At 36.1% G+C, this 72,089-nt stretch overlaps 3 protein-coding genes across 16 annotated transcripts; 1 reads left to right on the forward strand and 2 right to left on the reverse strand.

The window, feature by feature from the left end:
* The first annotated feature begins 21,937 nt into the window (after positions 1-21,937).
* Positions 21,938-27,697, forward strand: LOC120080792 (synaptotagmin-3-like). Of its 8 annotated transcripts, none has more exons than XM_039035420.1 (13): positions 21,938-22,060; positions 22,226-22,371; positions 22,900-22,998; positions 23,108-23,158; positions 23,229-23,352; positions 23,523-23,641; positions 23,745-23,846; positions 23,965-24,039; positions 24,324-24,400; positions 24,487-24,736; positions 25,417-25,788; positions 25,891-26,019; positions 26,305-26,662. In XM_039035420.1, the coding sequence occupies exons 2-13, from the start codon at positions 22,261-22,263 to the stop codon at positions 26,431-26,433; spliced, it is 1,638 nt and encodes a 545-aa protein (XP_038891348.1). In that variant the 5' UTR covers positions 21,938-22,060; positions 22,226-22,260; the 3' UTR covers positions 26,434-26,662. The 8 variants fall into 8 exon arrangements, with proteins under 8 accessions (XP_038891348.1, XP_038891349.1, XP_038891347.1 ...); XM_039035421.1 differs by having other exon boundaries at positions 21,939-22,060; positions 22,250-22,371; XM_039035419.1 differs by having other exon boundaries at positions 22,004-22,060; positions 22,141-22,371.
* Positions 27,429-42,338, reverse strand: LOC120080793. 7 transcript variants are annotated; one of them, XM_039035433.1, is made up of 4 exons: positions 41,989-42,338; positions 29,091-29,292; positions 27,788-27,914; positions 27,429-27,704 (listed from the first exon to the last, which is right to left on the reverse strand). In XM_039035433.1, the coding sequence occupies exons 2-4, from the start codon at positions 29,282-29,284 to the stop codon at positions 27,630-27,632; spliced, it is 396 nt and encodes a 131-aa protein (XP_038891361.1). In that variant the 5' UTR covers positions 29,285-29,292; positions 41,989-42,338; the 3' UTR covers positions 27,429-27,629. The 7 variants fall into 7 exon arrangements, with proteins under 7 accessions (XP_038891361.1, XP_038891357.1, XP_038891362.1 ...); XM_039035429.1 differs by having other exon boundaries at positions 29,091-29,304; XM_039035434.1 differs by having other exon boundaries at positions 41,921-42,338.
* Positions 42,339-66,123: 23,785 nt separating this feature from the next.
* LOC120081806 (BTB/POZ domain-containing protein At5g03250-like) lies at positions 66,124-70,190 on the reverse strand. Its single transcript, XM_039036975.1, has 4 exons — positions 69,814-70,190; positions 69,109-69,178; positions 67,536-68,753; positions 66,124-66,959 (listed from the first exon to the last, which is right to left on the reverse strand). Exons 1-4 carry the CDS (start codon positions 69,870-69,872, stop codon positions 66,405-66,407), a joined length of 1,902 nt encoding a protein of 633 aa, XP_038892903.1. The 5' UTR covers positions 69,873-70,190; the 3' UTR covers positions 66,124-66,404.
* Positions 70,191-72,089: the final 1,899 nt, after the last annotated feature.

Raw genomic sequence — 72,089 nt, forward strand, 5'->3', positions numbered from 1 at the left:
ACGAAGTGTTACGTCTTGTTATATAACACCGTTCATGACAGAGATTTCACTTCATTAGAAGGATCATAAGTAACATGACCTCAATCTTGAGTGAGTTGGGAACTCCTGCCATTGAGGGCGGTCCTTTGATTTGTATGGGTGCGAGTGGCCAGATCGACGATTCAAACCTACCATTTTGGGGATTCGTCTTATTTGGGAGCTAGAAACTCAGCTACACAAGATGAAATTCACTCCTTCCGCGAGGCAGGGGTATAGTAGATAGATAGCTCCTTTAAGGGCTGATTCCAAGGCTTAAACGATGTGGTGCCACACACCTTCTCTTAGTCCGAGAGGTGTTCACACATAGTTGGACTATGTTGTATTGTTCATTAGAGGAATTAGTGGTATTTAAGGAGTGAGATGTAACTACAGGGGCAAAATGGTAATTTGGCCCAGCTGTACTTACGAGCATCTGTGAAGGGTCATCGTACTCATGATTGGTTATATCCGATCGACACAGAAATATATCTGTGGTAAGAAGAGTTCAACTGTTGGTCTTTAGTGGAATGTTTGACAGTTAACAGATGGTGGATCTCGTGGCTAAAGAGTTTAGTCAACTATTCACGCACTGTTAGAGCTTCGAGCCACAGGTCCATTAGGTCCCCTGGGTAGCTTGGATAAAGTCGAAAATCAGTGTTCGGGTTAACTTGAAATGTTCAAATTGACAAGAGGAAGTTCGATTATATATGATATGATTGGATTGGTTAATTATATATGATATAATTGGCTAAATGTATGAGATACATTATTTTGGAGGAAATTAGATATAAATATGATTTATATCAAGTAGAGGAGAAATTACTATAGTAGATATGTGATATCAAACTATAGGTTAAAAATATATTATGATTATATTTATTATTAATTAATTGGTTAATTATATAATAATTAAGCCAATTTTTCACGTTCGGATGTGCATTAGTGGGGCAGCATCGGTTATTGTAACCAATGAATTAAAATGAAAATTGTTTTCATTTTGAATCATCATCCAAAAAGAAAAAGATAGAAGCGTGTTGGTGAAAAGTAATCGATCGCTTAAAAATTGAGAGCCTATACGATAGTCGCTCTGCATCTAAATGACCATATAGTGTGCCGAGTTTGCTAAACGATCATATACCATTTCCTAAACGATCGTGTAGTTTCTCTTAAATGATAAGCATCATGCTATATGATAGCATCTTTTTCCCTCCCACACGCTTATCACCTACACGATCTGTTCGTCCTTCTTCCTCTATCAAATTCACCAAAGACTACGCTTTGGGTTTTCACTCCGAGAATACCTGGGGCTCTTTTCTGGTGGTGTCGTCCCTTGAGATTTGTGTTCGTGTGGTTGTTCGGGTGTTGGTTGATCGGTAGAGGATTCCGCTGCGTTGAGTTCTGAAGTTTGAAGAACGTCATCAACTAGTATGGCAACTCTCTCCCTTGTTTATTTTTGTTTAAAGCATGCCTTTAATTGATTGTTTGTTTGCATAACTGTGCGTTTGATTGTGTATTTCAGTCACTGTGAAATTGAAGCAATCCGAACACGCTTATGGAACTCTTTGGTAAGAGATCTTTCACATAGGTCACTACCTTCCCTTCCTGCATCAGCACACATCCTAATCCTTATTGGGATGCATCACAATAAACTTCAAACTCTTTACCTAGTGTAGGTAAATTTAACACTGGTGCTGACACTAACCTCTGTTTCAACTCTTGAAAACTATGCTTGCATTCTAGCGACCACTCAAACTTCGCATCTTTTCTGGTCAGGTTTGTCGATGGTAGAGCTATCTTAGAAAAGCCCTCCATGAATCTCCTGTAATAACCTGCTAAACCCAGAAAACTGCATACCTCGGTTACAGTCATAGGTCGTTCCCAATTAACTATCGCTTCTGTCTTTTGCGAATCTACACTGACTCCGTCAGCTGAAATTTTATGCCTAAGAAATACAACTTGGTTTAACCAAAAATCACACTTACTAAACTTGGCATATAACTTCTTTTCTCTTAGCATTTGCAATACTAACCTCAGATGTTCCTTGTGCTTCTCTACACTACTAGAATATGCTAGTATGTCGTCTATGAAAACTATCACAAACTGATCCAGGTAAGGATGAAATATCCTATTCATCAAGTCCATAAATACCGCAGGAGCATTCGTCAACCCAAACGGCATTACTAGGAACTCATAATGTTCATACCTAGTCCTGAAAGCAGTCCTTGGAACATCTGCTTCCTCCACCTTCAACTGGTGGTAACCTGATCTCAAATCTATCTTAGAGAACATCGTGGCTCCCTTTAACTGATCGACGAGATCATCTATACGAAGCAATGGGTACTTATTCTTAATGGTCACTTTATTCAAATGTCTATAGTCTATACAAAATCTGAGAGTACCGTCTTTCTTTTTGACAAACAAGACCGACACTCTCCAAGGCGACACACTAGGTCTAACGTACCCCTTATCAACAAGTTCCTGTAATTGAACTTTTAATTCCTTCAATTCTATTGGCGCCATCCTATATGGTGCCTAGGATATAGGTGTTGTACCTGGAACTAACTCAATAGTAAACTCTACTTCCCTGTCAGGTGGTAAACCTAGTAATTCTTCAGGGAACATATCTAAGAATTCTTGTACCACAAGTACACCCTTAGGTCTCAGCTTCCTATCCTGTGAAACCGCCACATAAACTAAATAAGCTTCACATCCTTTACTCAGCAGCTTCCTAGCCTTCACTACTGATATTAGACTTCTTAGAAGTATTTTTTTACTTCCTACCAGGGTTATCTCTTTTTCACCTGGTTTTCTAAACATTATTTCTTTCTTAAAACAATCTACAGTGGCATAGTGTTTGCTTAGGAAATCCATACCTAAGATAACATCAAACTCTTTTAACTCTAGTGGAATCAAGTCAACCCATAACCTCCGATTCCAAAAAATTACTTCACAATTCCTGCAATACTCATGTACAACTAGACTATCTCCTACAGGCATAGAGTAAACAAATCCTCATTCATACGCTCAAGCACTCTGTCTATATGCAATGCACACATGCTAGATATGAATGAGTGTGTGGCACCAGGATCAAATAACACATAAGCAGACTGATTACATAAAGTTATCGTACCAGTTACGACATCTAGAGCCTATTCCGCTTCCTGGTGTGTCACAGCGTATACTCTACCCTTTTGCTATTGTTGTTGGGGTCGTCCAGCTACCCCTTTCAGCTTAGTTACGTCGGATCCCTCACCTCTGGCTCTGATCGCCTTAGGTTGGTTTACAACCTGGGTAACTCCTCTCTATTCACCCTGTGCTCCATGACCTAGCTGGGGACAATCTTTCTTGAAGTGCTCTGCTTGGCCACACTGAAAACGCATATTCCTGTCGCCATAACATACTCCTGTATGGCGCTTACCATAGTTTGCACATAGTGGTTTCCTTCTGTACTAGCTACTAACTCGTTAGCACGACCTGTTACCGATCTACCACTCGGTCCAACTGCAGGTCTTGGCCTCTTTCGACTCGAACCCTATTGGCTTATGCCTCTAAAACTCTTCATCTTAACTATCCAGAGAACGGGGGTCTATAACTCTTACCTCTCGTCTCCCCGTGAGTCCTAAACTGCTCCGCACCTCGCTGAGTATATCTACCCTCGCTACACTCTGCTCAACTTTGATAGCGGTCTCAACCAACTGAATGAAATACACCCAATTAGCTGTAGAGGTAATAGTGTAGGTATCTTTCTTCTTAGGTCATTTTCAAATCTCCCGAATCTCTCTTTCTCATCCGCAATGATCGGAAGGGTATACTGAGATAACTCTGTAAATCTTTGCTCGTACTCAGCCACCGTCATCAATCCCTGAGTCAGCCTAAGAAACTCTTCCCTCTTTGCTTCTTTAAAAGCACTAGGGTAATATTTATCCTCAAATACTTGTCTAAACTCAAGCCAAGTCATAGCTTCTAAACTTCTTCTCCTGACCTCTATCACTTTCCACCATTTCTCAGCCCCTTTCTACAGCAAGAACGCCGCTAACCCGACCTTATGGTCTTCAGGGCATCTCATAACATTAAAACATTTCTCAATCAAGTCCAGCCCAGACCTCAGCATCTATTGGATCTGTGGCTCCATCGAACGTCGTGGCACCTAAAGCTTTCAGCCTCTCGATGCCGAATTTCTTTTCTGGATCGGTCTAAATCGATCTTACACTAGTCGCCAATCTCTGGGCGATTCTATAAATACTTGATCCTCCATCTGGGGATCTGCATCTATCCATGGGGTACTCGACTCATTTTCAAAAGTTGTCTCTTGCCATATTGAGTCTCTAACTCTCTTCCCCTTCGGATCGAGGTCTTGCCTAACTTCAGGGCCTCCGCTGGTAGGGTCAACATTCCTCTCCTCATTCTGCCTGCTCAGCCTGCCACTTTTCCTCGGCATCTTTGCCTATTTATTAAGTACACATGTTAGGGACTTACTTACGGGACTTAATCTAATGCATGAACTCTCTCTTTCACCCAAAATTTCATGCTTTGATACCAACTAGTATCAACTAACTCTTTAACCTTCCCAAAAGTTATGCTCTGATACCAAGCTAGTATCAACTAATTCTTCAACTTTTCCAGAAACTTATGCTCTGATACCAAGCTGTCACACCCCCTCCCATACTACTCTCTGAGCCTAGGAAAGGACATGACTGCAGCAGTTATCAACCCTTTTGCTGACACTTACTGCATAATAACTCTAGCGGAAATAACTCTAATCCCAACATGCAATCTCATACACAGCGGATGCCTTTATGACTGAAACATTAAGTTTACATGCAAAACATATTTAGAGAGATTACATTACTAGTTTCATAAGTTCCGATACCCAAAACTTAGTCCCTATATGACCAACTATAACATGTGTATAATATTTACAGTAAGCACCTAATAGACGGGTTACAGTAACTTTGTCCTTTAGTGGCAGAGTAGATGTAAAGCTACCTCATGAGGATTTGACGGCTACCTACGGGAAAGGAAACATTTGGAAATGGGGTGAACTTGCTAGCCAAGTGAGTGACTTAAGAAAGAAAACTGCTTCTCATGACAAAGTCTTAATATAGAGATTAAACTAAAATATAAATTTCTACAGTAACCATGTACTTCAGTATAAACATTTTCCAAGCATAAAGCATACAAAGTTGTTTTCATTTATAAAACATTAAACTATTCCTTGGTTGAGAATAACCCTGTTGTGGTTAAATCCCAACGTCAATTGCTAGTCAAGAGAGAACCCTTTTGCTCAATCTCTGACTTTAACTACCTACGTGTATGTGGCCATAACTAAGTACTGTCATATCTTAGGTACTTTTGCTCAGATACCTTCTCAAAACTTGCCCCTCGGTATCGAACTGCTCGGATACCTTCTCAAACTAGTCATACAATGACTTTCTCTTTAAAGCATGTAAAACGCAATGCATAGACAACATGTCTTTAAAGGTGCTAACACATGCTTTGTGTAATTAAACACGCATAAATAGTTTTTCAATAAACTTTCATACATGGCATGCGTTTAAAACATTGCTTGGAAATTACTTTGTAAAACTAGCTAGCATGAGAATAATCTTTCTTTAAAACATAGTTTCTTTAAAATATTGTAAATATTTAGTCACTCACAACTTTTAAAACTATTCCTCAAGGATCGATATGCTTTTATTACTGATGTCAATCCTGTGGACACAAAAGCATATATTAGCTACTAGCATAAGTCTCCCTTTAAGACTAACCCTTAAGTAAACTTTGTGTTTAGCCTTCCTCTTGAAGACTTTCAATACAACGCACCTTGTTATAGGTTTAGACACTTTGGAATTTCTTTGAGATTTGGCTCATGCAAAGCTTCCAACCGCTCTTCACAAACGCAGCACCACTTATGCAACCAACATTTTTCTCTCTAAGTGTTCTTACAGCTGCATATGGTCGTCCTCAAGGCTGCTTATGCATCTAAGACTCCACTGCAAGCTTTCCTCGGCCTATACAGTAGGTCCAACGCATGGAAAAGCTCAGCCCTTGGTCTGTCCGAGCGTTTCTCCTCGAGCTGCCAGCTTACTCAACTCAAGTAGTTGCCTGCTTGTTCATGAAATTCCAGATTCGTCTTACGAAATTAATAACTCAAATTCTAGATCTCATCTCAAGAACTTTCCTTCTACAAACTTGTTAAGAATCGTCTTATACCTCAAAATTTCAGCCTCAGACTTCTCGTGGTCTGTCCTAGAGACTCAATTCTTTAACGATGGACCGAATTCACCCAAGAACAGAACCTCTGGTCCTTTTTCTCCTTCTCCATCCTTAATCTGATGATGACTTCTTCTGGCATCGCCTCTGAAAGTAGACTTTCAGGGCTTTCTAACGACACCAAGAACTCTAAATTTTCATAGAGGAATTGATCAAACTGATCGTTTGAAGTTTGACCTCCCCTTTTTATACTGCTTTCCACTGCCTCTCATTAAATGTTAGCCTGACACCTTCAACTTTCATAGAGTCAAATTCAATGCTAAGGACATCTAGTATTTTAATCGGTGATTAATGCCGATCAATACAAGTCCAATCCTTGAGCTCATCGCCCCATCGTTTAGTGACCTCACGCTGATGCTTGTCACCCGACGATCTCGCCCAATGCATAGCACACTGATGCCTATCGTGTAGCGCTGACACGCATCGTCTAGTGTAGCACGACTATCGTCTAGCACAACACAGCTCGTCTAGCACCCACGCCCATCGCTTAGCGCCATCGCTCAGCATCATCGTCTAGTGCTGATGTCGATCATGCAGTGCCAACGTCCCATCGCTTAACACTATCGTCCAATGCATAGTGCTATCGTTTAGTGCGACCCTTCACATCGTCTAACACTGTACTTTGCCGCACGATCGCCTACCACATCGCTTAGCTCCACGCATTTGCTACACGATCACCTACCGCATCGATTAGCACCGCTCATTTACTAGACGATTGTCTACCTCATCGTGTAGCGCCACTCATTTGTTACACGATCATCCGGCGCGCACAACTCCAATGCCCAGCGCCCAAGCCCACGCACACTTGAGGCTGCCGCATGCTTTGCTAACCTCTTAAGACATTGGCTGCTGCATGCTTCCCACACATAGCTTTTCCTCTCGGCCACACTTTGACTTCCTTCAACACCCAAATAACCTCTCAAATGAGCAAGGCCAACACATGGCACAACACTTAGCCAATTTTCTAGCCTCCAATGCATGGGTTGTACTTAGCCAATTTTTCAAGTTTTACCCAAGAGTCAAGTTTTCAAATTCAAACTTTTCTTCTAACTTTTCACCATTTTCTCTACAATTACACATTAATTCTTACATCAACCTACTCACCACACTGGTCTCAGTAGGGAACATACTCAAATAGAGAAATGAGGGCTCAAGGTTCACATCTGCTCTCTTCTCGACAAGATATTGAGGGCAATTTCTCTTCTAGTGCCCTATTTCGTTGCAGTGGAAACACTTCCCTTTGTCTGTAGTGTTTTTCTTGCTTTTCTTGCCAGCAGGTTTCTTCTTCCCTTTCCCTTTGCCCTTCTTCACAGGAATACTCTTACTCTTCGAAGAGGAGGCAACATCAGGCTTAGAGGACGTTCCTCTCTTCTCAGCAGTAGTAACATTTACTTCTTATTCCAGACCCTTAGTTCTCAACATAGTCTGGCAAGCCTGTAGCTCATTCAGCAAAGTAGTCAAGCTGTATTCAATTTTATTCATCAATGCATTCATACAAAATTGCAGAAAACTACTCAGAAGAGATTCTAGAATAAAACCAACTTGACTTCTCTCGTCCATAACAGCGTCGTTTACTTTTGCCACATTAAAGTGGACCATCATGTCTAGGACATGTTCACGAACAGAGGTCCCCTCTTTCATGCGGCTGTTGTAAATGTACTTGATAGCATCATGCCTCAAGATGAAGGACAGTTACCCAAACATCCCTCATAGAGATTCCATAATCTCTTTGGAAGTACTCATATCCTCATGTTTTTTTGCCAAAACATTAGATAAGAGGATATAAGCACGCACTTTATCATTCGCCCTGATCCATCTATCAAACGCTTCCCAAACAGTTCGGATTGTAATAGAGCTTGGAACGGAGGAAATTCCTCTGTTAAAACAAATCATAAATCATCTATCATAAGTATCATGTTCAAATTTGATTTTCAGGTCACATAATTATCCCCGATCATTTTATCCGATGCCAAAATTGTATTATTGAACTCGTCATTCTAAAATTATAAATAAATTCTATAAGTGAATTGCTTTTAAATCCAATCAAATTTTAACAAAGTAATAATAATGTACCCATAACCATTATTTATATGCAACGATACTTTAGTGATTTAGAACAATTGCTATCGAGGGACAGCCAATAATTCCTTCACAAAAGCAAGATAATTCTTGACCAAATACTATATCCAAAATAACTCATATTCCGATAGTCATTTAGTTATCATTTTCGGTCAAGATCTTTACTAACAATTAGTAATTCTTGTAAGTGTAGACCCGCCATTTTCAGATCTTATAGAACGGTATGAATATGCCTCCGAAATAGAAGACAATACCCAAGATGGAACTATAAGACCCTATTCATTTTACTGAAGCCTAGGTTGTTCCGAATCCTATGTTAAACCCTCCGAGGAGATCGCCGTGGTAATGACTAGCTAGTGCCGCCTAAAAATGACAACAGGCGCAACATAGGAACCTCACGGTTCAAACTAATGGAGGAGACCGTTGGACAATGTTGACACATTTCCTTCACCTACTTACTATGAATTACTTCCCTCATTCATCTTGTTATTGACCCATGCAAACACTTTCCGAATGGAGCAGTCGCGGTAAAAGCGACACGAAGTCGAGCACGAATCTCATAATGTGAGCTCTTGAGGACATGAGAGCTAATAACTATTAATCTCCCACTAAAGTGTTCTATATTTTTGGGTAAATTTATACTTAGGTTCTTTTCGGATAATAAAAACAACCCTAAATCTAGGTGGTTTATCCAAGTATAACACTTATAAATGGATTTAAACCTACGATGTCTAGGTGATAAACCGTTTTATTACCTCACACCACTCACATATGCTCATAAAACTGATTACCAACGCTCAATAATTCAGCCATAATCCCCAAGTAGGAGATGTTTCGTAGACCATCAACTTAAGTACCCCCAGCCTTCGACACGATTATATACCGTTTGAGTTTGTAACCCTAGTTTTACAAGTGTAACAACTTATTTTAACTATTAAAATGAGTGGTTAACCTAAGTGAGCATGCAGCTGTTCTTCGTTATGGATTTTAAATGTCTAAGCCAATTTTATAACAGCTTACAAAATTTTAGACATGCTAAACATCCACAACAAATAACAAAGGCATTCAATATCTAATATAACTATTATCTTATATAAAAGAAACCATAGCATGCATATTGTATATTATAACGTTTTATAACATACTTCAATGCATGTAATATGCTTCCTATGGTGGGGTTTTAAATCTACATGGCATACTGTATGCACATACAAGATTTATTAATTATTACATACATCACATGCATAAATAATTAAATACAGACTGATATGGTTTTAGTTTTGGCATAAACAAGCAAACAAAGAACTAATTATTACAAAATAGCTTCTAAACCTCTTCCAAACTGCTCGAACCATTCCAAAATGAACCCAAATAGCTTGAACCGGACTCGAACCGTCTGAACCAAACCAGCCAAAAACCATTTGAGGCTGAACCAGACCAGACCTCAAGAGAACTGGTTGAACCGGTAGCTCTCGCTTCATGCTCAATATCTCGCTAAGGCTTATCGTTTAGCATTGACGACCATCGTTATGCATTTTCCTGATCGTTTAGTGTTTGCGTGATCGTGTAGCAGCAACGCATGGCGCCTGACCAAGTTATTGATCGTGTAGTGTCTTCCTTCTATCGCATAGTGTCATCGTCTAGTGCCAAAGAACGCTACACAATCGCTTGGTGTCTAACACTATCGTGCAGCTCCATCGTCTAGCACCAGACAAATACTACATGATTGCTTAGTGCCATCATCTAATGCCTGAAGTTGGTCGTTTAGCGTGCGCACAAAGGTAAGCGATCGTGTAGTACTATCGCATAGCACATCAACGCATTGTTTAGCTCCCACACGAAACTACACGATCGTGTAGTGCCATCGCATAGCAATAAAACGCATCGTTTAGCTCCTGCGGGTACACGATCGTCTAGAGCACAACACTTCAATGCTCAACGCCCGAAGCTACATGATCATCTAGCTTTTCTTCACATCGTCTAACGCCTGAAGCTAAACATTCGTCTAGCACTGAACCTCAACGGACAATATGAGCAGAGGCTGATAAACTAGAATCTACAACTCGGCCTTCTTCACTTGTTTCTTCAATTGCAACTTAATTTCAACTCTAATGACTCCAAATAAATTACAGACTCCTAGGAACACATATAAGCTCATCAAGCAAGAGCCAATTACAAATTTAATTGAAAAAACAAAGAGAAATTAAAATCCAAAACTCAAAAAACCATATCAGTGCATCAGTCTTATATAACTCATATAAAACACCCACCACACCAAAATTAAACCGAATTGAATGCTTATATGATTCTCTGATACTAGTTGTTATTGAATATATTGCTTATTAGAAATCCAATAAACCTAAAAGTCCCTTGACTATTACATGAGTACTTGAACTTTATGTGGTGACATAAAAGTGGATAAGGTTCGAGTAAATAGTCAAAAATGATCTATAGTATATGAATAAGGTTGGGTGTCTTATTCTGGTAACACTATTGGATGTGGCCTACTCTATAGTTGTTACAAAAAGTTGTAAAGTGCTACAAACGAAGTGATCCTAATTCGTACATATTATGACATGAGGAGTGTGGGCGTTCTATGCAAATGAGTTTTGTACAAGATCGGACCATGAAATCAGTCATTCTTACTTTATAATGTTGTTTATTATTTAAGACTGACTATTTCAAATCGATGACCTAGGTAACTTAACCTTAATCCTGAGCTAACTATGAACTTTTGTTTGATTGGGATTATCCTTTGATTTACAAACGTTGAGAGTAGTCCAACAGAACTGCTCAATAAGCCTCCCATTTTTGGGATAAGACCGGATGAATAGCTAGGGATATAGCCCTGCAAGATGGAATTCACTCCTACCCGATTAGGGTTAGTAGAGAGGTTGTTCCCTTTAAGTGCTGATTCTGGGTCTTAAACAAGAGGCCTTACCCTTTCATTGGTCCGAGAGAGATTTGATTTGTTGATTGGATCACAAATCAATTGTTCATTAGAGGATCAGTAGGACTTAAGGAACAAGAGGTAATTTTGGGGGTAAAACAAAGATTCGACCCAGCCGTTATTACGAACAACCTGTGAATGGTTAACTTACTAATCATGGTTATATCGAGTGGACATAATATATCTACAGTGAGGGGAGTTCAACTATGGGCTTTAGTGGAGTGACCCATTAGTTAACGAACGGGGGTTAATTCGGTCTAATGAGTTTAGCCAATTAATCTCGGATCGTTGGAGCCCATGATCTGTAGGTCTGCGAGTCCCCCTACTAGCTCGTAAATGGATTGGCTTTAGAGTAGCGTGATAAGTTAATTTGAAATGTTCAAATTAGAATTAAATGGAATTGGAGAATTAATATTTAAATATGATTTGAATATATGAAGATAGAATTTTGTAAAATTAATTTAATATTTTATATTAAATTAATTAAAAATATTTAAACTATTTAAATAATTACTTGTTGATTTTATTAAGAAAATTAATTTAGAAAATTAATTTTGTAAAATTAATAATATTTAAAATTTTATAAAATAAATTGATTTTTGAAATCGATTTTGAAAAGTTGAAAAAAAGAAGAAATGGCTTTTTCCATCATCATCTTCAAGTAGCTCACCCATAACCCACCATCTTAGTCTTCAATTACTCCAAACATGAGATGCATCTCATGCAGCCATTCTCATTACATGATGGTCTGCAATATATTGAAGAGATTGGAGTGAATTTGAGGGAAGACAACCGATAGAATTTTGTTGAAAATTCGGGTTGAAGAATGAGTTCTTCAAGTGGATTGCTGTTGTGAGTACCTCTCCAAGTTCCCTTGATTCTAGCTTATTTTGAGTCCCGCAACTCAATCTAGAGCACCAAGAGGATAGTAGGGAAGATCTTAAGGTGGTCTACAATAGGATTCGGAGAGATTTGCAGCTGGATTCAAGTTTTGAAGAAGTTCTACAAATGTATGACTTGAAACCCATTTATTTCTGCTAAAGCATGCTTTCGTTTCTGCCAAAATTAATGAATTAGAGTGCTTATGGATCCTCGTCGCTTCCGCTGCGGGTTGATACATTCCAACAGTTGGTAGCTTGAATCCTCTTTATCTCTATTATACTTTTAAAAAAAATACATAAATTAAGGCAAAGGGTGATTGAGAATGTTCTACGCACGTCAGCACAAAGACGTCATGTCAACAGACCAAGTATAGAAAAATTTTCTAGTACTAATGTGTCGATAGTACTATCATTCATTATTTGACACGTCACTAAATGATTTATTCATTTCAAGGATCTCACATAATTCTTAAATACCATTTTGTGATGAGCAATAAGTTTTTATACTATCTTAGCATTTGAAATTGCAACAGGTATACCTAGTAGTCGATAACCAGTATTCAACAAAAGTTCTTATAGTATGGTAATACCGACATTTCTCTCATCAATTAGTTGTCACACTCAACATCTTCCAAAAGTAAGGTGGATCTACTACTACTTAAAAAAAATGGTAATATTAACATTAATATTTTAAATTGACTAATAGTAATTAAACACTAAAGCGAGTTTTTAGTTAAAAAAAAAAAAAACATTGAAGTTAAAATTGTAAATCTCAAAATTTAGAGACCAAATTAAAACAAAATTCGAATCTCAAAAATAAAATCGTAACAAATTTAAAATTAAAAATCTAACATCTTAAAACATGTGGATCAAATGACAACTCGGTCGAAAATTTAGTGATGGAAAATGTATTTTTTAAATAAAATATTTATGAGGATAGAATTACAATGTAAACAAAAAAAAGGTGTGACTACCATATTTGTTATGTAGTGGAAAATTATAGTGCTACACGTCACCTTTTATTATTATTATTTAATTTTAGACAATTCTCCTCTTAACTTAAAACAAGGGCAATTCTTCCCCACTAAGTTTACCTAATACAAATTCATTTTATCTAGGCTAATTATACTCAATCAGCTCACCCAATTCTATTTTATATAAGTTTTATCAATTTAGACCCTAAATAAGTTTATTTTTATTCTCACTTCAATCTTTCCTTATTCACCCACTTACCTAACAAAAACATTAAATTCTTGATAAATTCATTAATTTCGGTAAAATAAAAGTCTGCCAAAAATAGATTAAATAACACAATCTGCCAAAAATAGATTAAATAACACAATAATTAACCATGGAATATCTTTGTCAAAATTCATAAATTTTGATAAATTTTTAGCTATAATTCATTTTTTCCCTAAATTTTTATCAATTTCATATTGTAACTATGTTATAATTCATTAAACGCATAAGAGAAAATTTTATTTAGCAACGTGAAGTTATTATTAGAAATTTAGATTTCGTTTGGTAATCATTTTATTTTTTATTTTTATTTTTGAAAATTAAGTTTATAAACACTATTTTCACCTCCAAATTTCTTCCTCTATTATCTACAATTCACCAATGGTTTAAAAAATCAAGACAAATTTTGAGAACTAAAAAAATTAGCTTTCAAATAGTTGTTTTTGTTTTTAAAATTTGGCTAGGAATTCAACCATTGTACTTAAGAAAGATGCAAATCATGGTAAAAAAAATATATGATATAGGCTTAATTTTCAAAACCTAAAACTAAAAACAAAATGGTTACCAAACAGAGTCTTAGCTTTTTGTTTTTGTTTTTAAAAATTAAGTCTATTTCATCCACACTTCTTACCATGATTTGTATCTTTTTTAAGTACAATGGTTGAATTCTTGGCTAAATTTCAAAAAATAGAAACAACTTTTTGGAAGTTACTTTTTTAGTTCTCAATTTTTTGCTTGTTTTTTTTAAACCATTGGTAGAATATAGACGAAAAAGGAAGAAATTTGGAAATAGAAATAGTGTCAATAGGCTTAATTTAAAAAAAAATAATAATAAAACAAAACAAAATGGTTATCAAACGAGTCTTAAAATTTACAATATTTTTTAAAATTTTCAACACTTATTTAAGTTTGAGATACAATTATTTTCTAAAAAAAGTTTGAGATGCAATTTGATTAAATTGAAAATATACGGTGAAAATCGGTGCAATTTGACAAATTTGTAGGCAAGATTTGAGCTTTTTTCCCTCATAATTTTTAATTGATAAAATTAAGTTCAATTTTTAAACTTTTTTTCAAATTCTTTGAAACTTGACTTGATTTTTTTAAAGTATGCATAGACAGTGGATAACAAAACATTAAAAATTAAATCCTCACTTGCCTTGAAGGCTTCTAGAAGTGAAAGTTGTCCCCACTCCTAGGAGATCACCCAACATAGAATTGTTCCAAGCTAAGCACGCTTAACTTTTGAGTTCTTATGATTGAACCACCGAAAAGGAAGGTGCACCTTGTTGGTATAGGTTGTAACTTTCAATTCTTTTAATCCTTTCTTAACCTTGTTACTGTAACGACCCGACCCCCTAGGACTTAAGTTAGGTCGTTACTAAACACATGCATGCATGGAACTTAAAACGACACTCTGTTATGGTGAAATAAATGCTAATTAAATAAGGTAAATTTAAAAGACTTTGCATTTAATTTCAAATATTAAAAATAACGGTAGGGTACCCATAAATCATAAATGATAATAAATAAATCTGGAAGTGATTCTAAATAGTAAGTTTTAAATATCGACACTGAAAGCTAAGAAAAACATGAAAAGAAGTTTAAATCTCATGAGCGGAAGTATAAAACTAATCCCAGTGGCTCGTTCACGAATTGTCATTCGTCGGCGCGTCCCTAACTCTTACCTGAAACATAAACATGAGAAAGGTTGAGTATAAAATACTCAGTAAATAACCCCACTACTTGGGTCAGGCTAGGCATCTATTTCTTGTAGATGCCTACCTCTAGTGGAACATATAAACTGCTCTAGTACACATGGGACACATACATACATGAAAAACTTATTTCTATCCTACTGTAGTTAAGTATGCCCACTATCTCTAGTAAGTCCCGTAGGACCCACAACCTCTGGTGAATCCCGAAGGAAATACAATCTCTTACATATGCATGGTTATGCACTCTTTTATGTATACATAACCCACTTAATGTGTACCTCTTTTGTACACATGGTTACGTATACACCTTTTTCGTATATACATAACCCACTGAATGTATACCTCTTTCGTACACATGGTTATGTATACACCTCTTTCGTGTACACATAACCCACTGAGTATATACCTCTTTCGTACACGCCAGATCCTTTCTATAAATGTAGGGATGCGTACCTCTTTCGTACACATGATTATGTATACACCTCTTTCGTATACACATAACCCACTGAGTATGTACCTCTTTCGTACACCCCAGATCCTCTCTATAAATGTAGGGATGCGTACCTCTTTCGTACACATGGTTATGTATACACCTCTTTCGCATACACATAACCCACTGAGTATGTACCTCCTTCGTACACCCCAGATCCTCTCTATAAATGTAGGGATGCGTACCTCTTTCGTACGCATGGTTATATATACACCTCTTTCGTATACACATAACCCACTAAGTATGTACCTCTTTCGTACACCCCAGATCCTCTCTATAAATGTAGGGATGCGTACCTCTTTCATACACATGGTTATGTATACACCTCTTTTGTATACACATAACCCACTAAGTATGTACCTTTTTCGTACACCCCTAGTATCCTCTAGGTATGTATCACTTTCATACACACTAGCCCTAGTACATCTCTTTCATGTACTAACGTCCTTGGACATGCATCACTTTCATGCAGTCACATAGTCTGGAAAAGAAAAGATATTGCATCTAACCTCATATTACATATAACGTTCACATAATCATGACTTCTCTAAAATCTCCTGATCAAGGTCTTGATCATGTTAATTAACCTCAATATACGTAATTAATCTAGTATTAATGGATCCACTCTAGTACATCACTTTCATTCACTAACTCATGTAAACAATCAAACATTTGAAATTTGATAATACATCATATAGCTTACACACTTTCATAATAAATCACATAAATAAGCACATCAACAAAATGCTCTAACTTTTACCTAACTTTAAGACATTCCTGTAGTAGTGTCACTTAACTCATAATTTAGGGTCATGCTCAATCGTCCTTTTAATATATCTCATAAAATTCTAAATCATGCTCATACATTAACATGCTTCAGACATATTATCACATGCTCATATATCTTTCCTAAGGAGTCCATTAAATCTCAAAATAGTCAAAATTATCTTGGTAACTAGTCTTACAATCTCCAACATAAATCATAAATTTATTGGCACAAAGGCGGTTCCAGTAGTAAGATTACTTACCTCAACTTGGTAAAAAAACGCAAAACAAAATCTCCTTAGAACTTCTTTAGCACACTTGAATCAACCTAAAGTTGTGGCTTGGTCCAAAACAAATTTCAATACTCGATTTAATTAGTCAATTTGATCATAAATTAAATCCAAAATTAATAACTTAATTTTCCCACTATTACTCTCAATCCAAAAGAATAACCATCCAACAACTTACAAAACTTACCGATCTTCATCAATTTTTTGCAAAACAAAATGGTATCTAGCTTGATGGTCAATGCCTCAAAACTTCCATACCTTGAATCTAAGTTTCAAACCAAAGAGAGGTTACTAATTTAACCCAAAATCAAAGGGGTGAACTTCATCTCCCAAATTATAAGGAAAAATAAGTCTTACCCAAGGTTTTCCTCAAAATTTCGACAAAGATCGAGCCAATGGCGGCCGACGGTGCATTGACTTATGGCTTCCATAGATAGGCAGAGTGTGTTGTCAGACGGCATAAATTGTTTAGGCTAGCGACTGGTAGTGAGGTCTCACATAAGGAGGGTTTGCGAAAAGTGGGAGAGAGGGGAATTTCTAGTTTACAAATTTTATTCAGCAGAAATTACGAACAAATCAGAGTTAAAACAATGATCCAACCGTTCAAAATGAAACTCTATATGTCTCGAACAGGCTGACCAAATTTGAGCACGATCCAACCGTTCAAACTTTGTCGATTGAAAATTTTGTGAAAGCTGTCGCTGAAAAATCGAATTGCTTTCTCCCCCAATTTTTTACCTCTTTTCACTCTCATTTAATTTTGAAAAAAAAAATATCAATTCTTTTATTTTTTTCTAAATTTTGAAAAGATAAATAAAATATTTTATCACAATATCTCCAAAATCTCCAAAGATTCTATGAAATTTAGAAATCAATTAACTTTTCAAATTATCTTAAAGACTTCAAAAACCAAAATTAAAGAGCATAAGATCCATCAATTTGATACAAATTAAATCCTTCCAAATATTTAAATCAATTCAAAACTACATAAAATTAATTATCTCTTTTAATTTTTTTTTTAAGTTGGCCCTAAAATCCAAAATCAAAGGGAAGCAAAGTTCAAGTATTTTCAAGATAATCAGTTCGAATATCTAATCAATTAAATTCAATTTAACCAATAAAAGTTTTACAATTATTTCAATTTAACCCCAATTTTCCAAATGAAAGGAAAATTTAAACTCAATAAATTTAGATAATTAACTTAAATTTTCCTGAAATTTAGGATGTTACATTTTTCCCTCCTTAAGAAACTTTCACCCTTGAAAGTTCAAGTCCTTAAAGAATTGTGATACTTAGTTCTTATCTCATCCTCATGTTTTCAAATTGCTTCTTCATACCAATAATTCTACCAAAGAAATTTTAATTAGCACTAACTCCACGTTTCAAAAAGTCTTCACCTCCTACCATAAATTGTATAACTTATCTGAGATAATATCATGTAACTCTTTAATCTTAAAATAAACACATAACACCATTTAGACCCTCCTATGCACGAGTCTGAAAATCTCACTTAAATGAGGCTCTTGAAGTCCCATAAAAATACATCACCATAACCTCATAATAGCTGTAATCATTACCTAATGTCAGTTTCTAAGATAAAGACATTCATGATTGTATACATCTATATTGAGAATGTTCACACTCCATAGAGTGGGTCACCTCACTTTCCATGCAACAGAAAATATATCTCTCGTAGCATCTCAAGTCTAGGATTCAGAATTCGAATTCAGCACCTAATAGTCCTGACAATCCCCTGCAACTGAGATATGTTATCATATTCAATTCGTAATAGTTGATACAAAGTCACGTGAATCATCTTTCTTTCCTAATAAACAAAGCTGGAGTGCTCCAAGGCAAAACATTAAGGCACATATGAAACACTTTCTAAATGGTTCCTGTATAAGTGACTTAGGCTATTCCAACTCTGCTAGAGTCCTTCTATGAGGAGCCTTAAGGATAGGAGTTGCTCTCAACTCAAGTTCATCTCTAAGTGCTAGGGGTCATTGTGGGAGATCAAATTTACTCAACCTTAATACTCATATAGCTTGTTCTTACTTGGAGCTAGATTACTTTCACCTTCAAATAAAATTGATGGCTTCATTAATTCCTTGTTCTAGGTATTCGTGTCCACAATCAAAACCTCTATACCTTGCTAATACCTTTCAACGCCCCCCCCCCCCCACCCCACCCCCACCCCCCTCTTTAATAAGGCCTTACCCCTTCCATTTTCATAGTTTCTAGTAACTATTGCTACTAAACATCCTTTCATAAAAGGTTATGACTTAAGTTAGAAATGATGTAATAGCTTCACTAATTCTGGCTTCCATTGCCTTTTCATCAATTCGAGTCATAGGCAGATTTAGAGCTGTCGGGACAGTCTGGGTACTCTTAGCTCTGCACTCCTTCTAACTGTCTTTCTTGCTCTAGGTTTAGGTGTCATGTCTTATCATGAACTCATAAATTAACTAGGCCCCGGCATTCCCCTGCGTCCCTTGCCTTGAATATCTTTCTTTGGAGTTGTTATGATTGAGCCACCGAAAAGGAATGTGCACTTTGTTGGTATAGGTAGTAACTTTTTAATTCTTTTTAAACCTTTCTTAACCATACTTTCATGTCCTCGGAATCCCTTTCATTCAGATGTAATATCTGTTCATTCATATATCCCTCCTGAACTCGGGTTGTTACAATTGATGTCATTGTCATGAGAGAGAGCAGAGAGTCAATAACTTAGCCAACAAGTTTGATTGATTATTATTACTCTAATTTTTCCCGTCCATCTAATCTTGATTTTTTTTTTAAAGACCATCTAATCTTGATTATGATAAATGAATATGAAATTAAAAATTCTAATATTAGCATATAAGTAAATAACCAGCCAAACGTATTTGGTTCCAAGAAATATGACATTTGATTTGACATGAAATTATACTTATATTAATATCCTTTCCTTTTTTTTTTTAATTTTTTTGAAAATGTAGTGATTAAAGTGGAGTAGATAGACGCATATAAAATAAGCTAATTTTGGTGTTCCTCACATCTTTATCACACAAAAAATAAATTAAAAAATATATATTTTAAAAAGATAAAAAATATCACGTGGCAACATTTTGTTGGACTATATTTAGAATGCTTGGATGGAAAAAAGCTTTTTTCATAAAATAAATAAATATATGTAAATATATACATACCAACCATGATAATTTATTCATTTCAATAAGAGCATTGATCAACAACTAATTAAAGTATATATATTTAAGCAAGAGGTCGGTAGTTCAAGATATTTACTCTCTGTATTGTGAAACTCTGAAATAGATATAAAATATTCTACATTTGCAAATATAACAATTCTTTAAATTTTTCCACACTCCTATAAAATAAAAAATAGGTGTTGGAGGAGTAATTTCAGTCCATCGCATATCATTACATTATTATTTCTAAATTAGTAACAAAATTATAAATGAAATTACTCTTTCAACACCTATTTGTCAATAAGTTAACGATTAAATTTTGGAACATATTGCAGAACTTTCGAAGCAAATTTATGATTAATCATGTTGCTACATATATTTATAAATATGAGAATATCCATTAAAATATTTATAATTTTAATTTGTCCATTCCAACGCTATGACTCGATTACTTATCCAATCAATATGAGCAACTAGATCACTACATCAACTTATAATTTAATTGCCTATACCTTTAATTGTTTTAATTAAAGAGTATACCATTATGAATATGAAATAAATGATATAGACGTTTGATAATGTTACTTTCCCTTTTCTAATTTAGTACAAAATTGCATATATATTAGTTTAACAACGTGAAAGATTCGAATATCTTATTTATCCATTGAAAGTATATGTCTTAATCAATTGAATTATGTTTAATTGACAGAGATGAAGAATTAAATTTTAAAACCTATCTTTAAAAAAAACATCATTTACACCCTAAATTTTAGGGGATATAATAATTAAAATTTTAAACTAATAATTGTATCAATCTAAACTAAACTTTCATGAGTAAATTTATTTAAACTATTTGTTCGAAATTTATGAGCATTTTCACCCGATTTATTTAAAATTAGCTCAGAATCATCTAAATATTATTATTCTTCTAAGAAAAATCTCACAAAAGTTGTAATGAAAAATTTCACATTATTCTTTTTAAATAGTAAAGAAATATAGATAAATACGAGAAGATTGAATTTTTCTCAAAATTTTCACTACTAACTATTTGATTTCCACATCTTTCTCAATTATATACATGTATGAAATTTATGTGCTTATTATTTTAAAAATAAAATTATAATGAAGAATCTATAATTCGATTTACATATACAAATTTAAGAATTAAATTTATTTAGTTATTAGTTTCCCTTTACAAAAGAAATTATTAGTTTACAAAGTTGATTTTTTAAAAGAAAAAACAATGCTAGTTTAAAACTTCCACTAAGCCAAAATGGTGCGTGGTAATTACCATGTACCCTTTTATTAAGAGTGGTGGTCTTCTATTTTGTTTTTAGTTTTAGAATTTTACCGTTTTGAGTTCAACTTTTATTTGGACTATGTATTTGACGATGTTACATATTTTAGAATTTTGCTTTAATTTAGCCATCAAGGATTTTAAGTAACACGGTGTTGATTTAAAATAATTAAATCTTTTCAAATTAGCTCATTGGTAAAATTCTTTTGTAATTAAATGAACTAATAAATGAACTCGAATGATTAGCTCATTGATAAATGATTAGCTCATTGGTAACTAATAAATTAGCTCATTGGTAATAACCTAACCTTTCAAATCTTAGAAACTAATAACATGTTTGGAATCTCATGATTTTGAAGAATTTCAAATCTTAATGGATTTCAAATGAATTTCGTTGTTTGTTAACTTACTACCAAAGAGAATGATTTTAAAATTCAGAGTGAGTTCAAATATTGTTTTTACTTTTAAAACTTTCTTGTCTAGAATGGTTAGATTTCAACGAATTTTATAAGATCTAGAAATAAATTAGTAATTTAACATTGTCATATTCTAATTTTCAATTAACATATTATATTAATAAATTATTAACTTTCTTTTCTTTTAAAATCATCATCCAAACATATAATTTTAAATATGTTTATTAATTAATTTAAAATCATTTATCAAAATAAATAAGAAATAAAAAAGTAATAAATTTTTTAAAAATAAAACTGACACGTAGTAATATTTTATTGAACTATAATAGGTTCACCAAGATAGGTGCAGAGAGCACAGAACTTTCTTCGGAAAGAAAATGCTTACCGGGAATTTAACGTTTTAGTTGCGTACGAAAGTTCGTAAATGGAGGCGAAGCGGCAATTTTAGGAGAGCAGGTATTCAATCTTTACTTCTACAAGACCAACCTCTTCGATTCAGTCTTCATTCTCAACTTTGTCTTTTCCTCCATTACCAGTTTACATCTTCATTCTTCAATTTCATTTTCAATCGATGCTTTTGGTTTCAACTTCATTCTTCTTTGATCAATCTTCCAATTCAAGTCTCTTGTCTCCGATTCTACCAAGTTTTCATCGGAATGGGATTCTTCAGCACCGTCTTCGGATTTCTCGGCTTCGGAATCGGACTTCCTCTCGGACTGTTGGTCGGTTTCTTTATTTTCATCTACTCGGCGCCAAAAGATGTTAGGGTAAGTTCGTATTCGAGTTTAACAGTTCGTACTTCATCCTTATTGTGATTCATTTCGTGGTTCTTCATTGTTCTTGGTTGAACCGGTGAAATCGATCTTTTCTCCTGGTCTACTCTTAATTATTTTTCTTCATTTCGAAATTATATATAGTATCGAGACATGATTCCTGTATATAGGCTTATTTGTGTTTACAGTTCTGCTTCATCTTACTGCGATCGATTTCGTAGTTTTCCTTGTTCTTGTATGTATGGGTGAAATCCATCTGTTTCTCTAGTTTTATTCTTAATTATTTTTCTTCTTTTTGAAATTGTATAGTCTCACTGTCGAGAAATGATTCCTGTATATACTCTGATAACGTGCGACCAATTTTAAATGTATTGTCTCTCTTGAACAGAATGAATTCATTATTTTAAGCAATGGATTTCCTTTTTTAAAAAAAAAAAAACTTAAGAAACGTCAAAATACAATCGAATCTCTGCGTTCTTCTCGAAATAGGAGTATCGTTTCGATAACTGCTCTCATCTGCAGGAACCAGTTACGAGGCCTCTCAGTGAGTTGGACACAACTTCTTTGCAAGATCTAATGCCTGAAATTCCATTGTGGGTGAAACGCCCTGATTATGATAGAGTTCGTAACATTTTTTTTGGTGTTGCTTTTAATTTTAATCGAAGTACTGCTTCATCAGATTTTCTAAACTCTGTATTTTACTGATAAGTATTGCAAAATTTTGTTTCAGGTGGATTGGTTAAACAAGTTTTTGTTGGCCATGTGGCCTTACCTTGATAAGGTAACATCACTTTTTGCACTTTTCTTTTCTTTGTGGGTAAATATGGATGTAAAATATATTTAGTTTACAGGCAATTTGTGGTAGTATAAGAGCCATTGCCAAACCTATATTTTCAGAATACATAGGGAAGTTTCAGATTGAAGCTATTGAGCTTGAGCAGCTAAGCCTTGGAACTCTTCCACCAAAGTTGCATGGTTAGTCTTCCCATATGAAACCAGTGCCAATTGTCTTGTAACATCTACATACCTTCAAAATGGTTTAAAGAGAAACAGTGGATGAGCCATTTATGATCTCTTACACCCAAATTTTTAAATCATTAAGAAAAGTAAATAAATCTCTAAAACATACTTTTCCTACATTTCAGGTTTAAAAGTGTATGAAACAAATGAGAATGAACTGGTGATGGAACCAGCAATTAGATGGGCTGGCAATCCGAATATCGTAATAGTGGTGAATATCTCGTCTCTCCGCATCACAGTTCAGGTCAAACACCCGTAATGAAAATCTTTAGCCGATGAACGTGTGTAAAAGTATCTTATAAGAGGAGATTTTTCATCTAATAATCGTTTGCTTTTTTTCTTCTTAGATAGTGGATCTTCAGATATTTGCATCACCACGGTTGGCTTTGAAGCCACTTGTGCCTACTTTTCCGTGTTTTGCTAATATTGTTGCATCTTTAATGGAGAAAGTAAGCAAAAAATGCGACTGGAAGTATATCTATTATTTCATCGATGCTTCTTTGATATATCCGCAGTTTCATTGCTTAGCGAATAATTCTTCCTTTATTTTTGGCTGGTTGTCTTTAGCCACAAATAGACTTTGGATTGAAGATAATGGGAGGAGACGTTATGTCAATACCTGGCCTTTATCGATATATTCAGGTGCTTCACTAGTACTTACAGTTCCAATGTGATTTGTAGAAACTGAGCTTGAATCGTTAAGCTTCTCTTTGATAACAATTTGTTTTGGTTTTTTATTTTTGAAATTTGTACTTATTTTCTTACCATTTTGATACCAAGCGTTTCATTTTTTAAAAACTAAACAAATAATTTTCCTTATTTTTCTATCTATGAAAATCTCCCTAAATTTAATTTTGAAAAACCAAAAAGTAGATGATTATCAACCGGGCTTAAGTATGAATGGCCAGTTCTTTGTTTTTGCATAGGAGACAATAAAGAAACAAGTTGCAAGCCTCTACCTCTGGCCTCGGATTCTTGACATTCCAATCCTTGATCCTTCGATGTAAGATGATAAATGAATAACTTCATGTGATCAATTTTTTGCACTCCTGAGAAATTGTGAAGAAAGTTGACTCTCTCTTTGTATAGATTGGCCACAAGAAAGCCCGTGGGCATATTGCATGTGAAGGTTGTACGAGCATCAAAACTCTTGAAAATGGATATCTTGGGAACATCTGATCCATATGTCAAACTTAGCCTGAGTGGTGCGGGCCTACCAGCAAAGAAAACAAGTATCAAAATGAGGAACTTGAATCCTGTGTGGAATGAAAAGTTCAAGCTTATTGTGAATGATCCCAAGTCTCAAGTTCTTCAGCTACAAGTCTATGACTGGGACAAGGTACTTGCATGAAATACCGAAAATACCCTCCACCTTTCCTTTCAACTATTCTGATATTATCCTTGAATCTCCTTCATGGTGCGGGAGTGGTTATTAGAGCTTCTTTTGTCGTTTTTACAATATATTAGAAAAATAAATTATCAGAAGTACGGTAATATAATATGATTATTAGTTAGACATTCAACTAATTCGATGAGTGAAGTTAATAAATTTAGAGTTAGTAAATTTGGGTTTGGAGTATAGAATTATAAGATAGAGATCTTCGATAATTGTAAGTAGATTGAGAAGGAAAATTTGAGTTACTCGATAAATGTACAAAATAAAAAAAAAGGAAAAGATATAATTCCTCGATAAATGACAAAAAGTAGAAAAAGATGGAAAATAAAGTTACTTGATAAATGTACAAACCTCAGTAATGTTAACTATTAAAGTTGAGTTGTTTACACCAACTTAAGAAATAGATGGACCAATCAAACGATCCCTAAACACTCTTTAAACAAATAAAATCTATCTTCATGTAAGTACTATGCACACTTACGGAAGATGAAGTTAAGAAAAAATTATTCAATATGGTTGTCAGATTGTTGCATTTGATCTTTTAAAATTGCCATCCATATTATTCCAACCTTCCAAATTATTTCTTGAGTTAAAATTATTTTCATTTACACTTATCATGGCAGGTTGGTGGACATGATAGATTGGGAATGCAGTTAGTTCCTCTAAACCTGCTTACGCCCTGCAAGACCAAGGAACTCGTCCTTGATTTGCGCAAGAATACAGATATCAACGATCCCCAAAACAGGAAGCCTAGAGGGACACTTGTGGTGGAGCTCATGTTTACTCCATTAAGAGAAGAAAGCATGAAATATCTTGAAAACTCAATCAGTGACGTAAAAAGTGAGGGCAGAAGCATCGGTCAGTCTGAGAATCAGACATCGGGCGAAGCAGGTGTATTATCTGTGACAATCCGGGGAGCTCATGATATTGAGGGGGAGAAGCACACTAATCCTTATGCTGTTATACACTTCAGAGGAGAGCGGAAGAAAACGAAGGTGCACTTTTGGAGTTTTTTGATATGTTATTATCAGGTTCGTCCTTCGATTTCTCTGTGATTATCTATTGTTGATTTTCTTCAAATCATTTGGTTTCTGCAGATGATCAAGAAAACTCGTGACCCATCATGGAACGAAGAATTCCCATTTATGTTGGAGGAGCCTCCAATTCGAGAGAAAATCCACATTGAAGTTATGAGCAAACGGACTGTCTTCAGTTTTCTGCAAAAGGTACTATTCCAAATAGACTACTCATTCAACTCTCACGTTATTAAATCGAAAATTTGAATAGGTTTTTCATTTTTCATTTATAGAACATTTCACAATATGTAAAACACATAGTTTCACAATATATAAATATATTATTTAACCAATTTTGATTAAAAAGATAACTTCACAAGACCAAATTTAAAATTTATTGAAAACTAAGATTTATTTTAGACAATCTTTTATATAGATAATGTTAGATTTAACATTTTATAAAGACTTTTGAAACTATCCATTATATGCATGTAGAAATCATTGGGACATGTAGCAATAAATCTCGACGATGTTGTGAACAATGGGAGGATAAACGAGAAGTACAATCTGATCAACTCGAAGAATGGAAAGATTCATGTAGAAATGATATGGACACTGGCTTAAGAATTGACAGTTGAATAATTTTGTATGTACAAAGTGTGAGGTGTAACTATGTTTGAAAAGCTCTTAAAACTGAAAATTCAGACTTCATAATCAAGATGATAGAGATATAGAGATGATAAATAGCTTTGTATCTATTTTTTTTTTTTTATCAAAGATTGGTACACAATGAAAATTCAATGATCTACTAGGCTTTTCAGGCTTATTATACAGTTTTTAAACATGAATCAAATAAAGAAATTGTTCAAAGTTCATGAATTAAACTCGTAGTTTAACCTAATTTTTTTTTTATTAGATTTGCTACCTCATTGATAAATCTATACTTTCGACTGAATTCTACAAGGCACACATAGATCACGTAGGTTTGCCTGAGATAAACGTTATGTCAAGCATGTTAAAATTGTGTGAACCATTTAAAGTTAAAATTTTAAATTAAACAATTTCAACGTTTCAGTTGAATATTGATAACAAAAAGAATACATAGTAGACATACAACATATTGTTTTGACATATCGGATGTAACTTTTTTAGCCAAAAATGAAAAAACTAAAAATTTTGTCGGTGCTTTCTGAAATTAAAAAACGATGATTAGAAAAGAAGATGTTACTTTAAGTGTGTGTGTGTGTGTGTTTATATATATAAACCTTGCGTGCAAATTTCGAAACGTTGATTCAAAAATAAAGAAATAAATAAATTACATGACATTGGTACCATATATTAAAATTGGAAACAAAAAAGCAAAAGGAAAAAAGGGGGACAAATGTTAAATAAAATCCAAATTTAGTTCACTTTTCATGACACTTTCAATATGTTTTGGATATGATTTTGAAATTGTTAAAATTATTTGAAAATATGTTATTAATCATCCGAAATCAACCATTGATTTTCAATCACGAAAAACGTGTTTGAGAGTGATTTTGAATCTAACAAAAAGTGATTTTAACCATTTCAAAATTATTCCCAAATATCACCTAAAATACCTAGAGATAATATAAAGATCAACAAATTCAAAAAGCTGAAACTAAATTAAACGGTGAACATTCTTTTGAAAATGATGTTTACTGGCATAATTTTCAGAAGGAATTACTAGCTTGACATTGATTCCATATATTCTCTCTGGAAATTTAATCTAGGTTGCATCACAAGTGGGGAAACAAAATACCTGAGCAAGTTTTGTATGCAATTTGGAGGGCAAAATTTTAGGAGGTTTGGTCAGTAGGCTTTGGAATTCTCTTGTACTCGTAGTTGTTAATGTCTACCTTCTCTTGTAAAGCCTGAAAATCATTAACAATCACGTTGTTTATAGTGAAACTGCAGATAATAACAAATGAATTGCAACAAGAAAGAGTAATAATACCCTCAGTTCTTCTTCTAAAGATATATTTTTTGGCTTATACGCATCAATAGGTCCTGTTCTTGATAGGGCTTTTCTCATCTCGGTGATCTCCCATTCTTGATCATCTCTTACCTTCGCAATATCTTTACTGAACTACAACGTGAATTCGACAAGTGTTTTAAAAGAATATCAAGTAGAAAATAAGAAAATGATGATCTAACATCATATAAGACGACATAAAAAAACAAACATAGAACTATGGAGACATTACAACTAATATGGTCTTGAAAATTATTTTCTAACAACCTATGACTCACACTTTTACTACTGTGCAGATAGCTGAGAGGAAGTATTTTCCTGTTTATTAACAATCTATTCTAAGATATGAAGGAGAGCACTACGAAAGGTATTGATGTACAGGAAATCCTTGTGAAAGTGTTAGGATACCTCCTAACAAAAAAAAAAAAAAACTAAAATAAACACAAAGAACACAAGGATAAGAATATATTGCAATACCAAGAGAAATTACAAATGTACCGATAGCTTTTCGAGAGGGGTATCTCTCTCCCAAAGTTCCACAATCAAAACTCTCACCAAAATGATCCACACTCCCTCTAAAGTCCATAACTCCCATAGCCAACACGCCACTAGTTAATTATCCATAATACCCCTCACTAACATCATGCTAATCTTACCCATATACCCCTAAGTAGTCTCATAGTAAGGTAGGCCATACGGTAGATAATATAAAGTTGAAGGACCGTACATTAAATTGATAGGTATGCTAATTGGGATATTATAAGGATATATCAGTGATTAGTTAGAGACTTTGTTAGGCTTGTTGGTTATAAATAGGGGGCGGGAAATAGAGACAATAGGCAACATTTTGGATAATGAAGTAGGGTTTGAGAGTATTTTCAAGATTGGAAGGGTCCAAATAACTCAAACACTTGGTTTATCAAAAAATATATTCGGGTTCTATAAAAAATTTCCCTTCTCAAAGCATTTTAGCCTCAGTTCACAAATCTCAATCCCATGGACTCAATGAACACTTCCAAGGCAAAGTCCAGACCCGTTCCCATGTCCTTGCAACAATAACATATTGCAAGGTGTCCATTTTATGAGAATCAATGGTTTTAGCAATCAATGTCATTCTTTCGTATAAAACAAGTGTTTCGATAATCTACATCGAGCCGTCACAATCCTGAGGAAAGATATTTTTCCATTTCGAAAACAAGATATAGTAAATTAAACCGAACTCCTAAAGAAGACAGCACAATCACTTTGAATCTTAAAACTTCAAACAGTACCAGCAACCACTAACCTCCCTTGCAAGAGATGACCAAGACCAACTGCCCCAAGCACCGTGAGAGAGATCATTGGAAGTCCATATCTGATAAATGGGTGTCTTCTGCCCCATCTTCTAAACATGGATGGAGATGCCCGAGTTGCATTGTTAACAGAGGCAATCTTCTTTGGTTCTGTAGACTGACCTATTCCTGCCTCAGTGCTGGTCATTGTGCAAACTATAGAAAAACCTGAATTTAATGAACATGAGAAAAATGATAATGGTCGCACTTGCAATATTAAAGTGGTAGAGAATAGAACGTATTTCCAAACAAAACAAAATTCACTTGTTATTTGTAAGACTTATCATCCTTTTCCAGAATGGCAGTGTAAGCTTCTTGCTACCCTGCACTGAGAAACAACCAACCAAACGAAAGAAAACAGAAAGAAAATAGATGAATGAAGAACAAGGCAATCAGAATGCTCTTTATTTATACATAAACTTCTCCTTCAAGTCTCTCTCAAATACTTAACAACCTCCCTGGAAAAACACTCCCCAAAATACACCAACACAACACTCTTCCCTAACCTCCTCGGCTGCTGACCTAAAAGAAGAAAACAAAAGGACTCCTCAACATCTTAGAGAGAGCCGGGTATTTCTCTCCTCTCAAAAGCCTACACAGCTTTCACCACATTCTTCTCTGCTCTTCTCCTGTACCTCCGTTGTCCTTTATAACGGCCTTGTGGTCCCCCTCTCCTTTTTCTCCAACATTCTCTTCCTTTGCTTCTTTGGTTAGTTGTTCATTTCCCTTTTTACCCCTTCTTTTGTAGGTGTAAATAACTTGTGGCCTTACAATACCTCCCTTCTCGAAAAGAACCTTGTCCTCAAGGTTGAAACGTGGAAATTGTTGGTTCATGGCCCGAACATCTTCCCAGGTGGCTTCATTGTCCGACATCCCTTCCATTTGACCAGCCATTCATTTGTAGCTAGATCTCCATTCCATCTTCCTCCCAATACAGTCTCCGGGGTTGCAACTCAAATTCCTCGATCAAAATGGGTGGATGTTGTTGTACTTGATGGCCTTGTCCTAATTTCTTGCGATATATGGAACAAATTGTGTACTTCGGCTTCGGCTGGCAAGGCTAATTTGTATTAAACTTCCCCCACTCGTTCAATTAGCCTGCAAGGACCATAGAACCTCGGTGCCAGCTTCTCACTCCTCCTTGCCAATGATTTCTGACTATATGATCGTAATTTCAAGTAAACTTCTTCTCCAACTTCAAAAATTCTCTCTCTTCTATGTTTATCCGCCTACTTTTTCATCTAGTTTTGAGCAATGGCCAAATTTTCCTCCAGTGCACTGAGAGCCAGATCACGTTCTTGTAACTGTTGTTCCACCGCATTGTTGAAGGTTCTCCTATCTCCATACGTGACCAAGGGTGGGAGAGGCCTACCATAGACTGCCTAGTACGGGGTTGTCTTGATAGAGACGTGGAAGGTCGTGTTGTACCACAATTCAGACCACGCTATCCATTTGTTCCATTTCCTTGTTGTTCATTACAAAAACAATGTAGGTAGGTCTCTAGGCAGCGATTCACCCTCTCAGTTTGCCCATTCGTTTGAGGATGGAACGAAGTACTCCTTTTCAATTTAGTCCCCATGGTAGTGAACATCTCCTTCCAGAAGTTACTCAAAAATATCTTATCTATGTCGATCAAGATTGATAAGGGGACTCCATGGTGTCGTACTACTTCTTGGACGAATATGTTAGCTACTTGCTTGGCCGAGAAAGGGTGTTTGAGGGGCATGAAATGTGCATACTTGCTCAAGCGATCTACTACTACCATTATGGCATCAAAGCCCTCTGCCTTTGGTAAACCTTCCACGAAATCCATGCTCTAATCCTCCAAAATCAGGTAGGGAATAGGGAGGGGTTGTAGCAAACCAGCCGGCGTTAGAGTCTCATATTTGTTCCTTTGACATATCTCGCAGCCTTCCACATATTTCTTCACATCAATCTTCATTCCTTGCCAATATAGTTCCCCACTCATTCTTTTATAGATCCTCAAGAATCTGGAATGCCCCCCTAGCACTGAGTCATAGAATGTATGAAGTAGTGAAGGGATTAGACTAGACCTTCGGGAGAGCACCAATCTGTCTTTATAGGTTAACCTGTCATGTTGCCATCTATACTTCGGTTTTCCTTCTAGATTGTCCTTCAGAATGGTGATGATCTTCTGGAGCTCCTCGTCTTCCTCAACCTCCTTCAAGACTACTTCAATGTCTATTATGGTTGGGGCTGATAAGACATTCAACTCCACCCGAGCTGGCACCTTTGATAAAGCATCTGCTCCCTTGTTTTGCAAGCCTAGTTGATATAGGATCTCAAAGTCGTATCCAAGCAATTTTGTTAGCCAACGTTGAAATTGAGGTTGCACTTCTCGTTGCTCAATCAGGAACTTTAATGCTTTTTGGTCAAAAATCACCGTGAACTTACTCCCCAACAGGTAATGTCTCCATTTCTGCACTGCTAGGACAACTGCCATCAACTCCTTCTCATAAATGGACTTGGCTTGAGCTCTCGTTGATAATTCCTGACTGAAGTAGGCTATAGGCTTCGAGTCTTGTGATAATACAACACCTAACCCAATTCCCGATGCGTCGGTTTCTATCACAAAGCCCTTGGAGAAGTCAGGAAGAGCCAGGACTGGGGCTGTCACCATGGCCTACTTCAATTTTTCGAAAGCCTGATTGGCTTCTTCATTCCATTTGAACGAATTCTTCTAAAAAAAGTTTGGTAAGTGGAGCTGCGATACTTCCATACCCCTAAACAAACCTCCTATAATACCCTGTAAGTCCTAGGAATCCCCTTAATTCAGATACATTTTGTGGTTGTGGCCATTCTCTCATCACTTTGACCTTTCCATCATCTACTTCTACCCTCTTGGCTGATATCCAGTGGCCTAAGTATTGGATCCTGGTTTGGCAGAATGTACACTTCTGATTTGCATACAGCCTATGATCTCTAAGAACATTGAATACTACTCCCAAATGTGTCTCGTGTGTTGATATGTCCGGGCTGTACACCAATGTATCGTCAAAGAAAACTAGTACAAATTTCGAAGGAAAGGTCAAAAAACCTGGTTGAAGGTGGTTGTCGCATTTGTGAGTCTGAACGGCATCAAAAGGAATTCATAGTGTCCTTCATGAGTCCTGAAGGTTGTCTTCTCAATGTCCCCTTCATTCATTCTGATCTGATGGTAACCCAACCTCAAATCAAGCTTGGAATAGACCGCCGATCCATGTAGTTCATCTAACAACTCTTCAATTACAAGTATAGGGAACTTGTCGGCCACAGTTGCTTGATTTAGCTTCCGGTAGTCGACACAAAATCTCCACCCACCATCTTTCTTCTTTACTAACACAACAGGGCTGGAGTAAGGGCTGTGACTGGGTCGAATAATTCCAGCCTTGAGCATCTCTTCCACCAATTTCTCAATCTCTTCTTTTTGGTTGTGACCATACTTGTAGGGTCTCACATTGATTGGTTTCTGGTCAGCACTAATCAGAATGCGATGGTCCACAACTCTCCTAGGAGGAAGTGTTGTGAGTTCTTCAAATACGTCCACGTTTTGCTCCAACAAGGCTACAGGAAGCTCCCCAGACTCGTTGGGCTCACCCTTCTCCTCGTTTCCTTCCTCACTATCAAATTTATAGTTCTGGAATTCTACCAGAAATCCTTGGCCTTCCTCCTCCCATGACTTTGTTAGCACCTTGAATGAAGCCTCTGCTTTGGTCAAGGACGGATCACCCTTCAACATGACGTGCGATTCCCCTACCAAGAAAGACATGGTCAGTGATGGCCAATGAACTCCCATAAAACCAGTTGTGCATAACCAGAGCATTCCTAACACCACGTCCATCTGTCCCAAATCGATCGCCAAGAAATCCGCCTTCACATTCAAGTTGGGGAGCCTCAATTCGGCTGCTCTGCATACCCCTTCCCCTCGTATAGCCGCGCCATTGTCGATCCCCACTGAGAAATTCTTCTTATTCATTGGTAATTCCAGCTCCTCCACTATTCTACGATGCACGAAATTGTGTGTTGCTCCACAGTCAATCAACACTACTACTTCTTTCCCCTTCACCTCCCCTTTCAACTTCATTGTACCTTGGGCNGATCTGATGGTAACCCAACCTCAAATCAAGCTTGGAATAGACTGTCGATCCATGCAGTTCATCTAACAACTCTTCAATTACAGGTATAGGGAACTTGTCAGCCACAGTTGCTTGATTTAGCTTCCGATAGTCGACACAGAATCTCCACCCACCATCTTTCTTCTTTACTAATAGGACAGGGTTGGAGTAGGGGCTGTGACTTGGTCGAATAATTCCGGCCTTGAGCATCTCTTCCACCAATTTCTCAATCTCTTCTTTTTGGTTGTGACCATACTTGTTGGGTCTCACATTGATTGGTTTTTGGCCGACACTCATCAGAATGTGATGGTCCACAGCTCTCCTAGGAGGAAGTGTTGTGAGTTCTTCAAATACGTCCACATTTTGCTCCAACAGGGCTCGGATCATGACAGGAAGCTCCCCATACTCGTTGGGCATGCCATTCTCCTCGTTTCCTCCCTCACTATCAAATTCATAGTTCTGGAATTCTACCAGAAATCCCTGGTCTTCCTCCTCCCATGACTTTGTTAGCACATTGAGATGAAACCTCTGCTTTGGTCAAGGACGGATCACCCTTCAACATGACGTGCGATTCCCCTACCAAGAAAGACATGGTCAGTGATGGCCAATGAACCCCCATAAAACCAGTTGTGCATAATCAAGGCATTCCTAACACCACATCCATCTGTCCCAAATCGATCGCTAAGAAATCCGCCTTTACATTCAAGTTGGGGAGCCTCAATTCTGTTGCTCTGCATACTCCTTCCCCTCGTATAGCCGCGCCATTGCGATCACCATTGAGAAATTCTTCTTATTCATTAGTAACTCCAACTCCTCCACTATTCTATGATGCACGAAGTTGTGTTGCTCCACGGTCAATCAACACTACTACTTCTTTCCCCTTTATCTTCCCTTTCAACTTCATCGTACCTCGGGCAGATAGGCCGCACATTGACCTCAAGGCTATCTCTACGGTTTCTTCTGTCTCAAGATCTTCTTCTCCCCTTAACTTTTCCCCTTCCTCCTCTTCTCCAATTGCCTCTTCTCTTTCGTTGGCGATAAATAGCATCAACTCGCGGTTTTCCTTAGTCTTACATCGATGCCCCGGTGCATATTTCTCATTACACCTGAAGTAGAGTCCCTTGTCCAATCGTTCTCGAAACTCACCATCGGAGAGGCGTTTCGTGGGTGGATCCTTCTTTATGAAGTTATTCTTCATAAGTAATGTGATTCGTTTGGTCGCCTGTGCTTCCACGATCTTCCCGCTCTTCCTTTCAATCGTCAGACTCTCCTTCATGTGGGCTTCCTATTTGCCAGGCCCAACTACCCCCAGATCGGATAAGGCCAACTTCAGGGCCATGTTTCTATTGCTCACCAACTAGGCTTTGTGCATACCTTCCTCCAATGTATTCGGTTTTCTACTAATGACCTCGGCCCTCAATGTTGGTTCCAGCCCATTTATGAAAGCATCCTTGAGAACATCTTCGACCAAATCGGGTAGGGGTGTCGAATAAGTCACGAACTTCTTCACATAGTCTGAATATGAACTGTCCTGCTTTATCCTCAACAACCTCGCACCTAAACTCCCTTCTCCGGTAGGTCTATAATACTCGAACATTCTTCTTTTCAGCTCCTCCCAAGTACTGATGGGTCTCCAATTGTGGCTCCATCGGAACCAATCGACTTCATCCGGCCCAAAACTAATGACCGCTACCTTCACCTTCTCTTGATCGGACAACTCGTGGATTTCAAGGTAATGTTCGGCCCTGTACACCCACGATTCCGGGTTTTCTCCTGCGAAAATAGGTATTTCTAACCTTTTGTACTTGCTCTTGTTGGCTCCTCCTCCTCCATTGCTGGGAGTTGAATCGGCCTCATCAACCTTCCCCTTCATTTTCATCCGTCGACCATCAGATGCGCCTGACTCTTCAGCCTTCCGAGCAGCATTACTCTCCCTCATTTCCTCTATCAGTTTCTCTATATTTTTGCAAAGCCCCAACAACATTTCCTTCATTTCAGAGACTTCCCCCCTCTCGTTTTTTTTCATCCTTTCTTCTATTTGTTTCTAAGCCATCGCACGCGTTCGCCCAAAGATGAAGCGGCTCTGATACCACTTGTAAGCTTCTTGCTACCCTGCACTGAGAAACAACCAACCAAACGAAAGAAAACAAAAAGAAAATAGAGGAATGAAGAACAAGGCAATCAGAATGCTCTTTATTTATATATAAACTTCTCCTTCAAGTCTCTCTCGAACACTTAACAACCTCCCTAGAAAAACACTCCCCAAAATACACCAACACTCTTCCCTAACCTCCTCGGCTGCTAACTTAAAAGAAGAAAACAAAAGGACTCCCCAGCACCTTAGAGCGAGCTGGGGAATTTCTCTCCTCTCAAAAGCCTACACAGCTTTCACCACATTCTTCTCTGCTCTTCTCCTGTACCTCTGTTGTCCTTTATAACGGCCTTGTGGTCCCCCTATCCTTTTTCTCCAACATTCTCTTCCTTTGCTTCTTCGGTTAGTTGTTCATTTCCCTTTGTACCCCTTCTTTTGTAGGTGTAAATAACTTGTGGCCTTACAGGCATATATAATGTCCGTTGTACTATATACACCAATATTGAGTCTGATCAACCTTTACATATGGATTTGTGATGTTTAATATAAGAGAGAGTGTATTTAGAATGTACGCAGAGATTCATAATGACGATGAATCACTTCTCTAGGTGAGAAGATTGGATGATGCATTGATGTGTTGCGTTACACTTTCTATAATGCGTACAAGCTTTTCCTGAGTCAAATTCAAGTATAAATCTAATTCAGGTTCCTGGTAAGTCCACGATCGAACACAGAGATTTATGCTAGACTAACGCAGACCTTGCATTGCGACAGTTGCAGAAGGGTTCTAAATAAATGGGGGAGAAGTTTAACTACACTAATGTTACTGCATGCATACAAGAAGACACGAGTTCAAGTGAAACACAAGGCTTAATGAATGAATGGTGCTAAGTGCTAGGGGTATGCGTTGATCCAAGTAAGATGAACACGTGTGCAGGAGTATGGGTAAAAAATGAAGATGACAGAGATGCTTGTTTACAAACCAAATGTATGTAGTTGCGTTAGGTTTCTATTTCTCTAATCTTATTATTCAACATTTCTCAATGTGAATGCTACATATGCTCCTATTTTTAGGGTGCATGCATTGGTTACAAAAAGCAGTGAAACACAAGTATTTTTATCTCTAAACCTACTATGTTCTGACTCAATGCATTTCTAGTTATCCTATTCTCTCGAATAGTTTTAACTGAGTTATAACTTTAACCAAATGATCAAAATGATTAAAGCTTTGAAAATTAAGCATGCAACAAGTCATAAACGCGTCTATCACACAATAGAATGTAAGCAGAGGTTAAAGTGATGGATCAAATGCACGATTTAAAAAATAACGAAACTATCTTTACAATGATAACACTTAATCGCATGAGATGGAAAATGGAAATGAAGTGAGAAAAAGAAAGGAGTCAAGCTGCAGAGTTCAATCTCTTGTCCTCTTTGGCTTAATCCAAATGCGTGTACAACCAACTTGGTGAAGAAATGAAAAGAATTCTCTTTCGAGCTTCGTCTTCTACAATTCTCTTTGATCGACAATGACAATGGTTCTTTCCCTCCTATGTCCTTCTTGCAGCAGCAAAGTAACTATGATCTAAGTTCTAAAGCTTTCCTATTTTAATAATTCCCTTCTTTGGTTGCTTATTTATAGGCATTTTTCTCAGCAACTTGTGATAAGACAGTATTAATTTCCATGCCCTGGTCAGCCGCCTGCCTGTTCAGCTGCTAGACGCCGACAGCCAGATACCCATACTTGCAAGTGGTGATTGGACAGGAACAACACGAACCAATGTACCTTCTCTGCGTTGGCCAACTTCAGACGCATGTCTTTGCGTTAGCTTAGCCTACGAAACTTAGCGAATTTTCTTGAAATAGTGCGATAAGATGCGTTAGTGAAGCAGTTATAATATCAAAAAGTATGTTTTTGTAAAGGCTCGTGGTGTTTGAGGAATTCCATGTGTTTTCCTTTAAGACAAATGTGCTTTTATCATTAATAATTGTTCCAACCTTTGAGAGACGATAACTTGTATTTCTACAAGTTATCACACCCTCAAATTTTGAACAATGCTCGTCCTCGAGTATTCCTAAAATAATTCCTTATCATATCTCCATCATCTTAATGTGTTGGCTTCACATCTCATCATGCTAACTTATAAGTATTCTAAGGTTGCCATTTGAAAAATTACAGGTTTGTTCCTTCTCTAAAAAAAATAAAATAAAATAAAAATTAAAAAACCGTGTCTTATTCTCGAATGCAGCATGTCCTTTTGTTTCCCAAAACATTCTCATCTTTCTAAACTAGTAATGCGTTAGATGCTACTCTTGTAAAAGAAAAGATTTTTAAAAAGAATTTGCGAGTTGTTTTTCAGGACCACCCATGCATTGATTCAGGTAACCCACCTTCGTTTTGGCTTGCCCCCACGTGTGTCATGCAAGCATCCAACCACAGGTGAGTGCCCTTCACAACTGAACTCATATCTAAGCATTTATGCGTTTCAAGATGACCGAGTTTTTCTTAAGCTTAGATAGTGGAGTTGGGATATGCAAGTCTTGGATACTTAACTTCGTTTTGGCTAGCCCCCACGGGTGTCATGCGAGCATCCAACTACGGCTAAATGTCATTCCCAGTCTTAGCTCTTGTCTAACAAAGGAGTTTGCTTATTACGTCCAATAATTTTTTTTTTTTTTATGGGAATGCATCAACTCGGAGCTCCCCCACCCCCAAATTTTGGAGATCAGCAAGGTCCTCATTGCTGAAAGAGAATTACAAAAATGCTTTGAGATTTTCAAGAGGAGGTTTGAGTTGAGGCTTGCATGTGTCGGAGATAAAACATAGGCGTTTGATTTTTTTAGAAAAGTTCTAGACTTGATCTCTAACGCCTAACTCTAGACTTATAGGTTTTACATTAATAATATCATCGAGGTATCAATTTAGAGCATAAGATAAGAAGACAATCAAGGAATCAAGAAAAGCATACATAGGACAAACGCAAGGATGAAAATGAAAATGTTTCATTCAATACTTAAAAGAGAATGCATTGGAATCACACATACAAAACTAACTCTTACAAAAGATTAATTAAATTCACAAGACACGACCAACACCCCCAAATTCCTATTGAGCTGGCGCGTCATCCCTACGTTCAGGTGTAGGGTCTTCATCCATGAAACGCAAGGTATTAACCAGGTGGGCAGGCAGAGGGGGCAAGACAAACATCCCCATTAGGACTTGGTTAATATACTGAGTTGTAAAGTTGAACTGGTCTTGAATTCTCTGCGTTTGCTAGCGCATATAATCCCTTAATACCACATTTTGGCACTGCAAAGTTGCCATCTGCATATAGAGCGCTTCCGTGGACGTGGCTAGCAGTCTAATTTGATCTCGGATGAACTCTTTTAGCTCATCCATGTTGGTATACGCTGAAGGTGAGACTTGGGTCTCATGCGTTTCCCCCAACTGGATCTTCTGAATGTTGTGTGTTGCTTGTTCCTAACCCAGTTGGTTCATAAACGGTGGATGGAGGGATGAAGGAGGGCAAAGTTAGGGATCTTAAGGGAGAAGGGTAGAGGTTGTGGGTCTCACCAACTTGATCTTCATTCATGTCAGTTTAATGTGTTGGATCAAGTGGTTCATCGACTGGTGAGGGCAAAGTCAAGGGAGGGAGAGGCAGATTCAAGTCATGGCAAGCTTCTTCGTGCTCCAACATTAGCTCCACATCGGATTCTTGTTCATTCATGGAAGCATCATTGCTGTGTTCAACTTCTTGGAAGCGTCTTCTATTTATCGCACATTTAGAGGATTGAGGTCTTGCTGTCGTGGTTTTAGGAGGTAAGGCAGGTTGGTTGGGCGAGCCACGGAGCAAATGTCTAATCAACTTAATGTCCACGTGACCATCAACCTCTTCATAGTCATCCTCCAGAGGGATGCCCGCGCGTTCACACAATGCACAAATAAGCCACGGGAAGTATAGTTGGCCGCGTGGCTTCCCCTTGACAGTCTTGATCTGGTCCACTATTATTTTTCCAATATTAAGGGGAATGCGTTGCACAATACAATAGATGGCCAAGACGCATTCTCTGGAAACCGTCTCATCATGCATTATAGGCATGATATGGTTTTTTTTAGCAAGTATAGCCATAGGTTCGCATTTGGTATAAGATTTCTGGAAGTCAGTATCATAACACCCGTTCTTGAGATTTGCTATGTGCTTCCAGGCTTGGCCACTGTTCTTAATGCATCTTCTAAGTGATCTAGAGTTAGCTGTTCCAAGATGCGATTGCCTTCTGCGTCCGGATTATTAGTTGCATTGAGCACCTCATTGATTTTGCTAGAAAAAAAGCGCACTAAAGTGTCGTCTACAAGAGTCACATCCTTCTTCTCATCAAACTCACTACCATAGAAGCGGCAGACAAGGCTAGGCCAGATTCTTGAAGGGCCAACACATAGTTGAGCCAGCCCATTGTGTCGACTATATTTGTTATATATGCGGGCAATGGACTCCATTCTGGGAAGAATCTCTTCTCCGTCAATATGTCGTTGAATTGGCGCTTCCTTCCCTTAACTTGCCTTGGTGACGCAGCTGTCGCCTTGCCTTTTCCGGCTTCATAACGCTTTGCCTCACGCTCTAGTTCCCTGACTTCTTCTTCTAATTCTCTCAGGGGGTTGTTTTCCTCTGCCCTTGACGTGCAAGTCTGTATTTTTCAAGCCCACGTTCCATCGTCATGGGTTAGAAGACAAAAAGACGCTCTTCGGGGGGGGGGGAGTTAGGAGGGATGAACCACTCAAGTGTTTGGAAGCCCAAGACACATCTCTTCACATCTGCATTTAACGGGCAGCCCCAACATCCCATTCATCTGACACACATCAGAGCGTGTCCCCTCATCTCTCTCCTACGTTGGGCTATAAAAGGGTTCAGAAACCCTTTTTCCCCTCCTCTCCTTCTTCTTCCCCGAGCCTTCAGTTTTAAAGAAACCTTTCAGCCCTCATCGTCCGACTAAGCAGCCACTCCGTTTATCTCTCTCGCTCGCAAAATCACAATGTTGGACGCTTTTGATAGCCAAAACCTGTCCCTGAGCTTCGCCGAAGACTCGTCGGTAAGCTCATTATCCTCTTCGTCTGTTTCTTTGTCGCCATCCTCTTCCCCTCCCCCTGTGTCGAAGCCTTCTATCCCAGCCAGGCAGCAAGGCGATTCGTCTTCCGCTTCTTGGAGAATGTCTCAACCTAAATCTGCCACAAAACCTGCTCTGGCAACAACCAACACTCGGGCTTTATCATCTCTCAAAACCCCTCCAAAACCCCAAGCTTCCACTAGAACAAAACCCTCTACCCCAATCAAGTCGACGCGTCAGTATGCGTCTAAACACCCTACCTCAACATTTGTCGCGTGACCCTATAGAAAACCTACCTCACCACCAACCATCTCAACCATTACCCCTCTAATCTCAATGCATGACCAAGTCTCGGAGCACCTCCGCACTGCTCCATCACCAGCCATGCGTCCATTGGCTCCCCTCTCAATTCAACCCTTAGCCACAATTTTTCCCTCTAAAAGGGGGCCAAACCAGTCATACCGCCCAACCATCATCACCCATCATTGTATCTTCACCCGGTTCACCGCATACCCCTACTGCCACCCCACCTATCACACCACCCGAACCTACGAGCAGCCCACCAAGCTCTGACGGTTCAACAGATTCCCGTAGTTTTTTAGGGGCTAGGTAGTTAAGATGCAATTACCCAAGCTGAAGCAGCCATCATAAGGCCCCTGACTAATGAGATAATGATTATTTTTTATACTCCAATCCTCAAAGCATATTTTTGCCAGCTATGTAAAAACGGAAGTCTAAAATGCCCAAAACATACCGCAAATTCCCAGCAACAAATAAACAGAGAAAGAATAAGAACACTGCGATCTATAGTAGATCAACCTTTCTGTCCACATCCAGTTTGAGAACCAGCTTATGAGATGTTAACTAAGAGAATCAAGTCACGAAATACAAGTTACAAAGGAATAAATCAATTCCACAACACCAGCAGAATAGAAATCAACTCGCTTGAAATATGCCCACAATCTCTACCGATTGATCAACCTCAAGGTCACCCTTCATTGCATAAATGAGAGAAACCCACGATGTGCATACGCTCTTTAAACCAAGACCCACACACCAGCGCTGCTGCACTTCAAAACAGTGAAACTGCCCCCTAAAACAATGACTTATGCCGCTTCAAAACCTACAATGAACTGATACCCACGACGGCGCTACACTACCAGCCTCCGACACCAAGACCTACCGCCGGTGTAAAAACAGCCACGGAACCGAGACTTCCAAAAACAATGACCCACAGCCCTAAAAGGAAATTCACTTCAACTATCTCTAGTATCTATATATAATTGGAGTTACCCAATTCCACCATTCGTTTGGTCGCCATCAAAACGAGGGAAATCCGAAACAATAACATAATTCATACATGGATAACAAGATAGAAGCACAATTAAAACAACAACCAAAATTCATTATGCCTCTGGAACAAAACAGAAAAGCAAAAACAAAGCAATAAATAAACAAGAAGAGCAAATATATTTACCATGCTACGCCAAACTGGTCTTCTTGATGAACAACAATAGAAGAGATTGAAACTAAACAATAACTCACCCGATCGGAAAATCTCATTCAAAGACGCGGAGGTGCAGAGAGAGACAAAGAAGAGAAATGTTAGAGAGAGAGAGAAGCATCTCGGAGCTGTCTAAATTTCGTATCGGGCCGAAACAAAATACTCTTTGAAACAAATTTGGGCCTTTGCCAAATAAGCCCAGATTAGATCTGTTACTAGCTTGAATCGGGCTTCCATCGCCCTGGATAAAGACGGCGGAAGCGGCGCTGAACGGGGAAGAGACTACGCCGTGCGCCGTGTGAAAATAATTAAGGCTCGGGTTGACGGCGTCGGGCAGGAACGACGACTGATGGCGGCGGGCTGTGGCTGTTAATAGAAGGGAGGGGGTGTATGAAAGTTTTGATGGAGGAAGGCAAAAGTAAAAGATATATATATTTAAAAAAAAAAATTAAAAAACCATAATTTCTGTTCGACTATTTTTTTTTTTTTTTAATGTGGGCGAGTAATCTAACCACTAATTTTGAAGTTTGAATAAACTCATTTTGGTTCGATTAGGCTTTTGATTTTGTTTTTTACACAACTTATTGAGTTGTCGATCGATAAGATAGGTTGGTTTAATTTTTAATATATATATAATCTATATCATAATTATTTGATTTTTTATATTATAATTTTTTATGTTTATCACAAATAAATAAATAAAAAATTGATGTCCTATTTCATAATTATTTGGTTTTTATTATGAATATTATAATAATAAATAGATGTCAATTGCTTAGTGTCTCAAAAAACATTTGTCACCCTTCATATTTGGTGTTCATGTAAATCACACATATATTGGTGAGAATTCCACTTCAAAATTCCACTTATTTTCATATTATCTAATTTTATAATTTTAGTTATTTTATGTTTTTAGTTATTTTATTTTATTTTATATTTTTTATATTTAATATTATTATATTATATTTTATCTATATCATGTCTTCGTCGTGCTCCTCAATTTCACAACACATCATCAACACGAACTCCTGTTGTTTTCTCTGCTAAAGGTGGGCCCTAAAGGTTTGTCGGTTTTTTTCCTCTTCGTTATAATTAATAAATTTAATGTTATTTTGTATGTTCAATATTTATTAAATTTTTAACATAAGTACAATATTTTATGATAGTGTTGCCATAATAAATCTCACAAAATTATAATTTGGCGCCTTTGATATTAACGATAATAATTATTTGTCATGGTTACTTGATGCCGAAATCCACCTAAATTATGAATCTTGGAAGACTATTAAAGAAAGAAATACGACATTAAGTCATGGCAAAGCAAAAGTATGATTTTTCTTCATCATCATCTCCACGAGGAATTGAAAATAGAGTATCTTACAATAAAAGATCCCCGTATCTTGTGGAAAAAATTGAAAGAAATGAATTATCATAAAAAAAAAAAACAGTTATTCTTCCTAAAGCTCGTTGTGAGTTGATGCACTTAAAGCTACAATATTTCAAATCGGTAACTGATTATAACTCCACATTATTTAAAATCAGTTCAAAATTGTTGTTATTGTTGGGGTTGATGCCCTAAATCTCGTATGGTCCTATAGTTTGTAAATCTCGTATGAGCAAACTTTTTTGTAATTAATAATATATGATATTTTATTCACTTTGTCTATAAAATATTCGATATTTTAGTTGCATTAACCATAAGCCAATAAACTAACATCTAAAGTTATCGTTGTAACTTAAACATGTATGTGGAGACATATAGGTAGATCATGTTTAAGTGATAATCTAAATGGTCTATAGTATATAGATAAGGTTGGATACCTTAACCCGATGACACTACGAGTATGGCCCGCTTTGTAGGTGTTACAAATGTTATAAAGTGCAACAAATGATCTGATCTTAATCATTCATGTATTAGACATGCGAGCGAGGATATTCTATACAAAGGAGTTTGTATAAGACAGGATCACGAAATGTTTAGTCCCGTTATATAACACAGTTCATAATAGAGACTTTCATTTTACCAGGATGACCATAGGTAACATGACCTTAATCCTGAGTAAGTTATGAACTCCTGCCTATGAAGGCGGTCCTTTGATTTGTATGGGTGAAAGTGGCCAGATCGCCGACTCAACAAACCTCCATTATGAGGATTCGCTTGATTGGGCTGTCTCTTATACACATCTAGATGTGTATAAGAGACAGTTATATAACACAGTTCATAATAGAGACTTTCATTTCACCAGGATGACCATAGGTAACATGACCTTAATCCTGAGTAAGTTATGAACTCCTGCCTATGAGGGCGGTCATTTGATTTGTATGGGTGAAAGTGGCCAGATCGCCGACTCAACAAACCTACCATTTTGGGAATTCGTCTGATTAGGGAGTTGGGAACACAGCTACACAAGATGGAATTCACTCCTTTCCCGAAGCAGGGATAAGTAAATAAATTGCTCCCTTAAGGGCTAATTCCGAGTCTTGAACAATGCGGTGCCACACCTTCTCCCAACCCCTAAAGGGATTTAGTCATAGTGAGACTATGATTTATTGTTCATTAGAAGGACCAATGGTACTTAAGGAGTTAGAGATAACTACAGGTGAAAATGGTAATTTGACTTAGCTGTACTTACGAGCAATCTGTGAAGGGCCATCATACTGTTGATTGGTTATATCCAATGGACACGGAAATATATCAATGGACACGGAAATATATTTGTAGTGCGAAGAGTACAGCTGTCGGTCTTTAGTGGAGTGCCTTGCAGTTAACGGATGGTGGATAATGTAATTCAATAATTTAATTAATTATTCACGTACCGTTGGAGTTTCAAGCTACAGGTCCATAAGGTCCCCTTGTAGCTCAAGATGATTTAGTTGATAATCAGTTTTTGGGTTATTTTGAATTGTTCAAATTAATAAGAGGGAATTTAATTATATATGATATACTTAAATTGATTCAATTATATATGATATAATTGTTAATAATATATTTAATACATTAATGTTTAATTTGATAAATAAATATTTGAATGAGATTCAAATAGTTGTTAAATTTAATATAAATATGATTTATATTAAATGTCATAAAATAGAGAAAATGAACTATGGTTTATATTGTATATGATACAATATGAAAACTATAGATTATTTGTTATACTCGATATAACATATAGTTTAATATAAATAACATATGATAAGTTAGTTATCATATTTATTCATATTTATTTTATTATTTTTCCTAATTTCTCTCCAACCACCTTAATGGGTGGTTAATTAGTTTTTGTGGCAATTTGGAATAAATGAAAAATAGTTTTTCTTTTCTTCCACACGGTACACTAACTACACGATTGACGGCCATTTTGCTATACGATAGAGAGCGAAAATGTTTTGTGTTTTTCTTCAATCTTCTTCCTCCTCCAAATTAAAACTCCCTCCTTACCAAAATAGTCAGAGCTCATAACTTCTGGACTCTCACCCTGAGTATACCAAAGGTTTCTGGTGGTTGTGTCTTGTTTTGGTTCGTGAAGTTCTTGAAGAAAGTCTTCAAGATTGTTGAGTTTGAGGTTCGTAATAGTTTGAGGGGTTTACACAAAGAAATGTTCTCCAGAGGTATGATCTCTTGAACTCTATTTCTTAATAAAAGCATATTGTGATTTATTTAAGAATATGCATATATTGTATCTTTGCTGTAATTTTTTTTCCAATCAAAATGAAATTTGGACGACTCACTTCTGCTCAAGGATCTCTTTAAAATGAGTTCCTTCAGTTGGTATCAGAGCTAGGTTTGCGTTCTGATTCCAAATTCCATTTCTGTATTGAAATCGTTTATAGTAAAGGTGGGTTTTAAGTTCTGCATTGTGTTTAAATGTCAAATGTATGTGGATGGTTGTTGATGGATGTTTACGGGATAAATGTCTCTGTTTATGGCTTTCTGTTTGAATTTCAAAAGTTAATTTGTAAGGGCCCTGCGTTTTTGGGCATTAAACTTGCAATCGAGTCTATATTCGTTTAGTTTTCAGTCATTCGTGAAGCTTCAAAAGAAAGGTTGTAATGCGTTTCAATGGAGAAGACAAGACGGTGGTCGCATCGTGTAGCATCTGCTAAATGATCGCATAGCTAATGCCACGTGATCGTATAGAGTTTGCTACAGGATCATGTTGCGTTGGCTGCATGATCGCATAGGTGCTCGGTGGGTAGACGATCGTGCGGTATATGATATTCGACGCATGGCTTGCGTGCTAAACAATCGTGTAGACTATCATGCTCATCACATAGTCAGTAGCTACACGATCGCATGGTATGCAATCTCGATGCACCTGCACGATCGTGTAGACTTTCATGCTCATCTCATAGTTAAAAGCTATGCGATCGTTAATACACGGTTGTTTATACTCGACGCCTCGTTACTCAACGATAAAAAAAATTTGCTACACGATCAAGCTACAAGGGTTCTTGGTGGAGCGGTTCAAGGCGAGTGGTTTAATATCCGGTTCATTTGTTCTGAACCAGTGGACTCATATTTTGTAATAGTTTAGCCATTTATTTTCGGTTTTGAAATGAAATTATTTATCCCGGTCCATCAACTTTAATTAAATATGCATGTGATGTATGTTTATTTTATATGTCATAATGTATGTCATATAGTTTTAAAACCTATCATAGATTATGCATTTAATTTCATGCATCATTTTAATATTATAAGAGTTATAATATATTAGTATGCATGATTAAATTACATTAAGCATGCTCATGCATCATATTAATATAAGAGTTATAGTATATATATGCATGCATTATAGCATATCCATACATCATTTATATTATAAATGTTATAATATAAGGTTGAATGTTTGTATGGAATATATGCTATAGCTTTCATTACTTGTTGATATAAAAGTTATATATTGGTAATTAATAACTTGTAAAAATACAAAGTTATCTTTTCTCTTAAAGTTAGAAAATTAGGGTTTTAACGAATAAACTCTCCTCATTTTAATAGAAACGCATATGGATTTACTTAAACAATAGCAATTTCTGTAAAAGAAGTTTATCACTAAAAATCGCGGCGCTAACACACTACTTTATAGGATTTTAACCCGCAAGAACTGGCAATAACGCATTAGACAAAGTGCCACAGGAAACGCGCTAACACATGAGCCATGCGTCAGAGGGAATTCAACGGATAGAAGATTCATTGCTCCAGGCTGATTGTGTCACATCACCACTTGAAAGCATGGGCATCTGCAATAGGCGGCGTCTGAAAAGCTTCCAGCAGCAGGCGGCGTCTAAAAAGCTTCCAGAGGTCAGGCGGCCAACCAGGACATGGAGTTTAATGCTGACCAAGCATGGATTTAATTGCAGCCCATCCTCCAAGTGAACGAGACCAACGCCTATAAATACTTGAAGACCCTCCAAAATTAGAAGGCAGAGAATTAGAAGCTCCATACTCTCTGTAAATTTATAGACTTAGTTTTAGTTTGTACAAGTCGTGCCGAGGTGTAAGACGATCGAAGGAGCTGAAAACCACCACCACTGCCGGCCAGGGAGTGGAGAAAGTTATTCTTGAGAAATATACTCTGTCTTCGGCTCTTTAAAGTGATTGTACATAACAAGATTGAGCCAAAGAACTACAAGAGATTGTATTCTTTGACTTGACTCAGTTTCTCTCTTAATATCATTTTCATTTCATTTTGATTGAATATAGTTCTTTGTAAAGACTCATTGATCCTTTATAAAATTCATATATTTGATCATCACTTTTGCTATTGTTTATCTTCTGTTAAACACATTAGTACTTCATGCATAATTCTGTTCCAACGCCTAAACCAACTTGACAACTTGGTGAAAACTTCTTTACTTAGTTGTTTGAAAGAATAGCTAAGCCGCATTAAGTAGAACGCCTAGTACAACTAGAGATAGACTTACTGGTGTTTCTTGCATTCTAAGTTAGACGCATGCACCCTAGAGATAGGCTTGTATGTTATTCGCATCGAGAAGTGTTGAATGATGTCTAACACATGAACAGAAAGATAAGCAACTCATCCCATTTCATCCACATTACATCAATTGTGTGCAGTTATCTTTAACCGGCGCGTCCACCTACTTAAATTCCATTTTCACATTATCCTTCATTTTCCACTCAACTCTTTTGTATTGTCTTGCATAGACATATCATGTTAGTGTAAATAATACATCTTTCACATTTATTTAGAAAAAACCTCCTACTGCAAGTACAACGCATAATCTGTGTTAGTGAAACTGAATCCCTGTGATCGACCCTAGACTTGCCAGAAACCTAGATTAGATTTATACTTGGGTTTAATCTAGGAAAACTTGAACGTTATTATAAGGGGTTGCGTGCCTTCTGTGCATAATACTAACGCCCCAATGCGTTGCATTCATTTAAACGCATCAAGGTAGAACGCAACACTTAGACTTTATTCTTCCAATCTGTTTTACTTTATACACTCCTAAAGCATCTCACGATAGTAAGTGAACAGTAATGAATGAACATTGCATGAAGCATGACACTACCTTAGGTTAATTTATAATTGTTATAAATAACTTATGTATGTCTAGCTTGCAGTGTTAGTTGGTATTAATTGTTACATTTCTTATAAGTATTATAATAAATGAAATTAGAATTAAAATCAATAATAAAGAGTTGCATGCAAACCTTAGGCTTTAATCCTTTTTTTAAAAGTGTTTTAAATTTTGATTGAAATAGACCTAAAATCACGTTTATAATAAGATTAGAAATTGAAGTTTAAACTTTTAAATTGGTTTAATAGGATTAAATTGATTCCTAATAAAAGATTAAATATGTAACAAATGTATCTATAAGGGACTTTTTGTCTAAGGTTGGTCCTGGCTAGGCTTGGGTAATTAAGTCGATAGAAACGCCACACCCCTACTTGGGAACCTACCTGAAAAGGTGAATTAGATAGATTTATTACATACATGCAAATTTGATGAAAGTCTGTTAAAGAGTTTAATAAGAATTCAATCAAGGTTGTATAATCATCAAAAGTAAGTGTTGTTTTTTGGAAAATTAAACAAATCACTTAGATAAAATCAGTAGTCAGATTTTCTACATTAATGAACCCTAGGTAGAACACTCAATGGGAGGAAAATTAAGTATATGATACTTCATTTTAACCTCTACACATTTCTCCCTAAAAGTTCACACCGTGAGATCTATTATCGGCCTCGAGGCACCATGGTTGTTCCCCTAAGGGTGGCATTTAGGTAGTTCAATACCAAGGTCAATGGAGATAGTGTTCATAGTAAGTAGGAGTGGGACGTGTGACAACATATCCCTCGGTCTCTCTCATTAGGTTGGATAAAGTTTCATGCATCACCTCGTGGCATCGTGGGTGTCTCCCTAAAGGATGGCAATTTTGCATGACTCTTTGTTTGATCTCCATAAATGGATAGGGTTGCTTTAGTCTCTTGTCCTAATCGGCTTTTCCCTAAGGTTGACTCATTAGGGTGGGACTCTAGGATCTAAAATTAGGGGTTACACTTACACAGAATTGTTAAGGATGTTAAAAAATTCTAGACTGAACAATGGTGACTATTAGATTTAGTTACAAGGAGTTGTTTCTATCTAATGGTTGAGAATGTCTCATTTCAGTGAAGGGGCACTTGATCACCCTACAGTGACTTTTGTCCTGCCTCACTGAAGCATCATTGCAAAATAGATGTAACTTATGGTACATTATACTATTTTGCTAAAACATGATTGGTTTTCTAAAAGTGGTTTAATGCAAGGAGACTTAATTAAGTTTGTTCTGTTCCAGCAATTTTATTATGACTACTGGGACTCTGAGCTTACTTGTCGTCAATAAACTAACTGGTGAAAACTATGCTAGTTGAAAAAATATAATAAACATGATTTTAATCACCGATGATCTCTGATTCGTCCCGACGAAGGAGTGTCGTCCCATTCCAGCTCCTACTACTCCTCGAAATGTTTGGGAAGCATATGAGCGATGGACAAGGACGAACGAGAAGGTCCGATCGCACATCTTGGCCAACCTTAACGAAGTCTTCGCCAAGAAGCATGAGCCCATGGTCACTGCACGTGAGATCATGGAGTCCCTACGGGGAATGTTCGGACAACCGTCCGTACAACTTAGGCACGACTCTCTCAAGTAGATCTTTAACTCACGGATGTAAGAGGGGTCATCTGTTTGGGAACACGTTCTCAACATGATGATCTACTTCAATGTGGCTGAGATGAACGTGTCGAGCGACAAATGCCCTTCATAACATAGAGATGTTTAAAACCGTCATAACTCAAAATAAACGACTTAGAATTTCTCCTAAGGAAAATGCCCATCTTTGGCACCTACGATTATGACACGTTAATCTCAAAAGGATTGAGAGGTTGGTGAAGAATGGACTTCTAAGCGAGTTAGAAGAAAATTCTTTACTTGTGTGTGAGTCATGCTTTGAAGGCAAAATGACTAAAATGCCTTTTACTGGAAAAGGACATAGGGCTAAAGAACTTCTAGAATTAGTGCATTCAGACCTTTTTGGTCCAATGAATGTAAGAGCTAAGGGAGGTTATGAATATTTCATCACTTTCACTCATGATCATTCGAGGTATGGGTACGTTTATTTAATGCAACAGAAGTTCGAGTCTTTTGAAAAGTTCAAAGAATTCAAGGTTGAAGTTGAAATAATTAAATATAATGATTAAAACACTTTGATCTGATCGAGGTGGAGAGTTTTTGAACTCAACTTTCCAGAACTATTTGATAGAATATGGAATAGTATCCCAACTCTGAGCACCTGGTATACCTCAGTAGAATGGTGTATCAGAAAGGAGAAATCGAATCCTGATGGACATGGTTCGGTCTATAATGAGTTACGCTTCCTTATCTGACTCGTTTTAAGGTTATGCAGTGGAGACTGCAGCTTATATCCTGAATCGTGTTCCCTCTAAGAGTGTTTTCAAAACACGGAGTTATGGAATGGTCGTAAAGCTAGTTTACATCATTTCAGAATCTAGGGCTGCCCAACACATGTGCTTGAGGCCAACCCTAAGAAATTGGAACCACGTTCAAGGTTATGCCTATTTGTAGGCTACCCCAAGGGAACGACGTGGTTATTTCTATGATTCTAAAGAAAACAAAGTATTTTGTATCGAAAAATACTACTTGTCTTGAGGAGGACCACATAAGAAGCATAGACTTAGAAGCAAAATCGTGTTGAATGAGCTTTCCAAAGAAACTACTGAATCTTTAACAAGAGTTGTTGAAGAGCCTGGTACCTCAACAAGAGTTATTGAAGTAGGTTCATCTAGTAGGTCAAGTCCACCTCAAGTGTTGAGGGAACCTCGATGTAGTGGGAGGGTTGCGAACCCATCTATTCACTATATGAGTTTAACTGAAATCCTAGCTATGGTAGCTGATGGTAAGGTTGAGGATCCATTGTCTTACAAGAAGGCAATGGAGGATGTTGACAAAGATGAATGGATCAAAGCCATGGATCTCGAAATGAAGTCTATGTACTTCAATTCAGTATGGGATCTTATAGATCAACCTAATGGGGTTAAATCTATAGGTTGTAAATGGATCTACAAGAGAAAACGAGGAACTGATGGGAAGATGCAAACCTTCAAGGCTAGACTAGTGGCAAAAGGTTATACCCAGGTAGAGGGAGTCGACTATGACGAGACTTTTTCGCCCGTTGTCATGCTGAAGTCTATTCAAATCCTCTTATCCATTGCCCCATATTATGACTATGAAATATGGAAAATGGATGTCAAGACTGCTTTTCTTAATGACAATCTCAAGGAGACCATTTATAGGGTGCAACCCGAAGGATTCATAGACCAAGGTCAAGAGCAAAATGTTTGCAAGCTTAATCAGTCCATTATGGACTGAAACGGGCATCTCAATCATGGAATATAGGTTTGATACTATGATCAAATCTTATGGCTTTGATCATAATGTCGATGAGCCTTGTATCTACAAGAAGATCATCAACAGTTCAATAATTTTTCTAATGTTGTATATAAATGATATCCTACTCATTGGGAATGATGTAGGCTTACTGACTACAGTTAAGAACTGAATAGCGATCCAATTCCAAATGAAAGATTTGGGAGAGGCTCAATTTGTTCTTGGTATTCAGATCTTTCGAGATCGAAAGAACAAAATGCTAGCACTGTCTCAGACGTCGTTTATTGACAAGATGCTTGTCAAGTATTCGATGCAGAATTCCAAGAGGGGCCTATTGCCTTTTACGCACAGAGTTACTTTGTCTAAGAAACAGTGTCCTAAGACACCTCAAGAGGTTGAGGATATGAGACGGGTCCCCTATGCATCTACCTTAGGTAGTTTGATGTATGCGATGCTATGTACTAGACATGACATCTACTATGCAGTGGGGATAGTCAATAGATATCAGTCGAATCCAAGATTAGATCACTGGACAACCGTTAAAAACATCCTCAAGTATCTACGGAGAAAATTGAACTACATACTTATGTATGGTTCTAAGAATCTGATCCTTACAGGATACACAGACTCTGATTTTCAGATTCATAGGGATTCTATAAATCCAAATAAGGATCAGTGTTCACTCTTAACAGTGGGACAGTAGTATGACGAAGCACCAAGCAAGGGTGCATTGCGGACTCCACCATGGAAGCTGAGTATGTAGCGACTTGTGAAGCTGCTAAGGAGGTCGTTTGGCTCCATAAATTTCTGACTGATCTGGAAGTTGTTCCATATATGTCAAAGCCTATCGCACGTTATTATGATAATAATGTTGGGGTTGATGCCCTAAATCTCGTAGGGTCCTATTTTTATAAACACTTGTATGAACAAACATTTCTGTGATTAATAATATATGATATTTTATCCACTTCTATCTATGAAATATATTATATTTTAGTTGCATTAACCACAAACCAATAAAGTAACATCCAAGATTATCGTTGTAATTTAAACATGTATGTGGAGACATACATGTGGATCATGTTTAAGTGATAACTTAAATGGTCTGTAGTATATGGATAAGGTTGGGTACCTTATCTTTGTGACATTACGAGTATGACCCACTTTGTAAGTGTTACAAATGTTGTAAAGTACTATAAATGATCTGATCCTAATCATTCATGTATTAGCCATATGAGCGGGGATATTCTATACAAAGGAGTTTGTATAAGACAGGACCATGAAATGTTTAGTTTCGTCATATAATGACGTTCATAATAGAGACTTTCATTTCACTAGGATGACTATAGGTAACATGACCTTAATCCTGAGTGAGTTGTGAACTCCTGCCTATAAGAGAGGTTCTTTGATTTGCATGAGTGAGAGTCGTCAAAACATCGACTCAACAAGCCTACCATTTTGAGGATTCGTTTGATTGGGAAGCTGGGAACTCAGCTACACAAGATGGAATTCACTTCTTCTCCAAAGTAGAGGTAAGTAAATAAATTGCTTCCTTAAGGGCTGATTCCAAGTCTTAAACAATGTGGCCCTACACCCTCTCTTACCTCGAGAGGGGTTTAGTCAGAGTGGGACTATGATCTATTGTTCATTATAGGTATCAGCGGTACTTGAGGAGTTAGATTTAACTACAGGCCAAAACGGTAATTTGTCCCAGTTGTACTTACGAGCAATTTGTGAAGAATCATCGTACTGTTGATTGGTTATATCCAATGTGTTGGGAATGTCCTGGAACTTGCAGTTCGTAAATTTTGTGTTAAACATTCTATTTATCAATAAAATATTATTGAGTACATTATTCGATAAATTTGTTGATATAGCATTCTATTATGAAAATCCAATAAACATATCCATGGCTATAGTATGAATACTTTAACTCTATGTAGTGACATAAACAGGATCAAGTTAATAATACATAACCTAAATGGTCTATAAGTATATAGATGAAATTGGGTATCTCATCCTAATAACACTATTGGATGCAACCCATTTTGTTTAGGTAATACAAATGATATGATCCACAAATCATTCATGTATAGACGTGTGAGTGGGGCATCCTATGCAATGAGTTTGCATAAAGATTGAACCACGAAATAGTCACTTTTCTTTATCACGACCGTTTACTGTTAAAACTAACTATTTCATACTAAAGTAACCTAGGATAACTCGATCTTAACCTGAGCTAAGCTATGAACTTCTGTTTATTCAGGATTGTCCTTTGATCTGCATGTGTGAGAGTAGTCCAACAGCACTGCTCAATAAGCCTTCCATTTTGGGGATAAGGCCGAATAGATAGCTGGGGACATAGCCCTGCAAGATGAAATTCACTCCTACTCGTTTTAGGGTTAGCAGATAGGTTATTCTCTTAAGTGCTGATTTCAGGTCTTGAACAATTGGGGCCCCGCCTTCTCATGATAAAGAAGGACATGATTCATAAATGATATTATGAATCAATTGTTCATTTGAGGATCAGTGGGAACTTAAGGAACAAGATGTATTTACAAAGGTAAAACGGTAATTTTGACCCAACTGTAAATACGAATAAACTGTGAAGGATTGACTTACTGATTATGGTTAACATGGACAGAAATACATCTACAGTGAGAAGAGTGCAACTATCGAGCTATAGTGGTATGTCTTGATGGTTAACTAAAAGTAATTAATTCGGTTTAAAGAGTTTAACCAATTAATGACAAATCGTTGGAGCTCATGATCTGTAGGTCCAATAGGTCCCTCTACTAACTCACAAATTGGAATAATGAATTGAGTAATTGGTTGGATGAATTTTAATTTTAGGGTTGTGAATTTGAAATGTTCAAATTCAGTTTTAGAGTTTATCAATTGATTGTATATGATGCAATTAAAACGTTTAATTTATTCGAAATTAAAACAAGATTGAAGAATCAATTGATTTAAACATTAATTTAAACATTGATTTTGAATCAAATTGGTGGAATTGGTGTGTTTTTAATTTAATATTAAGATATTAAATTAATTTTATTTAAATTAATTAATTTTGAATTAGTTATACAAAACTAAATTTTAAATAAAATAGTTGTATTTAAAATAAAAACCAATTTAATTGAAATTGATCTTTGATGATGTTCCACTAACAAACATTGATGATGTTCTATCACCAAAATCCACCAAGAATTCTTCCATTAATACCAAGTAGGAGTTACCTTACATGCATCCATGTTCTAATGCATAAAAAAGCTCTATATAATGAAACTTCATGCTAGAAATAAAAAGAAGACTGAGTTCTTTATCCTTACTGCTGTAAAATTGAAACCCTACTCCACCCTCACTAGTTCATCTTCAATTCAGCTTGATTAGAGTATTTCCACCACACATTCCTTCTTGAGCATAGTTGAGAAGATCTTGTTGGTGGTCTATCTGAAGAATCCAGCTCAAACTTGTGGAGATTCTGATGAAATCGTGAAAAAACTACAAAGGTATTGTCATGTTCAAACCCTCTTTTGAAAACTTCATGAGTAGCATGTTTAAAACTCAAATTAAATGTAGTTTAAGTACTTATTGATTCTGAATTCTCCCGTTGCATGTCATAATACTCCTTCAATTGGTATCAGAGCATGATTTAAGCACTTAACTATTGTTAATTTGAGTTTGGTGGGTGTTCTTTATGAACTGTACAAAAATAATATGCCGATATGGTTTTTTAGAGTTTTGGCATTTGAATCTTTTCAATTATGTTGTAATTCTTATAAATGGCTCTTGTTTGATGGGTTTTAATATGTGTTTAAGAGTTCGTAATTCGCTTGGAGTCATTAGAGTTGCAATTAGGATGTAATTGAAGAAAGAAATGAAGAAAGTCGAAGTAGCAGGAACTAGAAATTCGAATTTATGCTAGATCTCGATGCTCGAAGGGATACTCGATGGCATTCTTGATGAAATTTCATGAAATACTCGATGCACGATGCCATAATCGATGGTACTTGATGCATCTACTCGGTGGAATTTCATGAAATACTCGATGCACGATGCCATACTCGATGGTACTCGATGCTTCTACTCAATGATATTTCATGAAATACTCGATACTCGATGCCGGATACCTTACTCGAGGTCCATGGTGTCTACTCGATGGTATCTTTGTGAAACATTTGATACTTGATGTCATACTCGATGTTGGTTGCTTGCTGATACTCGATGAGTTTTGCCTGATTCAAGATGGTTCGAGCGGTTCAGAAGTTTTTGAAGCCGATTTTTTGCTGATTCTTGTAATAGTTAGACTTTTAAAAAAATGCCAAAACAAAAAAACCATATCATTTTATGTTTAATTATTTATGCATTTGATGTTTGTTACAATTAAATAAATATATATATAATATACATATATATGCATAAATTATGCCATTTAGATTTAAAATCCCACCATAGGTAACCATGCTACATGCATTATTGTATGTTATAATTAGTTATAATATATAGTATACAAGTTATAGGGTTTGTTGAAAATTGATGTAATTGTTATATTGACTTTAAATACCTTTGAAGCAAGTTATGGTATGTTAAAGCATGTTTATTTTATAAGTTTGTCATAAAATGAAATTAGACTTTAAAATCCATAACAAAGATAAACAACATGCTCACTTAGATTAACAACTAGTTTTAACTATTAAAATAAGATTGTTACCTTATAAAATTTGGTTATAAACTCAAATCGATTCATAAACCTGTCTAAGGCTAGAGTACTTAAGTTGACAGTTTACATAACACCTCCTACTTGGGTATTGTGACCGAAATATTGAGCGTTGTTAACTAATATTATGAGCTTGCATGAGCGGTGTGAGGTTTAAAACTAGTTTAAACACTTATACATCGTAGGGTCATATCCAAATATAAATTTTATACTTGGATAAAAATCATATAGACTTAGCTTGTTTAAAAATTAGCCATTGTTAAACCTAAGTAAATAAATACTCAAACATTTAGAACACTTTGGTGGGAGATTAACAATATATATATATATAGTTATTAGCTCTCATGTCTTCAAGAGTTTACATCGTGAGATCCATGTCGCTTTACCATGACTCTCCATTCGGAAAGTGTTTGCATGGGTCAATAACAAGGTGAATGGGGGAAGTAGTTCATAGTAAGTGGGTGAAGGAAATGTGAACATTATCCTACAGTCTCCTCCATTAGTTTGAACCGTAAGATTCCTATGTTGCACCTGTTATCATTTTTAGGCGGCACTAGCTAGTCATTAACCACGACGATCCCCACGGAGGGTTGTAACATAGTGTTCAGAACAACCCAAGCTTTAAAAATGAATAGGGTCTTATAGTTCCGTCTTGGATATTATCTTCACCTCGGGGGCATATTCATATTGTCCTATAAGATATGAAAATGGTGGGTTACATTTACAAGAATTACGATCTTGACCAAAAACGATAGCCAAAAGAACTATAGAAATAAAGAGTTATTCTGATATAGTATTTGGTCAGGGTTGTCTTGCGTCAGTGAAATTTTATTTGATTGCCCCACGGTAGCAACTATTTTGAATCACTGAAGTATCGTTGTAAAATAAATAAAGAAAAATTGATACTTTATTTCTTTGCTAAAATTGGACTTAGATGCATAAGTTTAATAGAATTTGTTTAAATTTTTTCAGCAATGTCAAATTCAATTATACAACTACTTGCTTCCTATAAGTTTAACAGAGAAGGATATTCAAACTGGAAATCCAACATTAATATGATATTAGTAAGTGATTATAACTCCGCATCATTTAAGATAAGTTCGAAATTGTTATTATTGTTGGGGTTGATGCCCTAAATCTCGTAGGGTTCTATAGTTTGTAAACCTCGTATGAACAAACTTTTTTGTGATTAATAATATATGATATTTTATTCACTTTTTTTTAAAAATAAAATATGTGATATTTTAGTTGCATTAACCACAAACCAATAAACTAACATTTAAGGCTATCGTTGTAACTTAAACATGTATGTGGAGACATACAGGTGGATCATGTTTAAGTGATAATCTAAATGGTCTATAGTATATGGATAAGGCTGGATACCTTATACCTTATCCCGGTGTCACTACGAGTATGACCCACTTTGTAGGTGTTACAAATGTTGTAAAGTGCTACAAATGATCTGATCCTGATCATTCATGTATTAGACATGCGAGCGGGATATTCTATACAAAAGAGTTTGTATAAGACAAGACCATGAAATGTTTAGTCTCATTATATAACACCGTTCATAATAGAGACTTTCATTTCACCAGGATGACCATAGGTAACATGACCTTAATCCTGAATGAGTTGTGAACTCCTGCCTATGAGGGCGGTTCTTTGATTTGTATGGGTGAAAATGCCTAGATCGCCAACTCAAGAAGCCTACCATTTTGGGGATTCGTTTGATTGGAGAGTTGGGAACACAACTACACAAGATGGAATTCACTCATTTCCTGAAGCATGGATAAGTAGATTAATTGCTCCCTTAAGGGCTGATTCCAGGTCTTAAATAATGTGGCGCCACACCTTCTCCTGGTTTGAGAGGGATTTAGTTATAGTGAGACTATGATCTATTGTTCATTAGAGGGGCCATTGGTACTTAAGAAGTTAGAGGTAACTATAGGGGAAAGTGGTAATTTGGATCGGTTCCTGGTCCAGTTGTGGTTTAAGACCCGGTTCACCCTTCACAAATCGCTCGTAAGTACAGCTGGGCCAATTTACCGTTTTCCCCTATAGTTATATTTAACTCCTTAAGTACCACTGATTCCTCTAATAAACAATAAGTCATAGTCCTACTATGGCTGAGTTCTCTCTTCCAAAGAGAGGGTACAACCACTATGTGCAAGACCCAGAATCAGCCTTTAAGGGAGCAACTCATCTACTTACCCCTACTTCGGGGAAAGAGTGAATTTCGTCTTGTGTAGCTAAGTTCCCAGCCCCTAATCAGACGAATCCCCAAAAAGGTAGGCTTGTTAAGTTGACAATCTGGACACTCTCACCCATACTAATCAAAGAACCACCCTCATAGGCAGGAATTCCTAACGCACTCAAGATAAGATCATGTCACCTATGGTCATTTTAGTGAAATGTAAGTCTCAATTATCAATGACGTTATATGAAGAGACTAATCATCACGTGGTCCAGTCTTATACAAACTCTTTGTATAGGATACCTCGCTTACATGTCTCCACATGAATGGTCAGGATTAGAGATGTCCAATTCCCCACGGGGACGGGGCACCGTGGGGCGTGGATTCCCCGATTAAGCCGGTGAATGGGGAGGAGTGGAGAAAAAAATTTCCCATAGAGCTAAATGAGGACGGGACGGGGAATGCATTCCTCGTCCCCGCCCGACCAGCCCACCTCATTCCCCGTCTCGCCCCAATTAGCTTTTACATATTTATTTAGTATAGTTATCTAATGTTATGTTATTATTATTATTATATAAAATATTACATTTAAATTATTTTAATTATTGTTTGAGAAAGATAGTGAAATAGTTTAAATTTAGATTATATATGTAAATAATTTGATTTATATTTATTTCTTTTTACTAAAACAAATTAATCAACTTTTAAAGCCAAAATTTGAGTAATTTATCTTTAAATTCAAATTGTCATATAAAATTAACCATAATAAATAATTTAGTGATAAAGTTAATTATTTAATTAAATTTTGCTCACATTAGTGATTTAAATTAATTGACTTTTTTTTTTTTTTAAAAAAGGGAAACAGGGAAAAATTCCCCGCGGGAATCCTCGCCCGATCCTCGTGGGGAATTTCACGGAGATGGAGAATAAAATGGGGAGCGGGGACGGGATGAGGAATGGCATCCCCGGCCCCACCCTGCCTCGTGGACATCTCTAATCAGGATTAGACCATTTATAGCACTTTACAATACTTGTAACATCTACAAAGTTGGTCATATCCGTAATGTCACCAGAATAAGGTATCCCTCATTTATCCATCTACTACAGATCATTTAGGTTATTACTTAAGGCATGATCTACTTGTATGTCTCACATACATGTTTAAGTTACATGAAATAACCACAAATCCTAGTTTATTAGATTTGAGTAAATGCAAATAAAGTATCATTTATTTTATTAATAATAATGTATATAAAATGTTTACAAACTACGAGACCACCGGGAGAATTAGGACACCAATCCCAACACTTGATCATAGTTGGACTATGATTTTTTGTTTATTAGAGGAATCAATGGTACTTAAGAAGTTAGATGTAACTACAGGGGCAAAACGGTAATTTTGGCTTAGATGTACTTACGAGTAATTTGTGAAGAGTCATCGCATTGTTGTGAAGGGTCTTCGCATTGTAGATATCTATAGTGCGGTGAGTGCAATTGTTGGTCTTTAGTTGAATGACTGGCAGTTAATGGATGTTGGGTAATTTAATTAAAGAGTTTAATTAATTATCTAAGTACAGTTGGAGCTTCAATCTACAAGTTCATAAGGTCCCCTCTGTAGCTCAATTGGGATTTAATTGAGAATTATTTTGGATTAATTTGAAGTTTTGAAATTAATTGAGGGAATTAGCATTATAATATAAGGTAATATGAGAGGAATTTGAATATGATTCAAATATTAATTATATGAATGAGATTCATATAAGTGAATTTAATATAAATGTGATTTATATTCCATGTCATGTACTGTTGAAAGAAAATAAAACCTATAGGTTACATTGCATTTGATGCAATATAAAACTATAAGCTATATGTTATTTTTTATATAATATATAGTGTGTATATATATAATAAAGTAATTATTATATGTAGTAATATATATATATATATATAATGTAATTTAAATTAATTAAAGGAAGAGAGTTACAACTCCCTCCCCCCATTCTCTCAGTCAATTATGTGGGTTGTGGAAGAACGAATGGTCCTGACTTCTTCCACAATTCTCTCCGTGAGTTGTGTGCTTTGGAAAAAGTTTACAAAGAAGAAAATTCTCTCTCTTCTTCCTCTCCATCTCCTTCCCTCTTCCAAAACCCTAAGGTAGAGTCTACACATCCTGCCATTCTCAAACCCTAAGGAGAATACAGGAGGCTCCGTTTGGTGGTGTCCCTTTTGGAAGAAGAGATCCGTTCGAGGGAATTCTTGAAGAATCGTTCTTCAAAGGTAAAATTTTTTCTTCTCCCTTCTATCTAATCAGAAAAGCATGTCGTAGGTTAAATTTTAAAGCATAATCTTTCTCTTTTAATTTTGTAATTTTTGTTTTTGTGAAAAACAAAATTTAGGACCGATCCCTGCATTCCACTGCGTAAACCTTCAATGGTTTTCCTTTTAGAAGTTATATTATCTAAGAAACAGTGTCCTAAGACACTTTAAGAGGTTGAAGAAATGAGACGGATCCCCTATACATCGGCTGTTGGCAGCCTGATGTATGTGATGTTATGTACGAGACCTGACATTTGCTATGCGGTGGGGATAGTCAGTAGATATCAATTTAATCCAAGATATGATCACTGGACCGCCGTTAAGAACATCCTTAAGTATCTACGGAGAACGAGAGACTACATGCTCGTATATGGCTTTAAGGATTTGATCCTTACCAGATACACGGATTCTGATTTTAGACTGATAAGGATTCTAGGAAATCCATATCAGGATCAGTATTCACTCTCAACGGAGGGGCAGTAGTCTGAATGAGCACCAAGCAAGGGTGCATTGTTGACTCCACTATGAAGACCGAGTATGTAGCAGCTTGTGAAGTTACTAAGGAAGCTGTTTGGCTTAGAAAATTCTTGACGGATCTGCAAGTCATTCCAGACATGTCAAAGCCTATCACACTTTATTGTGATAATAATGGTATTGTGGCAAATTCTCGAGAGTATAGAAGTCACAAGCGCGACAAATATATAGAGCGGAAGTATCATTTCATCTGAGAGATTGTGCATCGAGGGGACGTGATCGTCATGCAGATAGCTTCGGAGCATAATGTTGCCGATCCATTTACAAAGGCCCTCACGACTAAGGTGTTTGAGGGTCACCTGCAGAGTATGGGTCTATGGGGCATGCCACATTTGGACTAGGGCAAGTAGGAGATTTTGTACTGGGCACTTTGTGCCCTAGTTTATTGCTTAGTGTACTTTATATTATAGTTTGACTTTTACACTGTACACCCCACTAACTTTAGGTCAAGTGAGAGATTGTTGGGCTTGATGCCTTAAATCTCGTAGGGTTCTATAGTTTATAGTTGTTTTGTACAAACATTTTACTTATGTAATAAAATATGTGATGTTATATTTCAAAATTAGTTGCATTAACCACAAACCAATAAACTAACATCTAGGGTTATCTTGTCGCTTAAACATGTATGTAGAGCCATACAGGTGGATCATGTTTAAGTGATAACCTAAATGGTCTGTAGTAGATGGATAAGGCTGGTACCTTATCTTGGTGACACTACGAGTATGATACGCTTTGTAGGTGTTACAATTGTTGTAAAGTGCTACAAATGATCTGATCCTGATCATTCATGTAGAGACATATGAGGGGGATATTCTATATAATGGAGTTTGTATAAGACCAGATCATGAAATGTTTAGTCTCATTATATATCGTCATTCATAATAGAGACCTACATTTTACCAGGATGACCATAGGTAACATGACCTGAATCCTGAGTGAGTTATGAACTCCTACCTATGAGGGCAGTCCTTTGATTTGTATGGGTGAGAGTGCCTAGATTATCAACTAAAAAAGCCTACCATTTTGAGGATTCGTCTGATTGGAGAGATGAAAACACAGTTACACAAAAAGGAATTCACCCCTTCCCCAATATCGGGACAAGTAGATAAAATGCTCTTTTAAAGTCTGATCCCAATGCTTGAATAATGTGGTACCACACCCTCTCCTTGTCCGAGAGGGGTTTTATCATAGTTGGACTATGATTTATTATTCATTAGAGGGATCAGTGGTACTTAAGGAGTTAGATGTAACTACAGAGGCAAAACGGTAATTTGGCTCCGCTGTACTTACGAGTAATTTATGAAGGATCTTCGTACTGTTGATTGGTTATATCCAATGGACACAAAAATATATCTGTAGTGCAAAGAGTGCAGGTTCGGTCTTTAGTGGAGTGCCTGACAGTTAATGGATAGTGAATAATTTAATTAAAAAGTTTAATTAATTATCTACGTACCGTTTGAGCTTCAAGCTACAAATCCATGAGGTTCCCTCGGTAGCTCAACGAGATTAAATGAGAATAAGTTTCTGGATTAATTTGCATTGTTCAAATTAATTGAGAGAATTAATTATATATGATATAATTCATTAATTTTAATTATATATATGATATAATAACTTTAATGTATTTGATACATTACGTTATTTGTGAGAGGAAATAAGTATTTGAATATGATTCAAATATTAATTATATGTATTGGATTCATATCGTTAAATTTAATGTAAATGTAATTTATATTAAAAGTCATTTATGAGAGAAAATTGAAACTATATGCTATATTGTATTTGAAACAATACAAAAATTATAGGTTATATGTTATATATGATATAACATATAGTTATGTATGTATAATAAATAAGTTATTACACATATATTTTATATTAATTAATTTAATTATTTTTAAAAATTAATTATTTTTATTTTTGGGAGGGAATTAACTTCCCTTCCTTTTTTCTCTCCTCTCATGTAAGTGAACAGTTGGTGGAGAGAGGGGTCTTCTTCTTGATCTTGCAGAACAGAGAAAGTGTGTGAGATAGAAGAGTTCTGTATTATTCTCAGAAGATGAAATCCCTCGTCTCCTCCTCTCTTCTTTTATCTTTTCCTTTTCCTCTAAAAATCCAAAATAGCCAGAGCCCATATCTCCTAGGTTCTCTGACTGAGAATACTGAGGTTTTCTAGTGATGGTGCCTAATTGATCATTTCGTTTATGTTCATGATTTTACAGAGGAGAAGGATTCGTGAAGTTTGAAAAAAAAAATATTTCATCAAAGCTTTTCTACACTTGTGATCTTGGAAGAAAATGGCGATATCATTGTACAACAAATTTGTTCGAAGGATAACCTGACAAACTTATTTACTTTGCATTACCAATCGCAACTTTTGAAAAATTGGTGCACAACATTGGAATGCGGCGATTTAGAGATATTAAGTGACGTTTTCATGAGGAGAGTAAATATATTGTATTCTTTTATGAGTATATATTTTATGAAATATGTACTCTTTTTCCTTCACTAAGATTTTTTTCCATTGGATTTTTCCTAGTAATGTTTTAATAAGGTATATTTCATATGTATATGGGCATCTAAGGGAGAGTATTATGAATATTATAATAATAAATAGATACCCATTACTTAGTGTCCCAAAAGCCATGTGTCTAGAGATGTCCAAAAAATCCGTAGGTCCGAACGGGGCGGGGAATCCCCGAATACCGGGGAATGGGGGAGGGAGTGGAGAATTTTTTTTTCCTGTTTATAATTCGGGGTCGGAGACGGGGAATATATTCCCTGGCCCTGGCCCTGACCCTGGCCTCGCCCCGCCCTGACTTTGTATATAAATTATAAATTTTTAATATTTATATATATATATATATATATTGTAGACTTTATTAAGATAATTATGGATGTTTTAATTATTTAAGTTCAAGATTTTTATTACTTTAATTCTTTAGATATTGTAATGTTGAAGATGAGATGTTGTAAATGTTGAATTTTAATTTTTACAAATTATGAGAATTCAAACTTTTAATTATATTTTTCAAAATTGCATAAGTATTATTGTTTTAATTAGTAAAATTGATAATATTTCATTGAAAATGTTTAAAGAATTGTAAAAAAAAAAAATTAATTGAAATTAAAAAAATGGTAAAAAAAAATAAAGGCGGAAAATTTTTTCCCGTGGGGAACCCGATCCCCGCTCTATTCCCCACGGGAAAATTCGCGAGGACGGGGAGCCCCATCCCCGCCCCCGCCCCGTGGACATCTCTGCATGTGTCATTCTTCATGTTGTCCATGTGTCTTGTAATTATTCATGTTTGGTGTCCATGTAAGTCCATATATAACTCTATAAATAATGACATTTGATGAATCTTAAAATCACACATAAATTGGTGAGAATTCTACATCAAAATTCCACTAATTTTCATATTATTCAATTTTATAATTTTAGTTATTTTATGTTTTTAGTTATTTTATTTTATATATTTAATATTATTATATAAATATATTATTATATTATATTTTATCTATATCTGTGTTCCCATCGTGCTCCTCAATTTCACAATATCTTTTTTTATTTTTAAAACTTAACCTAATAAAAATTAGTGAAATTTTCAGAGATAGAAAAATGTCAAATTATTTATTAAAATAGCAAAAACAATATATATATATATATAACATCTATCACTTTTCTATCATTTATAGTCTATCAGCCTTATTAACCTCTATCAAAGATTAAAATTTTATTATTTTGTGTCAATAATTTCTCTTATTCTTCTTTTTTAAAAATCTCCCTAAAAAGTATTGTTCATGTTTTAAAAGAAAAGAGCCCAAATTTGAAAACTACAAGTTATTTTTGTTTTAGAATTTGAGAATTCAAGTGTTTTTAAGATCAATAAAATTATAATAGAGAAATGAAGAATAAATACGTAAAATTTTAAAAATAAAATCGAAATTTTAATCTCAATTTCAAAAAAATTCATTTGTTACAATGGTTTGTATCTTTTCTTGAGCACAATGGTCAAATTCCTAGCCAAATTCTAAAAACAAAAACAACTATTGAAAATCTATTTTTTTTTAGTTTTCAGCTTAATTTTTTAAATTATTAATAAAAAATAAATAATGAAGGAAGAAATTTGGAGATGAGAATAGAACAGGCTTAATTTTCAAAAACAAAAATTAAAAAAGAAGAAGAAGAAAAAACGGTTACCAGATTACCAGATAGGTATTTACTTTGCAAATAAAATTTTAAAATCATTTTTGTCTGAATTCTGAATTTTGAAAAAAAAAATGTCACTTTTAATTTGGTAACTAATAGGTATTAACTTTAGAATGTGTCTCAAAAGTTTCAAACTTTCAATTTAAAATCTAAATAGTCGTTGAATTTGTAATTACCACCTAGTTTATCCTCCTTCCCTTGGAGTTTAGATTTAGACTAAAGTTGCGATAACCGAAGGTTTAAATTAAAATAAATACGAATAAACAAACAACTGAAATGATCCTCTATTATAACTTTCATCAATTGATTTGCTAATTTGATAAGAAAAGGAAAGGATGAAGGAAATACTTCCTCCAAATATTTCTACCAAGGAAGCCTACAATTACAATCATTGTCCCACTGTCACAAATAGCAAAGTCTCACAACAGTCTCCATGAATGACAGGGCTTCAAAACATGTGTCATTTTCAAGAACAAAGGTTAGTAAATTAGAGTTTGGATTTCGATATCAAAATACATCACTACAACCACAAAACACCCAACACAAAGAGCTATACCAACTCTTTAGTTTCAGGATTCACCACTGTCATGATGTTCTTTGCTGTTCATAAGCGGAGATGTCGACGAAATTTCACGATTTGTTTTCGAGTTTACGAGGAGCTTGGATGCTTTCTGTTCAGAACTCTTGAACTTTATTCTTAAACCAAACTTCTTCAAGATCATGTTCCATCCACCCTTTGTCTTCACCAGCTTGTCCAGCTCTTCCTTCATGCTCATGCACTCTTTCTCGAGCTCTGACACGCGCTCTTTCATGTTGTTGCTGATAACAATAGCACGGTTTTCAGTTGTGCAGGCATCAGCATATGGTGCTGCAATGTTTGTACCACCAAGTACAGCTAAGTTGCCACTCATGTTATGTGAATTCTCAATGTTGTCCGAGACAAATAACCAACTCGCAACCGATGTTCGGAGTCGAAGTTGTTCGAAGAAGAGAACTTGCACGATGACACGTAGTGGCAATCTTTCATTTTGGGCGGCGTGGGTGCTGGCTTCCAATGATAACTTCTGGCAGTTCATAAGTCTGCAGATTTGTTCCCTTTCAGAGTCTGTTAGCCAGTGATGAGCCTGACAATGTACAAGCAAATCAATATTATAGAACATCTTACTAAAACTCTTCAAGTCCTTTGTTAAGAAATCGACAATGAAAGGTAAACAGAAAATGTAAATAATAGAGAATCGACATAAAAATTTACACGGTCCACTGATAATGTGTTAGCTACGTCCACAGACAGAGGAAAGAAGCAGTTTATTATTAGAGAGAAAACATCAGATTACCGAGTCAAATGCACCAGTAGAGTTGGTAGTACATTCCTCTAAATCATAGGGCCAAAATCGTAAATAACATAAATAGGATAAATATGAATACAACTTAAGTTTCAGGGGCCTTGTCCCCAAACACTTGACAAGGTGTATTACCTCCGAACTTGGTCTCGAATGCCAGATAACAGATACAAGGCATTTCAACATCCTTCACAAGAGTCTTAAGTTCTAGATACCAGACAATTATAGCCTAAGTTTTCTTTTCACTTGAACAAAAAACAGACGATACTTGTGAACAGAACTGTCCATTTCAATTTTTTTTAACTTGAATCTTTCTTATGGGAGAAAATTTTCTAATAGTAGTACCGATGTAGAAGATACCTTTAGGTAAATATCTATAGCACGGTAAATTCCATCGTCAAGTGGTCTCGCAAAATCAGGAATAGCTGCAGCTAATGACTGAAACTTTGGTAACTTGAGATTAACATCAGGTGCAACTTCAGCAAGATATCCATCAATGAGATTAGCCACCATTGTCAATGGAGTAACTGAATTGGGCACCATCAATTGCCCATCCTCAAGTCTAGTTGAAATGCAATCGTTTCCATTTCGATCGAGTAGCAAAAAGTGATCGAGAATTCGCTGAATACAATCAATATCATACAATGTCTCGACAGAGTACCCCAGGTTTGGTATCAGAAGATCTTCAAGAGCTGCCTGTTCTAATTGTGCCCCAATGCATTTTTCAAGATTCTCCCTACATGACAAGCTGGCATGTAAAATCATGGAGGTTCTCAGAAGTCTTATCAGGAACTTTGTTGGTGTCACACACTTTTGATGAGGAAGTAATTCAACTATCTCTTCAAGAAGTCTCCTTTGATCTACTTCCGAGGAAGCCGAAACATTTGATACCGGTGCGCAAAAAGTACCATCGTCAATGTTTGCTTGCCTTCCCAACAAGGGAAGGTGCCTTCTAGCATAATGAATGAGAGAGCCAGCAATGATCTCAGGTTTCGTGCCTCTTGATCCAACTTCCAAAATCAGTCTTTTGTATAGAGGCAATCTCAGGAAAGACACATCTTCAAACCACCAATCTTCCCTTACTTTTCGTGATTTTGACGATACATGTATTCCGTTCCAAAACTTGGTACTTTCCGAGCTGTACGTCGATTGAGGTCCCGAAACAGGCCAGCTGAACAAACTTGGATCTGCACAAGCTTTCATTGCCAGTGAATTTATACATCTTGACACAATATGAAGCTCCTCAGCATAAGATAAAGTTTCTTCACAGGTTTCAAGAGCTTTAATAGAATCTGTCCAATTCCCAAAGATTTCGTTTAAGAAATTCTCGGATTGCATTATAAGATTTCCATTTCCATAATCCTCATCCATTCGGAGATACTCTGCCGCACACCTCAGCTGGACTATATTGAGTGCATTGAGCTCCATTTTAATACCATAACAAAATTTAGCAACAAGTAAGAAGGTTTTGGCTCCACCAGGAATGTCATGAAGTTGCATAGCACATTTTCTATCATCCTCTCTACAAAATTCTCCAATAAGTTGTTCTAATACTCCACTTCTGGACAGCAGAGGAAACTGAAGAAAATACAAGTAGTAGGAAAGTATGATTTCAATTTTCAAGTGAGCAAGTGAATCGAAAGATTTACCAAAGGCAATAAACTAAGGTGTTTAACTTCCTAAACCATCACTTACGACATGAACCTTCATTTTTTTTTCCTTTTTGGTAAGAGACCGAGTTTTCATTGAGAAAAATGAAAGGAATTACAAAGGCATACAAAAACAAACCCGAAATAAGACTCTTCCTATATCATGAAAAGAGAGTTTATACAATTCTCATCCACAATAGAGCAACAATCCCATCTAAAAAACTAGTAACCTTTCGTAGCCTCGTAAATCGCTAAGATGAAGATTATGATGTTAAGTTGCACACCTTATGTAGATGAAAGAAGGTGTTCCCAACTTCAATAATGACATCACTTGCAAGCCCAGATGAGCAAAACCTAGATCAGAGGGAGTTCATTTTGATAATTAGAAAGTTGACTTTGCCGATATACAAAAAGAATTAAAATGGATACGTGTATATATATAAAGATAACAAATTCCAAAATGATATCATTACAAAGCTGAAGAGAACTCCAGAGTTATAAACAGAAACACTTGATCTATTGCCTTTGAACATAATTTCAGTTGTTAGTTGTTTGTCCAATTTAAAGTTTTATCCAACATTTACATAGAAAAACAGAGCAATCCCATCAACCAAATATTGAAAATGCAGCTATATCATGAAAAGGAAGCATAAAAATAGAAATGTCTTAACAATGGAAGACATATCGTTGATTCAAAATTCCCTCACATTGGAAAAAGCAAACACACACTAAAGAGCAAAGTAACCTTTTAATCTTATCAATAATGATTAACCTCCAGCAAATAACTCCCTACAACAAATGAGATTACACCCAAAAATTTCATATAAAATCAACCTTCACATTACACTAAACTAATGGGGGGTTTTCAACTAAACCTATGAACAAAAATCGACCACACTCATTTCCATCCAAACAGAGAAAGGAAAACTCATAACCAAGACTGTAATAATCATAATCCATAAGAATCAAAAGAGGAAGTAGAAACAGACCAAGAATCGCCATCGAGGTGAAACACTTCCGATTTAGATCCCAACTTCAAAGACGCCATGGAAGAAGAGTATCTCAAGCTCCACTCTCCAATGTCATAGAGATATAGTTTTACAACGACGATTAGACAATGAAACTGAAAGAAATCGTTAAGGGGTTTTTGTAATTTTTGTATTTGATTGGATCTTTTGAGCTTCTGGGTGAAGAAGAGCGATGGTCCCGAGTCCAAAGGAGGTATCTAGGAGAAAATTCAGTTCCTGCAGTTACACGAAAAAGGGAGTGTTTGGCAATTTGCAGTTACATATTGCTTTTTCCATTTTACGTTGGGATTTGGGGAACACTTAATTAGTTAATTAACACAATAATACATGGAGAATTAATAATATCAATATTCGAATATGAAAAAATTAATCTTATTATAAGGTTCTATAGTGGCATCATTCTACGTCTATTTTGATTTTTGTATGCATTGAGATTATAAAATTGAACCCCATTTCCAGAAAAGGTGAATAATTTCTTGCTTTCATGGAAAATGTTTTGTTTATTTATGGAATCGACATCTTCTTGTTCCTTCTATACATGTCGAGCTTATGTTATTGTGATGTTTTTTTTGGTCTGCTGTAGCTGGGATTTCTTGTAATATCAAAGCAAACATGAAGGAAGAGTATAATACTTGGAAAATTGGAACTTTGGCTGAGAAAATTGTCGTATATTGATGAAATTAACGTTGTTAGGAAGTGGACAAAAAAATGAGCATTTTTAGTTCAATAACAGAGTGTGATCGGACGGTTGGCTTTTGAGAGGTAATGGATGATTTTGAGTTAAATTGTGTTTATGATACTGTATTTGAAAATTATTCATTAATGAATCTACTTAATGGGCTATTAATCACTTTGGTTGAATTATAGCTTATGATGTTTAAGTAAACATAACTCAATGGTAATTGGTATGCATATATTTAATGTTTAAGTAAACATAATTCAATGGTAATTAATATGCGTTGTCTTTTTTTAAGTCGGAGGTTAAAATCTCCGCGCTCTCAGTTGTTGTACTAAACAATGTGTTAAATAAACTTTAAAAACGTTAAAAGTATGCATCACATTCAACTTTTAATTTTGAGTTTGGTTGGTCTTTGGATTTTAAAAGCACATAATATTATGTTGGAACTTTCAATTTGAGTCTTACTAGTCTCGAATCGATTAAACATTTTTTCCACATATCGTATGATTAATTAAACGTAAATTGAAAGGATCAATGTTCTGTTTGTTGGGAAAAAACCTCCCAATTCTAGCACAAGTATGAGTAGAAAATAATAGAGAAATTAAAAGAAAGCAATAAAATTGGAAACACAAGAATTTACGTGGAAAACTTCTAATTCAGAGAAAAACCACGACCCATCAGAAAGAAATCCATTATGTCAAAAAATTGCTACAATCACACAGAACAATTCTCGGGAGCACTATCTCAAAGCTTTTGACTACTTACACTTTTTTCTCACTCTCCAATTAAAGAATACAAAAGGAATTTAATTAAAGTTATACGCTAAGCTTAAAGTGTTCTAATTGGGACAATTGAAAACCAAAGCCATTGACTCCTTTTATAGGCTTGGAGCCCATGACTTTCCTAAACCATTTTTATGTAGGACAAGCCCGTGACTTTCTTAAACATTTTCAATGTAGGACAAGCCCATGACTTTCTTAAGTCTTTTTTATGTAGACAACTGCACTTCTAATATTTTGTTAAAAATCCAACAAATTCCATCTTGACAAGATATTTGAAGAATCCAGAGCTTTTATAACATCCATTGTCTTCACTAACAATCATAATTCTCATCTCATAAAATTATAACCTACTTCACCAAAGTAGACCACTTGGAATACCACCACCTCCTGAGATTTTCCTTTTTCATCACGCCGATAAACTTTGCTAATATTTATGGTGCAACTTCCACCTGTTGGGGTTGATGCCCTAAATCTCGTAGGGTCCTATAGTTTGTAAACATTATTGAACAAACTCATTGTGTTTTAAATAAAATATATGATATTTTATTCATTGTTTATAAAATATATAATATTTTAGTTGCATTAACTACAAACCAATAAACTAACATCCAAGGTTATCTTTGTAACTTAAACATGTATGTAGAGACATACAACTGGATCATGTTTAAGTGATGACCTAAATGGTCTGTAGTATATGGATGAGGTTAGGTACCTTATCCTGGTAACACTACGAATATGGCCCACTTTGTAGGTGTTACAATTGTTGTAAAGTGCTA

Source organism: Benincasa hispida, chromosome 7 (genome assembly GCF_009727055.1).
Source record: "Benincasa hispida cultivar B227 chromosome 7, ASM972705v1, whole genome shotgun sequence".
Taxonomy (NCBI): domain Eukaryota; kingdom Viridiplantae; phylum Streptophyta; class Magnoliopsida; order Cucurbitales; family Cucurbitaceae; genus Benincasa; species Benincasa hispida.

What these genes read in the sequence shown, in the direction of transcription:
- LOC120080792 (XM_039035420.1), top strand. Translation starts at nt 22,261, where the DNA reads ATGGGATTCTTCAGCACCGTCTTCGGATTTCTCGGCTTCGGAATCGGA. An exon ending in CCAATCCTTGATCCTTCGAT is followed by an intron (nt 24,401 to 24,486) that starts GTAAGATGATAA and finishes CTCTTTGTATAG; the next exon opens with ATTGGCCACAAGAAAGCCCG. An exon ending in GAGAGCGGAAGAAAACGAAG is followed by an intron (nt 25,789 to 25,890) that starts GTGCACTTTTGG and finishes TGGTTTCTGCAG; the next exon opens with ATGATCAAGAAAACTCGTGA.
- LOC120080793 (XM_039035428.1), bottom strand. Translation starts at nt 35,277, where the DNA reads ATGAAAAAAAACGAGAGGGGGGAAGTCTCTGAAATGAAGGAAATGTTG.
- LOC120081806 (XM_039036975.1), bottom strand. Translation starts at nt 69,872, where the DNA reads ATGGCGTCTTTGAAGTTGGGATCTAAATCGGAAGTGTTTCACCTCGAT. An exon ending in CACCTCGATGGCGATTCTTG is followed by an intron (nt 69,179 to 69,813) that starts GTCTGTTTCTAC and finishes CCTCTGATCTAG; the next exon opens with GTTTTGCTCATCTGGGCTTG. An exon ending in CTATAGATATTTACCTAAAG is followed by an intron (nt 66,960 to 67,535) that starts GTATCTTCTACA and finishes GTACATTGTCAG; the next exon opens with GCTCATCACTGGCTAACAGA.